This window comes from Nuphar pumila, chromosome 3 (assembly GCF_984573655.1).
Source record: "Nuphar pumila chromosome 3, dmNupPumi1.hap1.1, whole genome shotgun sequence".
NCBI classification, from domain to species: domain Eukaryota; kingdom Viridiplantae; phylum Streptophyta; class Magnoliopsida; order Nymphaeales; family Nymphaeaceae; genus Nuphar; species Nuphar pumila.
In genome coordinates, this window is record NC_143251.1 from 64,391,445 (window position 1) to 64,463,533 (window position 72,089).

Genomic DNA, 72,089 nt, shown 5'->3' on the forward strand with positions numbered 1-72,089 from the left:
TAAGCTTTCGTCAAAACTCCCTATTTCTAGGCTTCTCTTATAGAAAGGGGGCCGCTAACAAAGATTGGAAGGATATCATAGAGGAGCGAGTCCATCACACTCTCCCTGGAAAAAGGGTCCTCAATGACGGGGGTGGCCTAACAAAAGACATTTAAGATTACAAGGAGGACGAGCTTCCGTCGAAACTGTCCCTGGAAAAAGGGTTCCTTGCGTGACAATAAAGATTATTTTGCAAACTGTTCGTGAAGCACGAGTCCCTTCAAACACTCCCTAGAAAAAGGGGTTCAACGAACGAACAATAAAGACATGCGAAAAGAACGAGCTCCCTTGAACTCTCCCTAGAAAAAGGGTCCCTCGCAGGAGAAAATGATTGATTCTGAACTAACTGACAGACGGAATCGACATAAAATTCGAATATTGAAAGACTATGATTGTAGGATACGACTCAAAGGTCGAGCATATAGGACTGACATTGATAAGATTTGATAACACAAAGGTTTGCTTGGTAAAATGGATGACTAGAGGTCTGACAAGATTGGTGACCCGAAGTTCGGATCAACAGACTGGAGTGACCCAAAGGTCTGATAAGGATTGTTTGGTTCGCAGATCTGAAGATTGAGTCTGGACCTCAATGTGAGAGTTATGTTGCGACCAGTATGAAGACCAAACTTTAACAAAGTACCAATACGAGCACTGTATTTTAAAAGATTACCAGTACGAGCACTGGATTTTTAAAAGATATCAGTATGAGCACTGGACTTTAAAAGGCTACCAGTACGAGCACTGGATTTTAGAAGGATACCAGCATGAGCACTGGATTTAAAAAGTACCCGCACGAACGCTGGGCTTTAAAAAAGTCTGACTAGTGAATACTAAATTTAGAGGGTTCGACCAGTAAAAACCAGATTCAGGAACTTCGACCAGTGAAAACTGGATTCAGGAAGTTCGACCAGTGAAAATTGGATTTAAGAAGTTCGACCAGCGAAAACTGGATTCAAGAAGTTCGACCAGTAAAAACCGGATTTAGGAAGTTCGACCAGTGAAAACTGGATTCTGGAAGTTCGACCAGTAAAAACCGTATTTAAGAAGTTCGACCAGCGAAAACTGGATTCAAGAAGTTCGACCAGTAAAAATCAGATTTAGGAAGTTCGACTAGTGAAAACTGGATTCTGGAAGTTCGACCAGTAAAAACCGGATTTAGGAAGTTCGACCAGTGAAAACTGGATTCAGAAAGTTCGACAAGTGAAAACCGGATTTAGGAAGTTCGACCAGTGAAAACTAGATTCTGGAAGTTCGACCAGTGAAAACTGGATTCAGAAAGTTCGACCAGTAAAAACCGGATTTAGGAAGTTCGACCAGTGAAAACTGGATTCTGGAAGTTCGACCAGTGAAAACTGGATTCAGTAAGTTCGACCAGTGAAAACTGGATTTAAGAAGTTCGACCAGCGAAAACTGGATTCAAGAAGTTCGACCAGTAAAAACCGGATTTAGGAAGTTCGACCAGTGAAAACTGGATTTTGGAAGTTTGACCAACGAAAACTGGATTCAAGAAGTTCGACCAGTAAAAACCGGATTTAGGAAGTTCGACCAGTGAAAACTGGATTTAGAATGTTCGAAAAGTGAAAACCGGATTTAGAAAGTTCGACCAGTGAAAATTGGATTTAGAAAGTTCGACCAGTAAAAACTGGATTCAGAAAGTTCGACCAGTGAAAACTGGATTTAGGAAGTTCGACCAGTAAAAACCGGATTTAGGAAGTTCGACAAGTGAAAACTGGATTTAGAAAGTTCGACCAGTAAAAACTGGATTCAGAAAGTTCGACCAGTGAAAACCGGATTTAGGAAGTTCGACCAGTGAAAACCGGATTTAGAAAGTTCGACCAGTGAAAAATGGATTCTGAAAGTTTGACCAGCGAAAAATGGATTCAAGAAGTTCGACCAGTAAAAAGTGGATTTAGGAAGTTCGACCAGTGAAAACTGGATTTAGAAAGTTCGACCAGTAAAAACTGGATTCAGAAAGTTCGACCAGTGAAAACCGGATTTAGGAAGTTCGACCAGTGAAAACCGGATTTTGGAAGTTCGACCAGTGAAAACCGGATTTAGAAAGTAGGCTTCACCCGAAGGTTGACCGGTAAAAATGGTTTTGATAAAAACTCGGCCCGAAGGACGAACTTGAAAAAGGTTGGTGTTTAGAAAGCGCTTGATGATTGTAATGTGAGATTTTCAATCTTCACCCTCACGCTGACCTAGACAAATGCCACAAGTCTCAAAATTCATCCCTTATCCTAAATGGGTATTGGATTGATGCAAGTTGATGTATGCAAAAATGCAAATGAATGCATGCAAATGCAAAATGATGTAAATGAGTACACATGTGTGCAAAATGAGAGATTTGCTTGATCCTGCCTGCATACAGGATGTTTTGAAGACAATTTTTTAAATAATGCCCTAGTGTAATGGGGGAGTAAGATATTGGATGAAAGGATAAATAATTGATATTTGAGGAATGTTCTGTGAAGATAACAGTGGAAAGATTGACGATGTGCTTCTTGATGAATTCGGGAGACACTCTGAAAGAGGTTACTCCTTGTAAAAAGACATTTTGTAAAGAAGGAGAAATACAAAAGATGATGCCAAACTATGAGGAAGATTGATAATTTTATTGATGAAAGAGATGAGACCATGCCATCCATACAAAATGACGAAAGCAAAATGCAAGAATGAAAGAGTGATGGCCTTGTCGCTCTTAGAGTGCTGATGAGCTGGCTGCTTTATCTTCTTCTTTGCCTTCCACAAGGATATTTTTATCGATATAGTCTTGAATAATATTCTTGAGAACGAAGCAGTATTCGGTATCATGCCCCATGGCCCGATGAAACTTGCAGAATTGATCTTTAAATCTTCCCCTAGTGATAGGAGGATTTGCTATCTTGGGGAGTCTAACCTTCCCTTTGGCTATCATGTATCCCAGAACTTGCTCCAGTGGTTGTTCTAAGGGAGTAAAATTGCGATCGTATCCCCAACCATCATGCTTTGGTTTTCCTTGGAATTTTAATTCAAATTGGACACTTGAGGAAGACTTGTCATCTCACTTGCCCATTTTATCCTTCCGACTTGCGAGGTCATTTCTCTCTGAGTTTGGATTTCCTGAGCCTTCAGTATGATTTTTTCTACCGCCTCTTTTGTTTTGTCTATTGCTATTTCTGGTGGAGTTGGTAGAAAATGTGGAGTGAGCCTTCAGAGACCCGACTGTATCTTTTGTGTGCATGTATTCCAAGAAGCTCTTGAATATTTGATCTAACGGGGCCATCTTGTGGTCCTGGTTTGGATCATCACGCTGCACCTCTTGTCGAGTACTTGATTTTTGCTGAGACTTGGATAAGACAGTTGACCAGTACTCTTTCTCATTTTCAATAAAGAGATTCTTGTCGATATGATCTTGGACAATGTTTTTGAAGACGAAACAGTGGTCGGTGTCATGCCCTACTGCCCGATGGAATTTGCAGAACTGGTCTGTGAATCTTCCATGACTGTAGGAGGATTTGTGACTCTTGGAAGCTTTACCAATTCCTCGACCAACATATATTCAAGGATTTCATCGAGAGACTGCTCGAGAGGAGTAAACTGGCGATCGCAATCTCAGCCGTCCCGCTTTATCTTTTCTTTCTGTTGATTCAATTTTCCACTCTACTTTAAAGATTTCTCTTTCTGACTTGTATGATTGCCTTTGTTATCTTTGCACTGATCGCGGTTGGTATTGACAAAGAAGGCGGGATTCGTCTTCTTTTTTGAATCTTGATTATTCCTGACGGGGGTGATGCTCTTGTAGAGGTCTTTGCTCGTGAAGACCTTCTTGCCTTTGTCGCGGGCTTCCAAGTCTTTAATCTTCTTTTCCATTTTCTTCAGTTGTATTTGGACTGGATCATCCATTGCTTGATTTTTCAATTTATAGGTTGTCCCTTGTCTATGAGAGGATCTTTGAAGTGCTTGCCGAACTTCATACTCTTCATCGGTGTCACCTACCGATCCTAATTCATCAGATGTATCTTCATGTTGGATATGTTTCTTGGATAGCTTCAGAACTTTCTTGACTGCCTGGCCTTTTGCCTTCTGCATGACCTGGATCTTTTCTGTACTAGCTTCGGCTTGTTCTGCCAGCATTTCGGTCATCATCTCTTTGAATATGACATACATTTGGGGATTGATGCCATCATCCGCTTGCTGATTCTAATTTTGGATTGATCGAGGTGAGTCCATTTCTTCTTCTGAAGCTGTTGGATATGCAATACCTTCGACTGAGGCAGTTTTCTTTTCGGACCTTGTTTGAACCACTGAGTATCACGAATGCTCTCCTGAATGTTACTGATGCTCTCTGCAAGGTAGAACTGATGGTTAGGCTTTTGAAAGAAATTGGGTTGGAGGAAGATATTTGTTGAGAATTTTGGTAGACAATTGAAAGAGTATCCCATTACTAGGGATTGAGTCGTCGCTAGAGTTACGACAATTGTGTTGCTATTCTTTGCAAAATAAACAACTGGAAATATGCCTTGTTATCTAGGCGAGTGTAAACACCCCAAATTTTCATTCACCTCTCCAACATTTCCACCAAACATCAACATCCAGCCTCTGAAATCGCTAGAGGGCAAAATGGTCATTTTCTGAGCCCAGACCTTGCAAAAGTCTAAATTTCATTTGCAACTTTCAAAATTTCTCTATTTTTAGCTCAGATGTTCAAAATTTTATTCCTGACAGAAGACAAGAATCTCCAAGTCTTGGTTCAAGATTATATTGCATAAGACATGACATTGCATATCATTGCGTGAGCATCTCATATCACTGCACTGCATAGCATGTCATTTCGAGATCCAGAACTCTTGAATTCAAAATTTCCAATCCAGATCAGAATTTCAACTCTTTTCAAAATCGATTTTAAACCCTAGGTCTTCAAAATTATCAATTCTTCCCATTTTACCCTCAGGACTCTGAATTTCAAAATATTTTCTCAGGAAAATGATCTGGATAGTTTTAATATGGATTTCAGCCACCTTATCTCAGATTTTGCCTTTTTGACAATTTCAAGTATCTTCCTTTTACAAAATTGCCCTACACGGGCCAACTATTTACAAAAATTCCTGTTTTACCAATTAGCCTAGATTTTATGAAAATTCCAAAAAGAGGTTGTTGTCTTGTTCTTATTTCAATAAAGAAGCAATGTGGGACCCACACTGAGGTGGTGTCACATAGACTTTTCTTTTGAAAAACCTGAATTTTGAAAAAACCCAAAAAATATAGGAGCCTTGTCCCCTGGATTGGTGCCACTTGTCTTTTCTCTCTCCTCTCATCTATCTGCCAAGTGTCAGTGTGGGGCTACCTTAAGAAGCCGCCACATGTCATTAGACCCCCTCTTCATTTCATGCCATGTGTCAGCATCCATCATCTTCACCCTGCACCATGTGTCATTCTAAAGATCACCCTGAGATGCCAAGTGTCATGTGTTGTCCTGTCCAAAAAAAGCAAAACTTGTCTCCTCTAAGGTGGCGCCATTTGAAGAGTGTCTCTTGCAGAGGACACGTGTCAACCTCCCTCTCTTTCAGAAAAGTAGACTGACACATGTCTCTCCCTACTTTTCTGAGAAAAGTAGGAGACACGTGTCACTCCTAGCTTCCTCCAGAAAAGGTAGGCTTGTCTCCTCTCAGGTGGCGCCATTTGAAGTTTGTCTCCTGCAGAGGACACATGGCATCCTCTACTCTTTTCAGAAAAAGCAGGTGACATGTGTCATTCTCTGCTCTTCTAAGAAAAAGTAGATGCCACGTGTCATTTCCTGCTCTCTTCAAAAAAACTGGAATTCAAATATTCAAATCTCTCCAGAGGTGGCGCAAATCCTGAACTTCACCTTTTTCCATTTTGTCTGAGATGGCGCCACATGGCTTGGACCTCCTTCTCTTCCCTCTGCCACGTGTCAATCTCTGCTTCTTTCAGAAAAAGCAGGATGACACATGTCTTTCCCCTACTTTTCTCAGAAAAGTAGATGACACATGTCATGTCTAGCTTCCTTCAAAAAAATTAGAGAACACATGTCACTCTTGGCTTTCTTCAGAAAAGCAACCATTCAAAAATTTTCAGACAAGAGCTATGTGGCGCAAATCCTGGAGTTCTACCTTTTTCTACTTTGTCTATGAGGGTGCCACATGTTCCTTGCTTTTCCCTCCTGCCACATGGCATTGTAGGAGCCACTCTGAGGAACTGCCACATGCTCATCCTCCATTCCTCCAGGGCCAACCCCCCATTTGAAATTCAAATCACCTTCTGAGGTGGCGCCATTTGAGAAGGCTTCTCCAGACAGCTGACACTTGTCTGCCACATGTCCAGACCTCCCTGCATCAGAAAAAGTAGAAACCCCCCCTCTGAGGTGCGCATTTTGCTTCTTCCATCCCTGTTCTCCTGCCATATGGTAGTGTGGAGAAACTTGGAGGTGGCGCCACATGTCAGCCTCTCCTTTCCTGCAGAAAAGTAGAATTTCAATTCTTCTGAGGTGGCACAGTCTGCTTCTTCCACTCCTGTCCTTCTGACATGTGTCAAGAGCTTCCAGAGGTGGCGCCACATGGCATGCTCCTACTGTTTCCAGCTTTACACCTCAAACCTCCTTTTGAGGTGGCGCCAATCCAGAGCCCCACTTGGCTTTATTTCTTTTATTTATTTTATATTTTTAATAAAAATAGCCCCTGAGGTGGCGCCATTTGAGAAGCTTCAGAAAAGCCAAGTTTGAATTTCAAACTCCAAGAAAGCACCCCCTGAGGTGGCGCCATATGAAGAGCTCCTGCAGAGAAAATCAAGCAAACCCCAATTTTGAAAATTTTCAAATTCTGCTGAGGTGTCTCACCCACAAATTTTCCATTTTATTTTCTCAAAAAATCAAAATAGCACCCCCTGAGATGGCGCCACATGGAGGGCTCAGATTGAGCCTGTTTGAAATTCAAAATTTTCAGAAAAATTCTATAAAAACAAGGCTCCACGCCCAACCTAGGGAGCTTCTTTTGGACTTTGAAATTCGACCTATTCTTTCTTCAAAACCTGATTTTGAACTTTGGAATTCACGCCCCCCTTGGGCTCAGTGGAGAAGGTGCAGTGAACTACCTACATTGTTCGTGTTGTGGCCAATTCGATTCCAGCGTGGGTCGATCTTGGTGAATCATCCGAAGCCCGGATCGAAGGACGAACGAAGCCCTTGGTAGCAGTCCCTTTCAAGAATTCAAAGCTGCGTAACGAAGCAAGCTGCACCTCTCTTCCTCTTGATTTCATATCATGATTTGATTCAAGAGTCGTTTGAAGAAAGAGCTCATCCAAGGAATGGATTGAGCTATTCTCATAAAACGACAAATATAAAAATACATAATTATGATTCCTTGAGGATTTTTAGCATTCATGCATTTAGCTAGATTTAATTTGCATTTTATTTCATTAATTTAGCATGTTTCATGAGTTAATTAGGATTAATTTAGCATTTATTTCAATTCTGCTCAGTTTCAGTAGTTCTCTGTTTTTGTCAGTCAGTCCACACGTCATTTCATGCATTTAATTTTTGTTAAAAATTCTAAAAAAATCATGGAATGCGCCCTTAGGTGTTTCTAGAAATATGCCAAAAATTCAAAAGCATTTGAATTCGTTTACTGCGGTAAACGTTCAAAAAGGTGAGTCGGGTTTTATTACCCGGGATGCATTTTAAAATGTCTTTTCCGACTTGTAAAATCGAGATCTCCCTCATGGAAGATCCAAGTTTCAATCCGAAAGATGTTTTGAGCTCGGAAGGATGTCTAGTTTTGTAACATGATTTTTTCAGATTTTTTTGCTGATTTTTTTTAATGTCTGACAAAATCTGAGAGCGCGGGACACGTGTCAGAGCCTGATTTGGGCCTCTAAGACTTTGGATCGACTTAGGTCGATGGGTTCTCTTTGAGTATTGATCCAAATCCAAATCTTTAAAAAGTCAATGTTATGTCTGAGATGTCTTCTATTTGCATCTGAAAGCTTGTGATTTTTAAAACAGTTGTAATATCTGTTTCAGATTTTTCTTGTCAGTCCTCTATTTTGTCACATTTGTCTGTTCTGTTATTTTAGGCATGAAAAGTTATATTTTTATTTGTGTTTCTGTTGATCAAATGCCAAAGCCATGAACATGAAAGTTGTCTCTGTAGGTGTCATGAGTAGCTCTGTTAAATATCAGAAACTTCCATGGCTGTTTTATATTTTTTTAGTATTTTATATTAGATTAGGTTGATTTTTACCTCCGTCAGAACCAAATCCTTGTTACCGAAATTACCATGGCTCAAATACCAAGGCTGCGAAAACCAAAAATGTTTCATTTCGGATACTTTATGGTGTAAATTTTGCATTATCATGTTAAGCGTTGCATTTAGTTCGGGTCCGTGGGCGAAATCCAACATTTTTAGGACTTTCTTAAAATTTTAGTATTTCAATCATATCATTTCATGATTTTTAGCATTCTAGGCTGTTTATCAGAGTAGGTAGATGCTTCATACCGAATTTGGTGTAATTTGGAATCTATTTGAGGTTCGGTTTAGCCACATCATCAAAACAGGGCCCCGCGGGACCCGAATCCAAGCGAAAAACAAGCGAAATTCGTTATTTTGGATAAATTGCAAAATGTCAAATTCTGATTTTACAGTCCTAATGTGTTTAGCAGCATGTCATCATATCTCATTATGCATTTCATCATCATTTGATTCAATTTGAATTTCGAAATATCAATTTTACCAAATTTTCCTTCAAAAAAAAAACCCTGATTTTAAAGGTATAACTTTATAATTAGGGGTATTTTGGTCATTTTGACCACCATTTCGAATTTCAATTCTACTGAATTTCCTGCATCTGCATCCTTTCAAATATCAAGGAAGCATGAGAATAGGGTTTATATCCAATTAAATTTAATAATTTCATAATATTATTGGAAAATCTTGGAAAAACCCACATATTTGAGCTAACCTTATTTCAAGATTTGGCAGAGACATTCAAAAGAAGGAGCTGAAGTCTACAAATTTCATTTTATTTCATTTATTTAGTGATGTAATAATGTAAATCTTGGAATAAGATTTTAATTTCCTGCTTAGACTAGGATGCATATCATATAGTTTGAATTTATGCAATATCCTGCTTATATGATTCATGCATTTTATTTCAAAAGCACTATGGATGTACATGAATGGCACGTGCACCAACTCTTAGGGAGTTGATGAACTCGGTGGAATCCATATTTACGGCCCTAGTCGGAATATGGACGAGACCCAGATCTATCATCTTTCTACTAGTTACATTGAGCCTACACTCTTAGGCTATCTTAAAATGCACATCATATTTCTAGTATTTTCAAAGTATTGTGCATTAAATCAATTAAACTCTGAACATATTCATGGCCACAGTCAGGATATGTGAAGGATTTATTTTGACTTAATACACATTTTTCCAACAAATTTCTTAGAAAATCTTTCAAAGTGCATTCATTCATTCATATCATTTGCATCATGAAATCATTTGGTTTTCTCGTGATTTTCTTAAGAGAGTTTCATTCTCAAAGAAATCGATTTCTCAAGAAACTTTGAGTAGTTTCCAAAATCGGTTTTCCCAAGTCAGGTTTCCACAGTTTTCCATGAAAAAGGTTATTTTCCCAATATTTTCAAAAAGAAGTCTCTCACCTTTCTCAAAATCAAAATCGATTTCCAAGTATTTCAAGGGTAAGATTCCCAGGATTTCAATTTCCCAAGTTCAGTTTTTCTTCTCCAATGAGTTTTCCTATAAACTTTTCATCATTTTCCTAAGAAAATTCTCAAAGTCAGAGTTTTCCTGAGAAGTGTTTCCCTTTTCAAATGTTCACCCTGTTTCTCAAGAATCACTTCTATTTTCCCAAGATTTTTCAACTATTCATGATTTTCCCACATCTTTATGAACTTTCTTATGATTTCAAAACCCTTTTCATCTGAGTTTCCTGAGAAATTGACTTTCATCTTTTTCCTGAGAGATTTTTTTCAACTCCAAATATTTTCCAAGCATACATCATGTTTTCCCAAGCTGCATTTTCCAAAATCTCATAGCACATGCCTTAATTCTCTGTGCATTTAGGATAGAACATGATTTCGATGATATAACTAAGTCAAGCACAATTTTGGTCCTTGGTTCGATTACCCCTGTTAAAGGCGGCAGGAACGGTCGAACCTCGTACCGACAGGTCGAGCCCCATCCCATGGATTTTCCCGCAATTTTCAAAATGGAGGCGAGTATTTCAAAAACAATTTCCAAAATCCGGTCAAGTTTGAATAGCGAAAGCACTTCCCTTTCTCTTCCGCAAGGAAGGGAAGACGGGAAAAATTTTGCGACGATAACAGGTTTGGCGACCGTGATGGGACCTGTCCTTGTCTGACCTAAATTGTGTTTGACTTGGTTTAATTATTGAAATTATGTTCACAAAATGTCAGCTCTTTCTAATATCATGCGAACCTAGGAGCCTAGATTCTGACCTAGCTGACATTGACTGCATATAGCTTAGGCATGGTTTGGTAGGACCAGATTAAGGAGATATTTTCATGTTCACATAGACTTAGGTCTAAACACAACTCTCCACAATTTAGGATCTGAATGCAAACAATGTATGCTTCTTCAAAGTTTTCAAAATCTATCTCTATAGAACTTAGAGCCCTTGATGATGCATTAAATATACATAATCATAACATATTTTTACTGCATAAATGCATCAATTATAGGTTTAGAACCCACACTTAGGTGCATATAGATGTCATTGAGCTACGGTTCGAATTTCGTTCGAATCGGACTTAAAACGAGAAATTTATAGCATTTACAGTGAAGCGGGTCGAACCTCGGGGCAAACCAGGTTATTTTGGATCCAACTGGCCCATTTGGGCCTTGGATCTGGGCTAAAACGCACCACATCCACCCCACACCAGCCCAAAATCGTTTTTTAGAAAATCTTTTCTAAATACCCCCTCTGAAAAAGGCGCCTAGCTAATATTTGTTTTTAAATCTCTTTTCTGGAAATTCCAGAAAAGAGTCTTCTTTGTTTAAAACCAAAATGACGCCCAAGAGAGGGGCGTCTCTTGCTGGGAATTTCGTGCCCTAGAGGGCCCGATTCTTCCTCTCCCATCTTCTTCCCAGCTGCCCTACATCCCCCTTCTTCATCCTCCATGGTCGGCCATGGCATCCACGCCTATCCCTTGAAGCCGCCGGCCCTTCTTCTCCCATTTCTCCTCTTCCACATCTTCCCTTCTTCATCCTCCATGCTGAAACTAATTTTTCGTGTTGCTGTGTGCAGATATTTGCAGCCAAGGAAGCATTCCTGCCATGGCAAGGGCGCCGTCTGCCCTTCTATGGCTAGCCGCCCCTTTCCCCGACGGCTCTCTTTACCATCACCTTCACGCCATCTTCGGAATGCTTCCCGTTGCCATCTTCAGCTCACTACAGCAAAGCAAAGATAGCCAGCATCATCGAGGGCAGATTAAGCACAAGTCCTAAGAAAGAGTCCGCTCACCTCTACCCCCACATCCGTCGGATCGCCCTTGAGGTATGATCTTCCTCTTTCCCCCTTCTTCTAGTTAAAACCCAATATGTGCGTGTGGTTGTGTTGTTTTATTTTTTATTTGTTGTGATTGATGTGCGTTTTTACTGTTTCAAACCTTAGTGTAGGTGTGTGTGTGCATAAACCAGCACATTAGGAAGCGTGTAGCATGTAATCTCTTTATGCGTTTTTAGATTTGGGAGATTTAAATGTCGATTTCTCATTTAATCGGTTTTTCTGTTTTTCGTCCAGCCATAGTATACATAAATTGTGCATAGACCAGTCCAGTAGGTTAATTAGATAGTTTAAGCTTTGATTTCATTTTTAGTTTCTAGTTGATATCATTGATCATTGTTGAACATCGATTTCTTTAGGATTGTCTAAACCGGCTGGGTTACTTCAAGCCGGCTGTAGCATTTTATATTAGAATATTAGTTGATAGATCAGTTTAAATGAGTTAAGCTGTTGTGTAGGTTTAAGTATTTTTAATCTTGTAACAGGTTTAATTGATTGCTGAAATTATGTTTTGTTTTGAGCTAGCCGATTTAGGTGTTTTAGGCGTAAGTATGTTAACATGTAGACTATCTAAGTTATAACCTTGTGTTTGATATAATTAGTCAGATTAGTTGTAGTCAGTAGGTGTTTTTAATGTTATATTAGCTTGCTAATTGAATAATTCATCTAACTTAGAAAATAATTGTATTCATTTAAATGCTTTTAGTTGATATTGGAAATGCATGTTGATGTTTAGATTAGAGCATTAAATTTGTTCCAGCAGGGTAGTATATTCATTTAATTGCTGTTAGTGATGTAGTTAAGATTAAATAAATGTGTTGAATCATGTAGTTAGTTTGATTAACGCATTAGTATTCGTTAGAATTAGGTTAGTATGTAAATTAAATCGATAGTTAGCTTCATATCTAAGTTTGCTTTCTCAAGGCTAATTAAGTAGTTAGTTTAGATTAAGTAATTAGAGTATGTTAGTTAATGACTGTAACTTAGTTTAATGTATAATTGTAGGTTAGTTTAAATTAGTTTAACTTAGCCTTTTGTTTTATCATTAAATTGTAGTTATCATAGATCACGTAGGTAACTAATGTAGATTTTCTTTTCGTAGTCTAACCAATTATATTTCCTGTTTTGTAGCTCATTTTAGAACTATGAATGACTGTAATTGCAGATGGTTCAAGCAATAGTGCAAGCTTTGTATTCATTCAAATGAATAGTGCACTGAAGTTGTAATTCAGTTTTTGCATTGATTTCCACTTGTTATCCTACATGCAATCATTTGAGTTTTCTTGAAATTATTGTTCTATGCTATTCATTACTGTGTTAACTGCATGCAAACCAAAAATCAACTCGTTCAGAGTTGACTTGGTTTGCCTTTTAAGCATTCTGCAAGATTAGGTTTTACGTGATTTTAGATTTCGGGTCAAACGGTTCTATAATTTTTGTCAAACTTGAAACACTTATATCCGGAGTTCCCGGATGAGTTTTTCAATTCCGTAAAGTCTGTCAGACTCTTGAGTCTGTCAAAAAGAGAACAGAAGAGAAATACTTAGAATCAGACTCAGTTTGTCCCTTCGCACTTCCTGTTTGTGAAAACCTATTAAAAGTTGATTTTGCACTATTCAGGGATAAAACAGTCATTTGCTTACTTAGTTGATTTTAGGTAGTTTTTCATGTTTTCTAGCAGATAGTTAGTGAATTAACAATAGTTAGGCTAGTTAGAGTGTGTTTACTTTGTTAGTTTAGTTAGAAATTATAATTTTAGTTTTCTTTATTTGTAATAGTAGTTTAATTCAATAATTAGTTCAGAAATAGTTATAGATATAACTTAGAATTAATTCTTGATTCCATACTGACTCTTAAATTTCGTGTTTTAGGTTGATAAGTTAGAAACATATCTACAGGTGTAGTTACAATGCGAAGTGCAGATTCACGTGTGACGAAAAGACAGAATTACCCCTGGCGATCTGGAGAAGACTTAACAACTTGTTTTAGTTCATTTTCATTTTTAGATTGTTATTTAATTAGAATTGTAATATTAACATAGTGTAAATGATTATGATATTAATAAATTGATATTTTAGATTTAATTCAGAATGTATCCCGTTCCTTGTGGATTCGACCCGTACTCGCCACATCTGTGGAAAGTCGGTTTTTATTATCTTTGGTTGACGATTTTCCAAATGCTTTTATTGAAAATAATGTGTTAAAAAATAACCATTGCAAAAAGTGCAAACCAAATTTTGGCGCCGTTGCCGGGGAACGGCGATTATATTCTGTTATTTCTGAGATTTCAGTTTATTAATATGTGTTTAGTTAGTTGTTTTTATTTGTTTTAGTTAGTAGTATTTAACATAGTTAGCAGATATAAGATTCATATGTTGTTTCCTATGATTCACTGAATTTCAGGATTTAAAGAGCGATTAGGCAGGTGAGTTTAGAGAATATAGCTTGTGATTCTCTATATTTGCTAAATTTACTGATTTAGATTTAGATTTAGGTTTTCTATTTTCGTCATATAGAGTAATTCTGACATAGTTTAGTTTCTTTATGTATTAGTGTTTTTATTTTTATTAACTGTTAGTTAGGGGGTATCATATGTATTCTAGAAATAAAATAGTTAATTGGTTATGTGTTTTGTTCTAACTTTTGTTTTTTATTTCATTGTTGTCATGCATGAACATTGTTCCATCTGATGCCTCAATGCATGAGTCCAAGTTGCCAAACATAGAGCACGCCTTTAGGAGCAGACCATTGATCAGATGAGCAGAAAACTATGCATTCATATATGCATAGTGGTGGTGCGAAATCAAGTCAATCATCAGCTTTAGAGGCTCGATCACACCAGGTTGTATCTATCATTTCTCCTGCATCTGAATTATTGTTTTAGTGTGCATCTACATTATAATTTTATATCTCTGCATGCCACTAGGGACAGTGTCATTCAATCATGGGGGGATGGTTCAGTAGATACACACTATTTTATCCTGTTTATCATGTTTTGGTAACTAAAACTCATAAATTAGGCGTTTCAGAATTTTTTTTTTAGCATATATGAATGTTGTTGACATAATTAGACATGTTAGAAACTTTTAGAAGCCCCATGAGGAAAACTTTTTCTGAACAAAGCTAAAAAGAGTGAGTATTTATGTGAAGTTCAAAGAAAATGTTGTATCTGAAGGCGAAAAATTAATTTTGAATCACAAAGTATAAGTAAGCACAGTTTGAAATAAACTACTAAGTAAATGAAAAATATTAGAAAAAGATCGAGCTTAAAAGAAAAGAGTCTGCGTTAGGTTGTTTGGATGATTTCACAATCCCGAGTAAGATGAGTGCAGAAGCTAGTTAAAGCGTTTGCATTCCTCCCGAAAAGGAGAAGGAAAGCTTTGTGAGCCTCGGAAGCTGAGACCAGATACAAGTTGAAGTGTCTAAATCTCGTGTCAAAAAGGTAAATGAAGGAAGTCACTTTTGTGTCTAGTTAGTGTCTTTAGCATACAGATAGTGGTATAAGAAGGCATTAACATTGCACAGGGCACAAAAGCAGACCACACGTAGGCGAATGAAAAGAAAAGAAAAGAATTGAAAAAGTGAAAAATTGAAAATTCAATGAAAAAGAAAATAAGAGCTTAAATGAAAAGAAAAAGGCATTACTTAGAAGTAGAATGAAAGACTGTGCAGAAAAATACATAAGTGATGAAAAAATAAACAATAGCATGATAATACACGATTTTCTAAGAAACAATCATAGATAAATGCGATTTTTAGAAGAGTGAAAGGAAAAATTTTATCGTGGAGGCATAAAATCTCTAATTATGTTATGAGAAGTGAAAAATTACATGAAATATCTGCTAAATTTGATTTCTGGAATTGCCTAGCATTTTAGAAGAAAATTTTAAATTTCTGCATGATTTCTGATGTTTGTGGGTAGCATCTCTGCAAACCCTCACGAGACCTTGCTCGTCCACTGGGTAACTCAGGGGTTTAAAGGGCTTGTTGCATGTGCTAAATGCAATCGTGATTCCTACGAAAGTGAGTTAGTTGTTTAATAAAGTTGCATGTTATTAAGGTAGTCCATATCTTTATCGTGAGGGTAGGGTGTATTGCTAGGGACTAGCAATTATTATAGCATGGTGGTATTTGATGATGCATTAAATACACATAATCATAACATATTTTCACTACATAAATGCATCAATTATAGGTTTAGAACTCACACTTAGGTGCATATAAATGTCATTGAGCTACGGTTCGAATTTCGTTCGAATAGGACTTAAAACAAGAAATTTATAGCATTTATAGTGAAGCGGGTCGAACCTCGGGGCAAACCAGGAAATTTATAGCATTTCGTACGCCACATGCACAACGCATGACAATGGTCTGTGCAACACACGACACCACTGTTATGCATGTGCACCAAACTCTGCACACATGGGCAAGGCCTGTTTGCCACGGGGTTGGCCTGACTGCCTCATGCACGCCGCAGGCCCATTTGGGCCTTGGATCTGGGCTAAAACGCACCACATCCACCCCACACCAGCCCAAAATCGTTTTTTAGAAAATCTTTTCTAAATACCCCCTCTGAAAAAGGCGCCTAGCTAATATTTATTTTTTAATCTCTTTTCTAGAAATTCCAGAAAAGAGTCTTCTTTATTTAAAACCAAAATGACGCCCAAGGGAGGGGCGTCTCTTGCTGGGGATTTCGTGCCCTAGAGGGCCCGATTCTTCCTCTCCCATCTTCTTCCCAGCCGCCCTACATCCCCCTTCTTCATCCTCCATGGTCGGCCATGGCATCCACGCCTATCCCTTGAAGCCGCCGGCCCTTCTTCTCCCATTTCTCCTCTTCCACATCTTCCCTTCTTCATCCTCCATGCAGAAACTAATTTTTCGTGTTGCTGTGTGCAGGTATTTGCAGCCAAGGAAGCATTCCAGCCATGGCAAGGGTGCCGTCTGCCCTTCTATGGCTAGCCGCCCCTTTCCCCGACGGCTCTCTTTACCATCACCTTCACGCCATCTTCGGAATGCTTCCCGTTGCCATCTTCAGCTCACTACAGCAAAGCAAAGATAGCCAACATCATCGAGGGCAGATTAAGCACAAGTCCTAAGCAAGAGTCCGCTCACCTCTACCCCCACATCCGTCGGATCGCCCTTGAGGTATGATCTTCCTCTTTCCCCCTTCTTCTAGTTAAAACCCAATATGTGCGTGTGGTTTTGTGTTGTTTTATTTTTTATTTGTTGTGATTGTTGTGCGTTTTTACTGTTTCAAACCTTAGTGTAGGTGTGTGTGTGCATAAACCAGCACATTAGGAAGCGTGTAGCATGTAATCTCTTTATGCGTTTTTAGATTTGGGAGATTTAAATGTCGATTTCTCATTTAATCTGTTTTTCGTCCAGCCATAGTATACATAAATTGTGCATAGACCAGTCCAGTAGGTTAATTAGATAGTTTAAGCTTTGATTTCATTTTTAGTTTCTAGTTGATATCATTGATCATTGTTGAACATCGATTTCTTTAGGATTGTCTAAACCGGCTGGGTTACTTCAAGCCGGCTGTAGCATTTTATATTAGAATATTAGTTGATAGATTAGTTTAAATGAGTTAAGTTGTTGTGTAGGTTTAAGTATTTTTAATCTTGTAACAGGTTTAATTGATTGCTGAAATTATGTTTTGTTTTGAGCTAGCCGATTTAGGCGTTTTAGGCGTAAGTATGTTAACATGTAGACTATCTAAGTTATAACTTGTGTTTGATATAATTAGTCAGATTAGTTGTAGTCAGTAGGTGTTTTCAATGTTATATTAGCTTGCTAATTGAATAATTCATCTAGCTTAGAAAATAATTGTATTCATTTAAATGCTTTTAGTTGATATTGGAAATGCATGTTGATGTTTAGATTAGAGCATTAAATTTGTTCCAGCAGGGTAGTATATTCATTTAATTGCTGTTAGTGATGTAGTTAAGATTAAATAAATGTGTTGAATCATGTAGTTAGTTTGATTAACGCATTAGTATTCGTTAGAATTAGGTTAGTATGTAAATTAAATCGATAGTTAGCTTCATATCTAAGTTTGCTTTCTCAAGGCTAATTAAGTAGTTAGTTTAGATTAAGTAATTAGAGTATGTTAGTTAATGACTGTAACTTAGTTTAATGTATAATTGTAGGTTAGTTTAAATTAGTTTAACTTAGCCTTTTGTTTTATCATTAAATTGTAGTTATCATAGATCACGTAGGTAGCTAATGTAGATTTTCTTTTCGTAGTCTAACCAATTATATTTCCTGTTTTGTAGCTCATTTTAGAACTATGAATGACTGTAATTGCAGATGGTTCAAGCAATAGTGCAAGCTTTGTATTCATTCAAATGAATAGTGCACTGAAGTTGTAATTCAGTTTTTGCATTGATTTCCACTTGTTATCCTACATGCAATCATTTGAGTTTTCTTGAAATTATTGTTCTATGCTATTCATTACTGTGTTAACTGCATGCAAACCAAAAATCAACTCGTTCAGAGTTGACTTGATTTGCCTTTTAAGCATTCTGCAAGATTAGGTTTTACGTGATTTTAGATTTCGGGTCAAACGGTTCTATAATTTTTGTCAAACTTGAAACACTTATATCCGGAGTTCCCGGATGAGTTTTTTAATTCCGTAAAGTCCGTCAGACTCTTGAGTCTGTCAAAAAGAGAATAGAAGAGAAATACTTAGAATCGGAGTCAGTTTGTCCCTTCGCACTTCCTGTTTGTGAAAACCTATTAAAAGTCGATTTTGCACTATTCAGGGATAAAACAGTCATTTGCTTACTTAGTTGATTTTAGGTAGTTTTTCATGTTTTCTAGCAGATAGTTAGTGAATTAACAATAGTTAGGCTAGTTAGAGTGTGTTTACTTTGTTAGTTTAGTTAGAAATTATAATTTTAGTTTTCTTTATTTGTAATAGTAGTTTAATTCAATAATTAGTTCAGAAATAGTTATAGATATAACTTAGAATTAATTCTTGATTCCATATTGACTCTTTAATTTCGTGTTTTTGGTTGATAAGTTAGAAACATATCTACAGGTGTAGTTATAATGCGAAGTGCAGATTCACGTGTGACGAAAAGACAGAATTACCCCTGGCGATCTGGAGAAGACTTAACAACTTGTTTTAGTTCATTTTCATTTTTAGATTGTTATTTAATTAGAATTGTAATATTAACATAGTGTAAACGATTGTGATATTAATAAATTGATATTTTAGATTTAATTCAGAATGTATCTCGTTCCCTGTGGATTCGACCCGTGCTCGCCTTATCTGTGGAAAGTCGGTTTTTATTATCTTTGGTTGACGATTTTCCAAATGCTTTTATTGAAAATAATGTGTTAAAAAATAACCATTGCAAAAAGTGCAAACCAGCCCTCTATTTCTTGCATGTGATCATTTTTTCAAAACTCCCTTACCTATCATTACCCGGTCTTCACATTGCTGGGCTCTCTTCCAGAACCATAGTTTGGGACAGAGCCTCACAACTGGGCCAATTATTTGGGTTAACAACCCCCTACCACGTACCACGGGCCACAGTCCGAAGTATATCTGTAGGCGCTCAAGGATGTTGGAAAACTTTACCTTAGAACCGGAGTTGAGATTATATGCCACGTACCTCGGATTTCGGTTCGGGTATATCGGCATAACTGGATTGGACAAAGATGATATGAACCTAGAGTTAGGATTAGGGTCCTACAGATGTTTTCAAAGAGATGCATCTAGAGTCAGCCTATTAGGGAGTGCTGAATGTACATAAATGTTTGTGCAGGATGTAATTGTATGTTATTTCCTCAATTTTTTATATTTTCCAATGTTCTCCAACTTATTAGGCCTTTTTCAAAATATCCTTATTTTCCACGAGATGTTTTCTCAAACCCTGGATAATTTTCTCAAATATCTCATTTCTTTCAAAACTCCAGGTGGTTTTCCATTCTACCTTTCTACTGGATCTCGAATTTCCAGCTGTATTTTATATCCTGCCTGCAATATTTTCCAAAATTTCCCAAGTCTCATTCTAAGTCTTCCTCTATTTTCAGTTCAATGGCATCCAGTCAAGTCGATCCTATCTTTCCTGAAGGTCACATCTCCTACGAGGTGCGACAAGGTCATCTTGAACATCGAGCCCTCAGCATCGGAACTTTCATTCTCCGGTGGTACTATTCTTGGCTAAAAAGCTTTTCCCGAATGTTCCCAGACCATTTAAGCGAGTGCGGATTAGAACTGGCATCAACATTCGGAAAGCAGACCATCAACGACAACCTAATTCACGCAATGGCGGAGCGATGAAATCCATGGACGTGCACCTTCTGGTTCCCATGGGGAGAAATGACCGTCTTAATGGATGAATTTTCAGAAATCATGAGGTTACCAGAACCAGCCGGTCAACCAAGCGATCCATTAGAACATCAATTCCTTATCAATGTCAAGGGTTTGGACCCCCGAGATTCATTAGCTCGTATGACAGGCCACCGATCTTGGCCCCTGATCCAGTTGGAGGGAAATGAATATGTTGACCTGCTCGAGTTGTACCGCCAGTACGGGACCTTCGTTGAAGTCAGTTCGCTATCCAGTACAGCTAAAGAAAGGATTCAGAATGCAATGGTTCTGTGCACTGTAGGATTATCCCTCTTTCCAGATAGACAAAACTACATGGATATCAGAATAATCCAGCTTATAAGAAGATGGGGAAGTCCACAAACCAACCGTCTTTCCATAGCCATGGCGGCTCTTGCTTTCCTATATCGAGGTCTGACTCGATTTTCACTTGGAGAATCCATTTTAGTTGAAGGTTGCATCTACGCACTTCAGTCCTGATTCTTCCAACATGTTCCAGCCCGAGCAAGCTCTTTTCGATACAATGGTCAAGAACTTCTCCCAGTGTCGCAGTACCGAACCATGATCAACAGCATTCAAGAAGATGACATAGTTTGGGACTATTTTATCGGCAATTATCCCCTCCCAGATATACATACGCTTATGGCAAGCGGTTCAAGTTGCTGGGACCATTCTTCTGCACTTACTACCAACCAGAGAGATGTGTTCGATAGTTCTCCCAGAGGCAGCAGTACGTCGAAGCCCGACTGTTATCAGGAGCTATGACAGAGTTCGATCTCACCTCCGCACAATGGTTTGGGACATATCATTCTGCCCGCTACGGCTGGGACTCCTTTGTCTCTCTTAAAATCTTTCCTGGTCCTAGAGTGTCTGCCGACTATCATGAATGGTGGCAAATTGTCTGTCCTCCACCTCTTTGTCAAGATCAATAAAATCATGTTTTCTCATTTCTATAAAATCTTCTCTCTTTCCATTATGGTTTGACGACCTCGCCTAGGTAACAAGGCATATTCTCGTTGTTTATTTCTCTTGCAAAAGGAGTAACAACACAATTGTCGTGATTCTCGTGATGACTCAGTCCCTAGTAATGGGATATCTCTTTCAAATTGTCTACTATATTTTCAGCAAATATTTCTTCCAAAAACCAATTCCTATAGAATCTAATCAGGTCTTTGCCCCGCAGAGAGCGTCTACAGCATTTGATGGTTCAAACAAGATCAGGTAAAAGAACAACAGCACTGCAGTACTTGTCAGCCTCAAAAGAAGAGATGGGTTCCCCCCGGTCTGAGAGGAGTCAAGAGCAGCAATAAGAAGATGATGCATAGACCCTCAAATGTATGCCATGTTTCGAAAAATGATGAACAAAATGATGAATGAGCAGCCCGGGACCAGCTCGGAAAGAAACCCATTCAGAGAAAAGTTTCATGGCCAAGGGGACAAGAGGACTTCCAGAAAGCAAATCCAGCTGGAAGAAATCTCAGATGGAACAGACTCCACTGAAGATACAGACGAAGAATATGAAGTGCCTCCGGTATTTCAGAAGCGAGGCCGAGAACAAAGAAAAAGCCACAGATCTTAGAGTCAGGATGCAGAAAAGCCCCTGCAAGCACAATTCAAGGAAATGGCCCGAGTTGTCAAGGATCTACAAGCCCGCGACAAGGGCAAGAAAGTCTTCACCAGTGAGGACTTCTATGACGGCTTAAAAGGGGATGATGACCTGGAGAATCTTCCCCGAAAATTCATCAAGTTCGACGGTTCTGGCGACCCAAAAGCTCATCTCGCCACTTTCTTCGCAGAATGCTCTAGGTTTAAAAGGGACAACAAAGCACTGTTCTTATGATTTCCCCGCTGCTTGGAAGGAGTTGCAGCTAAGTGGTATGCTGAGCATATCAACCCAATCGGGCTCAAGGAGTTCGATAAAGTCGTAAATCTGTTTATTGAACGCTTCTTGTTCAACACAGAGACACTTCCTACATTGAGTCATCTCTGCAATCTCAGGCAGAATGAGAATGAAAAGGTACGGGACTTTATCCACAGATGGAGATCGGCCTGCAAGAAAATGAGAGATCCTATCTCGGAAAGGCATGCATTGTCCCTAATCCTCAACAACTTTTTGCAGCCATTAAGAAGATTGATCTCTACTGCACCAACCCGGACTTTCATCGAGTTGACTGAACGAGAAGAATGGCTCGAGCTGAGTGTGGAGAATGGAGTCTATGAAGGCTTCACCTTTTCCAAAAGCAACTCCCAAGGTGAGCAGAAGAAGAAAGCTCACTGCACCTACTCTACCAACAAAGGCCGAAATCAGCACAAAGGGCAGAAAAGAGATTACTGCTACGACGCAGGAAGTTCAAACAACAAGGGAGATCAGAAAGCAAAGCCTGCCCCTCAATACAGCATGCCTCCACAGCAGGACCAAGGGCCGAAACTGCGTGAGAAGACTAAACATGAAGGATGGAGTGTTATCGTCGCGAAAATTTTCTCCCGTCTTCCCTTCCTTGCGGAAGAGAAAAAGAGAGAAACGCTTTCGCGATTCAAACTTTGACCGGATTTTGGAAATTGTTTTGAAATACTCGCCTCCGTTTTTGAAAATTGCGGGAAAATCCATGGGATGGGGCTCGACCTGTCGGTACGAGGTTCGACCGTTCCTACCGCCTTTAACAGGGGTAATCGAACCAAGGACCAAAATTGTGCTTGACTTAGTTAAATCATCAAAGTTATATTCTATCCTAAATGCATAGAGAATTCAGGCATGTGCTATGAGATTTTGGAAAATGCCAGTTGGAAAACATGATGTATGCTTAAAAAAAACATTTGGAGTTGGAAAGAATCTCTCAGGAAAAAGGTCAATTTCTCAGGAAACTCAGATAAAAAAGGGGTTTTTGAAAACATGAGAAAGCTTATAAAGATGTGGAAAATTCAGAAATAGTTGAAAATCTTGGGAAAATGGAAGTGATTCTTGAGAAAAGATGGACTTTTTGAAAAGGGAAGCACTTCTTAGGAAAACTTGGACTTTGAGAGTTTTCTTAAGAAAATGATGGAAATTCATAGGAAAGCTCATTGGAGAAGGAAATTCAAAACTTGGGGAATCGAAATCCTGGGAATTTTACCTTTTTGAAAAACTCGGAAATCGATTTTGGATCTTGAAGAAAGATTGGAAAACTCTTTTGAATATCTTAAGAAAATATCATTTTCCTGGGAAAACTGTGGAAAAGCTTGTCTTTGAAAAACCGATTTTGAAAAATCCTTAGAATTTCTTGAGAAATCGATTTCTTGAGAAATCGATTTCTTGAGAATGAAGTTTTCTTGAGAAAATCTTGAGAAAATCAGTGATTCTATGATGCAAATGTCATGAGTGAATGAATGCACTTTGAAAAGATTTTCTAAGAGATTTGTTGGAAAAATGTGCATTAAGTCAAGATAAATCCTTCACATATTCTGACTGTGGCCATGAATATGTTCAGAATTTAGTTGATTTGATGCACATGATTTTGAAAACTTTGGAAATATGATGTGCATTTTAAGATAGCCTAAGAGTGTAGGCTCAATGTGACTAGTAGAAAGATGATGGATCTGGGTCTCGTCCATATCCCGACTAGGGCCGTAAATATGGATCCCACCGAGTCCATCAACTCCCTAAGAGTTGGTGCATGTGCCATTCGTGAACATCCATAGTGCTTTTGAAATAAAATGCATGAATCATAGAAGCAGGATATTGCATAAATTTTAAACTATATGATATGCATCCTAGTCTAAGCAGGAAATTAACTCTCTTATTCCAAAATTTACATTATTACATCACTAAATAAAGGAAATAAAAGAAATTTGCAGACTTCAGCTCCTTCTTTTGAATGTCCCTGCCAAGCTTGAAATAAAGTTAGCTCAAATATGTGGGTTTTTCCAAGATTTTCCAATAATATTATGAAATTATTGGATTTAATTGGATATAAACCCTATTCTCATGCTTCCTTGATGTTTTGAAATGATGTAAATGCAGGGAATTCAGTGGAAAACAGTTTGAAATTCGGAATTGGGGTCAAAATGACCAAAATACCCCTAAAATTAAAGTTACACCTTTAAAATCAGGGTTTTTTTTTGAAGGAAAACTTAGTAAAATTGGGATTTCGAAATTCAAATTGAATTCAATGATGATGAAATGCAATATGACATGCTTATAAACACATTAGGACTGTAAAATCAGAATTTGACATTTTGCAATTTATCAAAAATAATGAATTTCGCTTGTTTTTCGCTTGGATCGGGGTCCTGCGGGACCCTGTTTTGGTATTATGGATGATCCGAACCTCAAATGGATTCAAAATTGCACCAAATTCGGTATGAAGCATCTAAACACTCTGATAAACAACCTAGAATGCTAAAAATCACGAAATGATATGATTTAAATGCTAAAATTCAAGGAAAGTCCTAAAATAGTGGATTTTGCCTATGGATCCGAACCAAATGCAATGCCTAATATGATAATGCAAGATTTACACCATGGAAACTTCTGATATTTTGCAGACTGCTAAAAGACCCGAAATGTAACATTTTTGGTTTTTACAGCTTCAGGATTTGAGCCATGGTGAGTTCAATAACAGGGATTTAGTTCAGACAGAGGTAAAAATCACACTAATCTGATGTAAAATGCTAAATAAATACAAAACGGCCATGGAAATTTATGCAATTAATCAGAGCTATGCAGGACACCCACGTGAACAACTTTCATGTTTATGACTTCGGCATTTGATCAAAATAAACACCGATAAAAATATAACTATTCCTGCCTAAACTAACAGAACAGACAAATGTAGCAAAACAGGGGGCTGACAAGAAAAATCCGAAGCAGGGGTCAACAGTGTTCTAAAAATTACAGGCTTTCAGATTCAATAAGAGGACACCACGGACATAACTTTCACTTTTTACAGTTTTGGATTTGGAGCAACACACAAAGAGAAACCATAGCCCTAAGTCGATCCAAGATCTCAGAGGTCCAAATTAGGCTCTGACACATGTACCGACATCTCGGATTTTTGTCAGACATAAAAAAAAATCAGAACAATCTGATAAAATCATATTAAAAACTAGACATTCTCCCGCGTTCAAAACATCTTTCGTATCGAAAATCGGATCTCCCAGGAGGGATATCTCGATTTTACAAGTCGGAAAATGATTTTCAAAACGTATCCCGGATAACAAAACCCAACTTGCCATTTTGAATGTTTACCGTAGTAAACAAATTCAAATGCCTGCGAATTTTTGGCAAAATTTCAGGGACACCTAAGGGCGCATTCCATGATTTTTTTGGGATTTTTAATAAAAAACAAATGCATGAAATGACGTGTGGACTGACTGACAAAAACAGAGACCTACTGAAAATAAGCAGAATTGAAATAAAGGCTAAATTAATCCTAATTAATTCATGAAATGTACTAAATGAATGAAATAAAATGCAAATTGAACCTAGCTAACTATATGAATGTTAAAAATCATCAAGGAAGCATAATGAAACATTTTATGAGAATAGCTCAATCCATCCCTCGGATGAGCTCTTTCTTCAAACGACCCCCGATTCGAATTATGGAATCCAATCAATGGGAAAAGAAGTGCACCTTGCTTCGTTGCGCAGCGTAGGAGCTCTTGAAAGGGGCAGCTATCACGAGCTTCCTTCGTCCTTTGCTCCAAGCTTCGGATGGTTCACAAAAATCGACCTCTGTTGTAATCGAATTCGCCACAGCACGAGCTCTACTCCACCTTCTTCAATGAGCCAAAGGGGGCACGATTTCCACAGTTCAAAATCTGATTCTAGGAAGGCTAGGTCGGATTTCCCAAGTTCACCAGAGCTAAAAAATGATCTCCCTTAGGCTGGGCGTGAACCCTTGTTTTTATAACTTTTCTGAAAAATTTTGAAATTCAAACAGGTTCAATCTGAGCCCTCCATGTGGCGCCATCTCAGGGGGTGCCATCTGAGGGGTTTGAAATTCGAATTTGTCTTCTGCAGGGAGCCCTCAGGTGGCGCCACCTCAAAAGGCTATTTTGATTTTTTTGAGAAAAATAAAAAAATAGAAATTTTGTGGGTGAGACACCTCAGCAGGGGGAATTTGGAATTTTTCAAAAGTTTGCTTGATTCTCTCTGCAGGGAGCTCCCAGAAGGTGCCACCTCAGAGGGTACTCTCTTGGAATTTGAAATTCAAACTCACCTTTTGTAGGGAGTCCTCAGGTGGCGCCACCTCATGGTGGGCTACCTTTATTAAAAATAAAACAAAAATAAAAATGGAGCCAAGTGGAGTCCTGGAATGGTGCCACCTCAAAAGGTGATCTGAGGTGTAAAGTTGGAACAGTAGGGGCATGCCATGTGGCGCCACCTCTGGGGAGTTCAAATGTTTGAAATTTTGCTTTTCTGCAGGAAAGGAGGGGCTGACATGTGGCATTTCCTCAGAGTGGCTCCTACGATGCCATGTGGCAGGAGAACATGAAGGGAGGAAGCAAAATGCGCCACCTCATGGGGGGTTTTTTTTCTACTTTTTCTGGTGCAGGGAGGTCTGGACATGTGGCGGACAGTGTCAGCTGTCTGGAGAGGCTTTCTCAAATGGCGCCACCTCAGGGGGAAGTTTGAAATTCAAATGGAGGTTGGCCCTGGATGATGGACATGTGGTGCCACCTCAGGGTGGCTCCTACAATGCCATGTGGCAAGAGGGAGGAAAAAGAGGGCAATGACATGTGTCTCCTACTTTTCTGAAAAAAGTAGGGAGAGGACATGTGTCCTCTACTTTTTCTGAAGGAGTGAGAAGGAGACATGTGTCACCTTCTTTTCCTGAAAGAAGTAGAAGATGACACGTGGCAGAGGGGAGAGAAGGAGGGCCAAGCCATGTGGCGCCATCTCAGATAAGATGAAAAAGGTAGAAGTTCAGGATTTTTGCCACCTATGAGGAGTTTTGAATATTTGAATTCTAGTTTTTCTGAAGAAAGCAGGAAATGACACATGGCAGTTGCTTTTTCTGAAGAAATGAGAGCTTGACACGTGTCCTCTGCAGGAGACACTCCAGATGGCGCCACCTCAGAGGAGACAAGCCTACCTTTTCTGTAGGAATTTAGGAGTGACACATGTTTCCTACTTTTCTGAAAAAAATAGGGAGAGGACATGTGTCAGGCTACTTTTCTAGAAGGAAGGAGGGGTTGACACGTGTCCCCTGCAGGAGACACACTTCAAGTGGCGCCACCTCAGAGGAGACAAACTCCACTTTTTCTAGACAGGACAACCTATGACACTTGGCATCTTCTGGTAGTCTTTGAAATGACACATGGCGCAGGATGGATACTGACACATGGCAGACATGTGGCGGCTTCTTAAGGTAGCCCCCACACTGACACTTGGCAGAAGAGGGAGGGTGACATGTGGCACCGACTCTAGGTGAACCCTATGCTGACACATGGCATGTAAATGGGAGGAGAGAGAAAAGACAAGTGGCACCAATCCAGGGGACAAGGCTCCTATATTTTTGGGTTTTTCAAAATTCAAATTTTCAAAAGGAAAGCTTGTGTGACACCACCTCAGTGTGGGTCCCACATTGCTTCTTTATTGAAATAAGGATAAAACCACAACTTCTTTTTGGAATTTTCATAAAATCTGGACTAATGGGCAAAACAGGAATTTTGGAAAGAGTTGGCCCTTGTAGGGCGATTTTGTAAAAGAAAGATATTTGAAATTGTCAAAAAGGGCAAAATCTGAGATGAAGTGACTCAAATCCATATTGAAAACTATCGAGATGGTTTTCCTGAGGAAATATTTTGAAATTCAGAGTCCTAGGGGTAAAATGGGAAAAATTGATAATTTTGAAGACCCAGGGTTTTGAAATCAATTTTGAAAATAGTTAAAATTCTAATCTGGATTTAAAATTTTGAAATCAAGAGTTCTGGACCTCGAAATGACATGCTGTGCAGTGCAGTGATTTGAAACGCTCATGCAATGATATGCAATGTCATGTCTTATGAAATGCAATCTTGAATCAAGACTTGGAGATGTTTGTCTCCTGTCAGGAATAAAATTTTGAACATCTGAGTTAAAATTAGAGAAATTTTGAGAGTTGCAGATGAAATTTGGACTTTTGCAAGGTCCGGCTCAGAAAATGACCATTTTGCCCTCCAGCGATTTCAGAGGCTGGATGTTGATGCTTGGTGGAAATGTTGGGGAGGTGAGTGAAAATTTGGGGTGTTTACAGATGCCCCTCTTTGCTACTAAGCCGGCTCATGGCCGAGCTTAGTGGCAAAGAAAACACACCAAATTTGGGCTATACGAAAAAAATGCCCCAGTTAGAAGGATCTGACTGGGTGTGAAGAAATTAGCCCGAGGAAGATGGTAGATATGAAGCGAAGAATGGAGAGAAAAGATTCACTCTATGAGAGTGAAGTTCAGGTTTATGCCCTTAACCTGGATGGGACAGAAATACCTCGCATGGAACGAAGCTCAGGTTTGACCCTTAACCTGATGGGACAGAAATACCTCGCATGGAACGAAGCTCAGGTTTTGACCCTTGACCTGATTGGGGAATGGAATATCTCATCGAAATGAGACTCAGGTTTGTACCCTTAACCTGATCGGGCGGAAGATGAAATACCTCTTTGATTGAGGCTCAGGTTTGTACCGTTATCCTGATCGGGCGGAAAATGGAATACCTCTTTGAATGAGGCTCAGGTTTGTACCCTTATCCTGATCGGGCGGAAAATGAAATACCTCTTTGAATGAGGCTCAGGTTTGTACCCTTATCCTGATCGGGCGGAAAATGAAATACCTCTTTGAGTGAGGCTCAGGTTTGTACCCTTATCCTGATCGGGCGAAAAATGAAATACCTCTTTGAGTGAGGCTCAGGTTTGTACCCTTATCCTGATCGGGCGGAAAATGAAATGCCTCTTTGAATGAGGCTCAGGTTTGTACCCTTAACCTGATTGGGCGGAAAATGGAATGGAATCCTCGAAGGAAGAGACCATGATGGAACCTTTGGATTTTGCACAATAAATCCAATAGGATTTTTGCAAAAGGAAGGAAAATGGGGTCCCTAAAGCTTGAAAAGGGATTGGTTTTGGGCGTCTCATTGCTGAGACTAAAATTAGCTTTTGAAATTGCCTTTTGCGGGAAATGATTGGTGGTTCGACCTCGAACCGAAATGGGACTGTCTATGGTGGGACAGTGGGGACACCGGGAAGTGTGCAAATTTGAGAGTTCATGCTCTCAAAGAAGGGAAGGAATCAAGTCCTTAGGAGGGATTTAAAATTGGTGTCAGGATGCATCGAAGACGGACATCAAGCTCTCACTTCATGTCAGGATAGCTAGAAAATATTGCCAAAATGTTGGAAATTTTGCTGTTGATTCATAGTTTTTGAAAATGTTGCACATTGTTGCAAAGATATTCTTTCTTTTCTACCCAAAGCATTACCTCCAAACAAGGTTCACTTTGTAGAATCGAGACTTGAAATCCAAATTGTTCGCAATTGGCCTTCTTCAAGGAAGCTATCAATTTCCTTGATATGAGCAGGAAAGAGAATTTGATGTTATGAAAGCGATTGATGAAAGAGTATTGATAATAGAATTTCACAAATTTAAAGAGGATTCTTGATAGATTTGGCAGTTTGATATCCTGAGAGCTTCTCTCTTGATAGTCTTTCTGCACTTTTTTTGGCTCTCTGGGTTTTTTCTACATTCTCCTTTATTTTGGAGATATTCTTACTTTTTCTCTCTTTCTTTTTCCTCTCTTTCTCTCTTTTGGGAAGGGTACGTCACAAACTCCTTCAACTTGGAGATGTTTCGATCCTTCTTGGATGATGGGTTCGGAGATCTTTGGGCGATAGCTGAAATTAAATATCTTTTAGGGATTGTCGAGAGGTTCATCGCATCTGCCTTCATCTCGACAGTGCTTTGGACTTTTCCTGGAAGGATCCATCACAAACTCCGTCATCTTGGAGATGTTTCGAATCTTCTTTGGCCCCGGGGGTCTACTCGCCTAATTCGCCTTCATCTTGACGACAGGTGAGAGATCCCTTTTGCGGATACTTAATTGCAGCTTAGGTAATTCTGAGGAGACAGGGTTAGGGCGAATTCTCTCTTTTCTAGCACTCAGGATATTTCCACTGCCTCATTTTACAAGAATAATCTTTAAAGATGTGCCATTGACTGTGATCAATATCAATCATCCATGGCTTTTCACTAACATTGAATCTTCTTTTCTGGCCATATCGAGGATTTATCCTTCATCCTTTTGGTTGGCCAATAGAAAGAATTTGAGTTTTGAATCTCTTTTCGCAAAAGCTTCACTCTTTTGGAAGCGATGCTGAAGGTAAATTAAGATAGAGATTAGTGCAATAAAGATTCTTAAATCAACAAATAATTTGATTGACAAATTGACAAAATTTTCTTGAAATCTTGAGTGAAAGAGAGTATTTGAAATCCGGCTCAACACATCCGTGACGAAAATTCTCCTCTCTTTTTCCCCAAAAAGAGAGACTCAGGCTTAGCCCTTACCTGAATGGGAAATGGAAAATACTCCTCTCTTCCCTAAAGAGGAGGTGTTTGCAAAATGAACTTTCGAAGAGAAATTGAGCTTTCGTCAAAGCTCCCTAATATTAGGCTTCTCTTATGGAAAGGGGGCCGATAATAGTGAGGTCTGAAAATTGGGTCATGAAAGAAACGAGTTCATCACACTCTCTCTGCAAAGAGGGTCTTTCATGACGAAAATGGCCTAGTATGAAATTGGGGGGTCACAAGAAAAGCGAGTCTCCGTCGAGCCTCTCCCTTTGAAAGGGTTTCTTGTGTGAAATTGGAAATTGTTTTGCAAACGGTTCACAAAGACGCGAGTCCCTTCAAACTCTCCCTGAAAAGGGGCTAAGTGAACGAATTGGATAGCATGCGAAAAGAACGAGCTCCCTCGAACTCTCCCTAAAAGGGTCTTTCGCAAGAGAAAATGATTGGAATTGGATATTGAGATTGATTGACCCAAAGGTCGAAATTGAAAATTGGAAAATTGGTTGCTGAAAATTGAATGACCCAAAGGTCGAAATTGGATGACCTGACGGTCGAAATTGAGAATTGATTTGACCAAAAAGGTCAAAACTGAGAATTGATTGACCAAAAGGTCGAAATTGGGTGACCCGAAGGTCGAAATTTGGAAATGAAGGTCAAAGATTGGAAATTGATTGACTCGAAGGTCGAAATTTGGAAATTGATTGACCCGAAGGTCGAAAATTGGAAATTGATTGACCCGAAGGTCGAAAATTGGAGTTTGATTGACCCGAAGGTCGAAAATTGGAAATTGATAGACCCGAAGGTCGAAATTGAGATTGGTAATGGAAATCGAGAATTGGAAATCGGGTGACCCAGAGGTCGAAATTTGAGAATTGCCTGATTTGAGGATTTAAATTGCTATTTGGAGGGCAAAATGTCAAACTTGAGCATTTGACAGACTTTGATGACTGAAATGACTTGGATTAATCAAAGGAGAATAATGAGCTCGAGTCAGAGCTCGAATAAAATATAGAGATCAAGAGTCGGAACCCGGATCAACAAATGAAGAGCTCGAATCTGAGCTTGAATGAATAGAGAGATCTCGAGTCGAAACCCGGATCAACAAAGGAAAATGAAGAGCTTGAATCTGAGCTCGAATGATGTAATGAGATCACGAGTCGGAACCCGAATCAACAAAGGAAAATGAAGGACTTGAATTAGAGCTTGGATAAGATAAGGAGAACTCGAGTCGGAACCCGGATCAACAAAAGAAAATGAAGAACTCGATTCAGGGTTCGAGTAAGGTAATGAGATCACGAGTCGGAACCCGGATCAACAAAAGAAAATAAAGAGCTCGAATCAAAGCTTGAACAAATAAAGAGATCTCGAGTCGGAACCCGGATCAACAAAGAAAAGTGAAGAGCTCGAATCTGAGCTCGAATGAATAAAGAGATCTCGAGTCGAAACCCGGATCAACAAAGAAAATGAAGAGCTCGAATCTGAGCTCGAACAAGGTATAGAGATCACGAGTCGGAACTCGGATCAACAAAAGAAAAATGAAGAGCTCTAATCTGAGCTCGAACAAGGTAGAGAGATCACGAGTTGGAACTCGGATCAATAAAAGAAAATGAAGAGCTCGAATCTGAGCTCGAATAAAGAAAGAGATCTCGAGTCGGAACCCGGATCAACAAAAGAAAATGAAGAGCTCGAGTCAGGGCTCGAGTAAAGTAGAGAGATCACGAGTCGGAACCCGGATCAACAAAGGAAAATGAAGAGTTCGAGTCAAGGCTCGAGTAAAGCAGAGAGATCACGAGTCGGAACCCGGATCAACAAAGGAAAATGAAGAAATCGAGTCAAGGCTCGAATAAAGTAGAGAGATCACGAGTCGGAACCCGGATCAATAAAGGAAAATGAAGAAATCGAGTCAAGGCTCGAATAAAATAGAGAGATCACGAGTCGGAACCCGGATCAACAAAGGAAAATGAAGAAATCGAGTCAAGGCTCGAATAAAGTAGAGAGATCATGAGTCGGAACCCGGATCAATAAAGGAAAATGAAGAAATCGAGTCAAGGCTCGAATAAAGTAGAGAGATCACGAGTCGGAACCCGGATCAACAAAGGAAAATGATTTGAATAAAAACCCGAGTCGGAACTCGGTTTTCTGGAAAATTGAAATTTTGAAAATGTGCCAGTTTGAGTACTGGATTTTGGAATAATACCAGTACGAGCGCTGGGTTTTGGTTCAGTATTGGCGATGATCTTTGAATCATTAAGAATTGTGATGGGAATGTTTGTTGAAATCCCAATACTGACCGGATTGTTATTAATGCAATTGAATGCAAATGAATATGGGTTGATGCATATGAATGCACATGTGCATGAAATGAGGAATTTGTTTATCCTGCCTGCATATAGAACAAAATTTTAAAATGCCCCAGTGTAACTGGGAAAGAAAGTTGGATCATTATTTGAAGGAAACAGGAAGGATTACAAGAGGAGAATAAATGTTTCAAGTATAAAACTTTTTCAAGTGTCGAGCATTGATAGGATCTGGCAATTCTACTCCATCGGCATTGATGAGCCGATATGAGTTGCGGGGTAATGCTTCTTTGACAACATAGGGACCTTCCCAATTTGGCGACCATTTGCCGCCAGGACGATGCTTGAGATAAGCTGTGGATCGAAGTACTAAATCATTGACTTTGAATCTTCTTTCGATGATAGATTTCGCATATTGCCTGGCTACTCTCTGGCGATAGGATTGAGCATGCTCTGCTGCTTTTAGCCTTCTCTCGTCGAGTAAGTCTAGCTGCACTAGTCGCTGCTGCTGGTAATGATCAAGAGGTAATTGCAGAAGTGAAGCAAATTTCAAAGCGGGCTTCTGAACATGTAGCGGCAATACTACTTCTGTTCCATAGACCAGTTCTGATGGAGTAGCATTCGTTGGTGTACGAATGGTGGTCCGATAGGCCCATAGTGCATCGTGGATCTTCTCATGCCAGTCACAGCCTGTTTCCACAGTTCGCTCCAAGATACGAATTAAAATCTTGTTGGTGGCCTCTGCCTGACCATTCCCTTGAGGATAATATGGAGCGGAAAAATGGTGATAGATCTTGAATTTTGAGCAGAATGTCTTCATCTTTTCATTCTTGAAATGACTGCCGTTGTCTGACACAATATCATGCGAGATGCCGAAACGGCAAAGGATGTTCTTGTGAATGAAAGAGACCACGTGTCGGCCTTCTACTGTGCGGAGACTGATGGCTTCTGCCCACTTGGTGAAATATTCTGTTGCGGCAAGGAAGTATTTGTGGCCATTTGAAGCTGAAGGAGTGATGGGACCTACGACATCGAAGGCCCACATAGAAAATGGCCATGGAGAGACAACAGACTGTAAATAAGTTGCCGGAGCATGAATGGAAGGTGCGTGTATCTGGCATTGCACACACTTCTTCACATAATGATAACAGTCTTGTTGCATAGTCTTCCAGTAGTACCCTGCTCTGATGATTTGCTTGACAAGGGTTTGGTAGCCGACGTGGCCACCACAAATGCCTTCGTGTGCTTCTTGCACGACTTCTTTGGCCTCGTCTTCATCTAAACATCTGGAATATTCTGAACTGAATCCGCGACGATAGAGGACATTGGCCAAGATGAAGTATCGAGTAGACATATGTTGGATTGCTTGTTGATCTTTCTTTGAGAGTTCTGGAGGAAATTCACTAGTTTCTATGAAAGTTTTGATATTGTAATACCAAGGCTTCTTCCTTTGCTCAGCCTGGTTTACCTGTTCCGCTGGAATGAAGGCAGGTTGGTCAAGTCTGCCAATTTCAAAAGAGCGACAAGATTCTCCATTCCTGAATGCCATAATGGAGCCTAAACTGGCTAGGCTATCGGCTACTTGATTAAAATCTCTCTTGATATGGAAGAGCTGGAATTCTTCAAACTCGCTGATAAGAGCTGAAACAATTTTCTGATAGGGAAATAGCTTCTGATCTTTGACTTGCCATTCGGCTCGAACTTGATTGACAACAAGTAATGAGTCGCCGTAGGCATGCACTCTCTTGACATTGAAGTCTAATAGAATCCTTAGACCTTGAATCAGGGCTTCATATTCAGCCATGTTGTGAGTGCATTGAAAGTCTAGCTTGAGAGAAAATGGAATCATCTCCTTCTCCGGAGTGATTAATAAAATTCCGATGCCTATTCTCGCTATATTCTTAGAACCATCGAAAAATAAATTCCAGACTGGAGATTGCTGGATGTTGCAAATTTGCTCATCAGGGAAGTCATCTTCGGCTTTCACTTCTTCGGCTAGAGGAAAATCCGCCAATTGATCTGCAATTGCTTGGCCTTTGATTGATTGTTGCGAGACGTATTCTAAGTCATACTGCATCAGTAAGACTTGCCATTTTGCGACTCGTCCGCTGAGGAAAGGTTGCTGTAAGATGTATTTGAGGGGATTGAGTTTAGATAGGATTTTGACCTCTGATGCTAGCAGATAGTGTCTTAGCTTCTGACACATCCATACCAGAGCTAGGCAGGTCTTCTCTATTTGAGAGTATCTCTTTTCATAATCTATGAAAGTCTTACTCACATAATAAATGGCGTGCTCTATCAGGCTGCCTTCTTTGTATTGTGCCAAGAATCCGCCGCATGCAACTTGATTAACTGAGATGTATAATAAAAGAGTTTTTTCTAATTCTGGCGGCTTCAGGATGGGAGGATTAAGAAGATACTTCTTGATCCGATCGAACGATTGTTGGCATTCTGGTCCCCATTCGAACTTAACTCCTTTTCTGAGTAAGTGGTTGAAGGGCTCACATCTCATCGCCAAATTGGAAATGAATCGCCGGATTGACTGCATACGTCCTTGAAGGCTACGTAGTTCTTTGAGATTCTTTGGGGGCGGCATATCAATGATAGCCTTTGCTTTGGCCGGGTCGACTTCAATTCCCTTTTTACTGACCAGAAAACCCAACAGTTTGCCTGATTCGACTCCAAAGACACACTTTTGCGGGTTAAGCCTTAACTTGTAAAGAATAAGTCTTTTAAAGACTTGATCAAGGGCTTCGAGGTGATCTTCTCCCTCTTTAGATTTCACGAGAATATCATCAACATACGCATCCATGATTTTGCGCATTTGATCGTGAAAGATAACAGCCATTGCCCGTTGATATGTTGCTCCAACATTCTTGAGCCCAAAAGGCATAACCGTATAGCAGAAAGTGCCCCAAGGCGTAGTGAAGGAAGTTTTGGATTGGTCGCGGGCGGCCAACTTGATCTGATTGTAGCCGGAGTATCCGTCCATGAAAGAGAACATGGCATGTCCTGCCGTGCTATCGACTAGAAGATCGATGCTTGGAAGTGGATAGTCATCCTTCGGAGTTGCCTTGTTGAGGTCTCTGAAGTCTATGCAGATCCTTACTTTGCCACTTTTCTTTGGGACGACGACGATATTGGCTAACCAATCTGGGTAGTCAATAGCTCAAATAAATCCTGCTTTGAGCAGATCTTCAAGTCCTTCCTTGACTTGCTGTTCTATTCTGGGATCCATTTTTCTCAGCTTCTGCTTGACTGGCTTAGCATCCGGCTTTAGGACAAGACGGTGTTCGACTAATTTGGGGTCTAAGCCCGGCATGTCTTTATATGTCCATGCGAACACTTCTTCATGCCGCTTGAGAAAATCTGTAAGTCTTTTCTTTTCTTCCGGATTCAGACTGGTTCCGATCTGGAGAATTTTTGGATCTTCCTCTGAACCGATATTGACACCTTCAGTTGGATCTTGTACTAGAGGAGATGGTTCGTCCTGCTTCTGAACTGCGGCGAATTCCGGTAATTCTTGAAGAGACTGATCATATTCTGCACAATCATCAGACTGCTTTGCACTCTTGTCATTTCCGGTGCTTGCTTTGATTCTGTGAATTGCTGTTGACTTCTGAAAGGCCTTGGGATTGAGAACGAGCTTCTTGATTGTCCGAGAGGTCATTCTGAAATTTTGGATAAGAAATCTGGTTCAGAAAAATCGGCCTACAGTAAGACAAGCAATCATTTGAAGAGAACCATACATAAAATGGCATTGAATGATAAAATGATGAGATAGACAGAAAGGGAGTAGATGGCATCCGGATAGACAAAGAAACTTGGAATTTTATTGATTGAATTGATCAATGACATTGGTAAAATGAGACATTTATTTGGAAAAGAATAGAAAGGAAATAACAAATGGTCTTCATTGTGCCCCTTTGACAAAAACAGTCTTCCTTGATGAGCTTCCTCCGGAGAACCCCAGTCCTGCTCTGTGGGGACGATGTTTCTGAGTCATTGGCTCGATGCGGCCATCTTCGTTCTTGCCGAGTCCCTTGAAGGGTTGATAGCCATGCTTCAGGAGTAAATCAAATCCCTTTCTTGACTTCATGAATTGAGGGAACAAGGGATGATCCTTAATGGTGCTGTAGTCGATTCGACCTCCAACCTTGAAGAATTGAGGACCTTTCCATCGTGTCGTGGCTACTGTGTGCAGAGATGGCTCTGATGGTGCCTGAAGTATTTCTCGATTCTCCCCGAGATTGATCTCTTCACTCTCCCTGATGCTGGGAATATCTGCATTGAATGATGGCCGGGGAATCATGGGCTGCGGGAGCCTTTCTTCTGGGTCTTCTCCCAGTATTGTGGTTATCATTCCACCCTTTGACCACTTCACACATTGATGGAGGGTGGAAGGCACTGCATTAGCATTGTGAATCCACGTCCTACTGAGCAGCAAGTTGTAGGTTGGTGGTACATTAACCACATGGAAAAGGACGGAGTGCACCGAATAGTTGATAAACACTTCCAGAAATATCTTGCCCTTGGCCGTTTGACCATGATTGTCAAACCCATAGATAGTGATGGGATCTGGGATGTATTCCTCGTCCTTGATCCCTAATGCCTTTGCGGTCATTTCAGGACATATGTTGAGGCTACTGCCTCCATCGACCAACACATGGGGAACCGTCATTCCTCTGACTCGAACGACAATGTACAAGGCATTATTATGAAAGGAATGAGGCTTTGGAAGGTCCTCATCCGAAAAAGTGATTGGTGCATTGGTCATGGCGGAGTTCACAATCTGTGCCATGTCTTCAGGAGTAGTGCTGGGCTTAACTTTGATTTTTCTGAGCAGATCATCCAGTACTTGTCGGTGCTTGCTAGAATTCTTGGCCAAGTCAAGGATGGAGACATTGGATAAAGCAGTCAGAGGCTTCTGACTTGACTTCTCTGGCCTTGGTCTAACGATTTGTTTGAAGAAGTCAGGAGTTCCTTTTGATTTGGGAATTGACTTCACAGGTGCTTCCGCAACTCTCATTTTACTGAATGCTGAAATTAAGTCCATCTTCTTAGAATCTGGAGCTGCTTGTCGTAGCACCGTCACCTGATGTTGAACTTGGAGATCTTGCGCAGAACATGGCTTGATATGCTCATGCGGTAGAAATGGTTGTGCAGACACTACCGCTGTGGTGTGCGAAGGGAAGGGGTGGTTGAGAATGTCCATTTTCTCTTCTTCTTCTCCTTCTACCAATAGATTCTTTTCAATGAGATCTTGCATGATGTTTTTGAGAACAAAGCAGTTCTCGGTGTTGTGTCCCACTGTCCTGTGGAACTTGCAGAACTGATCTTTCCATTTCCCCATGGGCACAGGGGGATCTGCCAATCTGGGCAATTTGATCATCTCTTTCGATAGCATGTATTCGAGCACATCTTCGAGTGATTGGTCAAGGGGAGTAAACTTTCTGCCGTAACTCCATCCTTCATGTTTGGTCTTCTCACGCAGTTTCGGCCCTTGATCCTGCTGAGGAGGCTTGCTGTACTGAGGAGCAGGCTTTGCTTTCTGATCCTTGTTGTTCGAACTGCCTGAGCTGTAGCAGTAATCTTTCTTCTGCCCTTTGTGCTGATTACGGCCTTTGCTGTTGTTGTTGGCAGAATAAGTGAAGTGAGCTTTCTTCTTCTGCTCACCATGGGAGTTGTTCTTGGAAAAGGTGAAGCCTTCATAGACTCCATTTTCCACACTCAGCTCGAGCCATTCGGCTCGTTCAGTCAGCTCAATGAAGGTCCTGGACGGCGCTGTGGAAATTAATCCTCTTAACGGCTGCGAGAAATTGTTGAGGATTAAGGACAATGCATGCCTTTCCGAGATAGGATCTCTCATCTTATTACAGGCTGATCTCCATCTGTGAATGAAGTCCCGTGCTTTTTCATTCTCATTCTGCCTCAAATTGCAGAGATGACTTAATGTAGGCAGCGCTTCTGTGTTGAACAAGAAGCGTTCAATAAATAGATTTACAACTTTATCGAACTCCTTGAGCTCAATGGGGTTGATATGTTCAGCATACCATTTGGCGGCAACTCCTTCCAAGCTGCGGGGGAAGCATAGAAACAATGCTCGGTTATCCCTTCTAAACCGAGAGCATTCAGCAAAGAAAGTGGCGAGATGAGCTTTTGGGTCGCCAGAACCATCGAATTTGATGAATTTTCGGGGGAGATTTTCCAGATCATCATCCCCTTCTAAGCCGTCATAGAAGTCCTCACTGGTGAAGACTTTCTTGCCCTTGTCGCGGGCTTGCAGATCTTTGACAACTCGGGCCATTTCTTTAAATTGTGCTTGTAAAGGCTCTTCTTTATCTCTGCTCTTGGATCTGCGGCTTTTACTTTGGCCACGCTTCTGAAATGCCGGAGGCACCTCATATTCTTCATCTGTATCTTCAGTGGAATCTGATTCATCTGAAATCTCTTCTGGCTGGATCTGCTTCTTGGGAGCCTTCTTACCCCTGTGACCATGGAACTTTTCTCTGAATGGGTTCCTTTCTGAGCTGGTCCCGGGCTGCTCATTCATCATTTTGTTCATCATTTTTCTGAACATGGCATACATTTGAGGGTCTATGCCATCATCTTCTTGCTGCTGTTCTCGACTCTTCTCAGATCGAGGGGAACTCATCTCTTCTTCTGAGGCTGACGAGTACTGGGATGCTGTGGTTCTTTTGCCTGATCTTGTCTCAACCATCAAATGATATGGATGCTCTCTGTAGGTCAAAAGACCTGATTAGATTTTGAGGGAATTAGCTTTTGGAGGAAATATTTGCTGAAAATATGGTAGACAATTTGGAAAAGATGTCCCATTACTAGGGACTGAGTCGTCGTGGGAATCATGACAATTGTGTTGTCATTCCTTCTGCAAAAGAAATAAACAACGAAAATATGCCTTGTTACCTAGGCGAGGTCGTCAAACCATAATAGAAAGAAAGAGAATTTTATTTAAAATGAGAAGAATAAGATTTTATTGATCTTGACAAAGAGGTGAGGGACAAACAATTTGCCACCATTCACGATAGTCGGCAGACACTCTAGGACCTGGAAAGATTTTAAGAGAGACAAAGGAATCCCAGCCGTAGCGGGCAGAATGATATGCCCCGGACCATTGTGCGGAGGTGAGATCGAACTCTGCCATAGTTCCTGATAACAGTCGGGCTTCGACATACTGCTGCCTCTGGGAGAACTGCCGAACACATCTCTCTGGTTGATAATAAGTGCAGAAGAATGGTCCCAGCAACTTGAACCGCTTGCCATAAGCGTAGGTATATCTGGGAGGAGATATTTGCCGATCAAAATAGTCCCAAACAATGTCATCCTCTTGAATGTTGTTGATCATAGACCGGTACTGCGCCACTGGAAGGAGTTCTTGACCATTGTATCTGAAAGAGCTTGCTCGGGCTGGAACGTGTTGGAAAAACCAGGACTGAAGTGCGTAGATGCATCCTTCAACTAAAATGGACTCTCTAAGTGAGAATCGAGTCAGACCTCGATATAAGAAGGCGAGCGCTGCCATGGCTATGGAAAGGCGATTGGTTTGCCGACTTCCCCATCTTCTCATAAGTTGGATTATCCTGATGTCCATGTAGTTCTGTCCATCTGGGAAAAGGGACAGTCCTACGGTGCATAGAACCATTGCATTCTGAATCTTTTCTTTGGCTGTTCTTGAAAGCGTGCTGACTTCGACGAAGGTCCCGTACTGGCGGTACAACTCAAGTAGGTCAACATATTCATCTCCTTCTAACTGGATCAGGGGCCAAGATCGGCGGCCTGTCATACGAGCTAAGGAGTCTCGGGGGTCCAAACCCTTGACATTGATAAGGAATTGATGCTCTAATGGGTCGCTTGGTCGACCAGCTGGTTCTGGCAACCCCATGATTTCTGAAAATTCATCCATTAAAACAGTCATCTCTCCCCACGGGAACCAGAAGGTACACGTTCGAGGATTCCATCGCTCTGCCATTACATGGATCAGGTTTCCATTGATGGTCTGCCTTCCGACTGCTGATGCCAGCTCTAATCCGCACTCGCTCAAATGGTCCGGGAACATTCGGGAAAAGCTCTTTAGCCAGGAATAATACCACCGGGGAATGAAAGTTCCGGTGCTAAGGGCTCGATGTTCAGGACGACCTTGTTGCACCTCGAAGGAGATGTGACCTTCAGGAAAGATAGGATCGACTTGACTGGATGCCATCGAACTGAAAACAGAGAAAGACTCAGAATGAGACTTAGGAAAATGTGAGAAATTTTGAAAAATTTTGCAGGCAGGATAAAAATGCAGCTGGAAATTCGAGATCCAGTAGAAAGATAGAATGTAAAATCGCCTGGAGTTTTGAAAGAAATGGGATATTTGAAAAAATCATCTAGGGTTTGAGAAAAGATCTCGTGGAAAATAAGGATATTTGGAAAAAGACCTAATGAGTTGAAAAACATTGGGAAATATAAAGAATTGAGAAAATCATACATACAATCACATCCTGCACAAACATTTATGCACATTCAGCACTCCCTAAAAGGCTGACTCTAAATGCATCAATTTGAAAACAGCTGTAGGACCTTAATCCTAACTCTAGGTTCAGATCATCTTTGTCCAATCCAGTTATGCCGATATACCCGAATTGAAATCCGAGGTACGTGGCATAGAATTTCAACTCCGGTTCTAAGGTAAGGTTTTCCAACATCCTTGAGCGCCTACCGATATACTTCGGACTGTGGCCCGCGGTACGTGGTAGGGGGGTGTTAACCCAAATAGTTGGCCCAGTTGTGAGGCTCTGTCCCGAACTATGGTTCTGGAAGAGAGCCCAGCAACGTGAAGACCGGGTAATGATAGGTAATTGAGGTTTTGAAAAAATGATCACATGCAAGAAATAGAGGGCTCTAAGTCCTAGAGAGATAGACTTTTGAAAATCTTTGAAGAAGCATACAATGTTTGCATTCAGATCCTAAACTGAGGAGAGTTGTATTTAGACCTAAGTCTATGTGAGCATGAAAATTTCTCCTCAATATGGTCCTACCAAACCATGCCTAAGCTATATGCATTCAATGTCAGCTGGGTCAGAATCTAGGCTCCTAGGCTCACATGATATTGAAAGTAAAAGAGCTTACATTTTATGAACATAATTTTGATAATTAAACTAAGTCAAGCATAATTTTAGGTCAGACAAGGACAGGTCCCATCTCGGTCGCCAAACCTGTTATCGTCGCGAAAATTTTCCCCCGTCTTCCCTTCCTTGCGGAAGAGAAAAAGAGAGAAACGCTTTCGCGATTCAAACTTTGACCGGATTTTGGAAATTGTTTTGAAATACTCGCCTCCGTTTTTGAAAATTGCGGGAAAATCCATGGGATGGGGCTCGACCTGTCGGTACGAGGTTCGACCGTTCCTGCCGCCTTTAACAGGGGTAATCGAACCAAGGACCAAAATTGTGCTTGACTTAGTTAAATCATCAAAGTTATATTCTATCCTAAATGCATAGAGAATTCAGGCATGTGCTATGAGATTTTGGAAAATGCCAGTTGGAAAACATGATGTATGCTTAAAAAAAACATTTGGAGTTGGAAAGAATCTCTCAGGAAAAAGGTCAATTTCTCAGGAAACTCAGATAAAAAAGGGGTTTTTGAAAACATGAGAAAGCTTATAAAGATGTGGAAAATTCAGAAATAGTTGAAAATCTTGGGAAAATGGAAGTGATTCTTTAGAAAAGATGGACTTTTTGAAAAGGGAAGCACTTCTTAGGAAAACTTGGACTTTGAGAGTTTTCTTAGGAAAATGATGGAAATTCATAGGAAAGCTCATTGGAGAAGGAAATTCAAAACTTGGGGAATCGAAATCCTGGGAATTTTACCTTTTTGAAATACTCGGAAATCGATTTTGGATCTTGAAGAAAGATTGGAAAACTCTTTTGAATATCTTAAGAAAATATCATTTTCCTGGGAAAACTGTGGAAAAGCTTGTCTTTGAAAAACCGATTTTGAAAAATCCTTAGAATTTCTTGAGAAATCGATTTCTTGAGAATGAAGTTTTCTTGAGAAAATCAGTGATTCTATGATGCAAATGTCATGAGTGAATGAATGCACTTTGAAAAGATTTTCTAAGAGATTTGTTGGAAAAATGTGCATTAAGTCAAGATAAACCCTTCACATATTCTGACTGTGGCCATGAATATGTTCAGAATTTAGTTGATTTGATGCACATGATTTTGAAAACTTTGGAAATATGATGTGCATTTTAAGATAGCCTAAGAGTGTAGGCTCAATGTGACTAGTAGAAAGATGATGGATCTGGGTCTCGTCCATATCCCGACTAGGGCCGTAAATATGGATCCCACCGAGTCCATCAACTCCCTAAGAGTTGGTGCACGTGCCATTCGTGAACATCCATAGTGCTTTTGAAATAAAATGCATGAATCATAGAAGCAGGATATTGCATAAATTTTAAACTATATGATATGCATCCTAGTCTAAGCAGGAAATTAACTCTCTTATTCCAAAATTTACATTATTACATCACTAAATAAAGGAAATAAAAGAAATTTGCAGACTTCAGCTCCTTCTTTTGAATGTCCCTGCCAAGCTTGAAATAAAGTTAGCTCAAATATGTGGGTTTTTCCAAGATTTTCCAATAATATTATGAAATTATTGGATTTAATTGGATATAAACCCTATTCTCATGCTTCCTTGATGTTTTGAAATGATGTAAATGCAGGGAATTCAGTGGAAAACAGTTTGAAATTCGGAATTGGGGTCAAAATGACCAAAATACCCCTAAAATTAAAGTTACACCTTTAAAATCAGGGTTTTTTTTTGAAGGAAAACTTAGTAAAATTGGGATTTCGAAATTCAAATTGAATTCAATGATGATGAAATGCAATATGACATGCTTATAAACACATTAGGACTGTAAAATCAGAATTTGACATTTTGCAATTTATAAAAAATAACGAATTTCGCTTGTTTTTCGCTTGGATCGGGGTCCTGCGGGACCCTGTTTTGGTATTATGGATGATCCGAACCTCAAATGGATTCAAAATTGCACCAAATTCGGTATGAAGCATCTATACACTCTGATAAACAACCTAGAATGCTAAAAATCACGAAATGATATGATTTAAATGCTAAAATTCAAGGAAAGTCCTAAAATAGTGGATTTTGCCTATGGATCCGAACCAAATGCAATGCCTAATATGATAATGCAAGATTTACACCATAGAAACTTCTGATATTTTGTAGACTGCTAAAAAACCCGAAATGTAATATTTTTGGTTTTTACAGCCTCAGGATTTGAGCCATGGTGAGTTCAATAACAGGGATTTAGTTCAGACAGAGGTAAAAATCACACTAATCTGATGTAAAATGCTAAATAAATACAAAACGGCCATGGAAATTTATGAAATTAATCAGAGCTATGCATGACACCCACATGAACAACTTTCATGTTTATGACTTCGGCATTTGATCAACATAAACACCGATAAAAATATAACTATTTCTGCCTAAACTAACAGAACAGACAAATGTAGCAAAACAGGGGGCTGACAAGAAAAATCCGAAGCATGGGTCAACAGTGTTCTAAAAATTACAGGATTTCAGATTCAAATAGAGGACACCACGGACATAACTTTCACTTTTTACAGTTTTCGATTTGGAGCAACACACAAAGAGAAACCATAGCCCTAAGTCGATCCAAGATCTCAGAGGTCCAAATTAGGCTCTGACACGTGTACCGACATCTCGGATTTTTGTCAGACATAAAAAAAACTCAGAAAAATCTGATAAAATCATATTAAAAACTAGACATTCTCCCGAGTTCAAAACATCTTTCGGATCGAAAATCGGATCTCCCATGAGGGATATCTCGATTTTACAAGTCGGAAAATGATTTTCAAAACGTATCCCGGATAACAAAACCCGACTTGCCATTTTAAATGTTTACCGCAGTAAACAAATTCAAATGCCTCCGAATTTTTGGCAAAATTTCAGGTACGCCTAAGGGCGCATTCCGTGATTTGTTTGGGATTTTTAATAAAAAACAAATGCATGAAATGACGTGTGGACTGACTGACAAAAACAGAGACCTACTGAAAATAAGCAGAATTGAAATAAAGGCTAAATTAATCCTAATTAATTCATGAAATGTACTAAATGAATGAAATAAAATGCAAATTGAACCTAGCTAACTATATGAATGTTAAAAATCATCAAGGAAGCATAATGAAACATTTTTATGTATGTCGTTTTATGAGAATAGCTCAATCCATCCCTCGGATGAGCTCTTTCTTCAAACGACCCCCGATTCGAATTATGGAATCCAATCAATGCGAAAAGAAGTGCACCTTGCTTCGTTGCGCAGCGTAGGAGCTCTTGAAAGGGGCAGCTATCATGAGCTTCCTTCGTCCTTTGCTCCAAGCTTCGGATGGTTCACAAAAATCGACCTCTGTTGGAATCGAATTCGCCACAGCACGAGCTCTACTCCACCTTCTTCAATGAGCCAAAGGGGGCACGATTTCCACAGTTCAAAATCTGATTCTAGGAAGGCTAGGTCGGATTTCCCAAGTTCACCAGAGCTAAAAAATGATCTCCCTTAGGCTGGGCGTGAACCCTTGTTTTTATAACTTTTCTGAAAAATTTTGAAATTCAAACAGGTTCAATCTGAGCCCTCCATGTGGCGCCATCTCAGGGGGTGCCATCTGAGGGGTTTGAAATTCGAATTTGTCTTCTGCAGGGAGCCCTCAGGTGGCGCCACCTCAAAAGGCTATTTTGATTTTTTTGAGAAAAATAAAAAAATGGAAATTTTGTGGGTGAGACACCTCAGCAGGGGGAATTTGGAATTTTTCAAAAGTTTGCTTGATTCTCTCTGCAGGGAGCTCCCAGAAGGCGCCACCTCAGAGGGTGCTCTCTTGGAATTTGAAATTCAAACTCACCTTTTGTAGGGAGTCCTCATATGGCGCCACCTCATGGTGGGCTACCTTTATTAAAAATAAAATAAAAATAAAAATGGAGCCAAGTGGAGTCCTGGAATGGTGCCACCTCAAAAGGTGATCTGAGGTGTAAAGTTGGAACAGTAGGGGCATGCCTTGTGGCGCCACCTCTGGGGAGTTCAAATGTTTGAAATTTTGCTTTTCTGCAGGAAAGGAGGGGCTGACATGTGGCATTTCCTCAGAGTGGCTCCTACGATGCCATGTGGCAGGAGAACATGAAGGGAGGAAGCAAAATGCGCCACCTCATGGGGGGTTTTTTTTCTACTTTTTGTGGTGCAGGGAGGTCTGGACATGTGGCGGACAAGTGTCAGCTGTCTGGAGAGGCTTTCTCAAATGGCGCCACCTCAGGGGGAAGTTTGAAATTCAAATGGAGGTTGGCCCTGGAGGAATGGAGGATGGACATGTGGCGCCACCTCAGGGTGGCTCCTACAATGCCATGTGGCAAGAGGGAGGAAAAAGAGGGCAATGACATGTGTCTCCTACTTTTCTGAAAAAAGTAGGGAGAGGACATGTGTCCTCTACTTTTTCTGAAGGAGTGAGAAGGAGACATGTGTCACCTTCTTTTCCTGAAAGAAGTAGAAGATGACACGTGGCAGAGGGGAGAGAAGGAGGGCCAAGCCATGTGGCGCCATCTCAGATAAGATGAAAAAGGTAGAAGTTCAGGATTTTCGCCACCTATGAGGAGTTTTGAATATTTGAATTCTAGTTTTTCTGAAGAAAGCAGGAAATGACACATGGCAGTTGCTTTTTCTGAAGAAATGAGAGCTTGACACGTGTCCTCTGCAGGAGACACTCCAGATGGCGCCACCTCAGAGGAGACAAGCCTACCTTTTCTATAGGAATTTAGGAGTGACACATGTTTCCTACTTTTCTGAAAAAAATAGGGAGAGGACATGTGTCAGGCTACTTTTCTAGAAGGAAGGAGGGGTTGACACGTGTCCCCTGCAGGAGACACACTTCAAGTGGCGCCACCTCAAAGGAGACAAACTCCACTTTTTCTAGACAGGACAACCTATGACACTTGGCATCTTCTGGTAGTCTTTGAAATGACACATGGCGCAGGATGGATACTGACACATGGCAGACATGTGGCGGCTTCTTAAGGTAGCCCCCACACTGACACTTGGCAGAAGAGGGAGGGTGACATGTGGCACTGACTCTAGGTGAACCCTATGCTGACACATGGCATGTAAATGGGAGGAGAGAGAAAAGACAAGTGGCACCAATCCAGGGGACAAGGCTCCTATATTTTTGGGTTTTTCAAAATTCAAATTTTCAAAAAGAAAGCTTGTGTGACACCACCTCAGTGTGGGTCCCACATTGCTTCTTTATTGAAATAAGGATAAAACCACAACTTCTTTTTGGAATTTTCATAAAATCTGGACTAATGGGCAAAACAGGAATTTTGGAAAGAGTTGGCTCTTGTAGGGCGATTTTGTAAAAGAAAGATATTTGAAATTGTCAAAAAGGGCAAAATCTGAGGTGAAGTGACTCAAATCCATATTGAAAACTATCCAGATGGTTTTCCTGAGGAAATATTTTGAAATTCAGAGTCCTGGGGGTAAAATGGGAAAAATTGATAATTTTGAAGACCCAGGGTTTTGAAATCAATTTTGAAAATAGTTAAAATTCTAATCTGGATTTAAAATTTTGAAATCAAGAGTTCTGGACCTCGAAATGACATGCTGTGCAGTGCAGTGATTTGAAACACTCATGCAATGATATGCAATGTCATGTCTTATGAAATGCAATCTTGAATCAAGACTTGGAGATGTCTGTCTCCTGTCAGGAATAAAATTTTGAACATCTGAGTTAAAATTAGAGAAATTTTGAGAGTTGCAGATGAAATTTGGACTTTTGCAAGGTCCGGCTCAGAAAATGACCATTTTGCCCTCCAGCGATTTCAGAGGCTGGATGTTGATGCTTGGTGGAAATGTTGGGGAGGTGAGTGAAAATTTGGGGTGTTTACAGATGCCCCTCTTTGCTACTAAGCCGGCTCATGGCCGAGCTTAGTGGCAAAGAAAACACACCAAATTTGGGCTATACGAAAAAAATGCCCCAGTTAGAAGGATCTGACTGGGTGTGAAGAAATTAGCCCGAGGAAGATGGTAGATATGAAGCGAAGAATGGAGAGAAAAGATTCACTCTATGAGAGTGAAGTTCAGGTTTATGCCCTTAACCTGGATGGGACAGAAATACCTCGCATGGAACGAAGCTCAGGTTTGACCCTTAACCTGATGGGACAGAAATACCTCGCATGGAACGAAGCTCAGGTTTTGACCCTTGACCTGATTGGGGAATGGAATATCTCATCGAAATGAGACTCAGGTTTGTACCCTTAACCTGATCGGGCGGAAGATGAAATACCTCTTTGATTGAGGCTCAGGTTTGTACCGTTATCCTGATCGGGCGGAAAATGGAATACCTCTTTGAATGAGGCTCAGGTTTGTACCCTTATCCTGATCGGGCGGAAAATGAAATACCTCTTTGAATGAGGCTCAGGTTTGTACCCTTATCCTGATCGTACGGAAAATGAAATACCTCTTTGAGTGAGGCTCAGGTTTGTACCCTTATCCTGATCGGGCGAAAAATGAAATACCTCTTTGAGTGAGGCTCAGGTTTGTACCCTTATCCTGATCGGGCGGAAAATGAAATGCCTCTTTGAATGAGGCTCAGGTTTGTACCCTTAACCTGATTGGGCGGAAAATGGAATGGAATCCTCGAAGGAAGAGACCATGATGGAACCTTTGGATTTTGCACAATAAATCCAATAGGATTTTTGCAAAAGGAAGGAAAATGGGGTCCCTAAAGCTTGAAAAGGGATTGGTTTTGGGCGTCTCATTGCTGAGACTAAAATTAGCTTTTGAAATTGCCTTTTGCGGGAAATGATTGGTGGTTCGACCTCGAACCGAAATGGGACTGTCTATGGTGGGACAGTGGGGACACCGGGAAGTGTGCAAATTTGAGAGTTCATGCTCTCAAAGAAGGGAAGGAATCAAGTCCTTAGGAGGGATTTAAAATTGGTGTCAGGATGCATCGAAGACGGACATCAAGCTCTCACTTCATGTCAGGATAGCTAGAAAATATTGCCAAAATGTTGGAAATTTTGCTGTTGATTCATAGTTTTTGAAAATGTTGCACATTGTTGCAAAGATATTCTTTCTTTTCTACCCAAAGCATTACCTCCAAACAAGGTTCACTTTGTAGAATCGAGACTTGAAATCCAAATTGTTCGCAATTGGCCTTCTTCAAGGAAGCTATCAATTTCCTTGATATGAGCAGGAAAGAGAATTTGATGTTATGAAAGCGATTGATGAAAGAGTATTGATAATAGAATTTCACAAATTTAAAGAGGATTCTTGATAGATTTGGCAGTTTGATATCCTGAGAGCTTCTCTCTTGATAGTCTTTCTGCACTTTTTTTGGCTCTCTGGGTTTTTTCTACATTCTCCTTTATTTTGGAGATATTCTTACTTTTTCTCTCTTTCTTTTTCCTCTCTTTCTCTCTTTTGGGAAGGGTACGTCACAAACTCCTTCAACTTGGAGATGTTTCGATCCTTCTTGGATGATGGGTTCGGAGATCTTTGGGCGATAGCTGAAATTAAATATCTTTTAGGGATTGTCGAGAGGTTCATCGCATCTGCCTTCATCTCGACAGTGCTTTGGACTTTCCCTGGAAGGATCCGTCACAAACTCCGTCATCTTGGAGATGTTTCGAATCTTCTTTGGCCCCGGGGGTCTACTCGCCTAATTCGCCTTCATCTTGACGACAGGTGAGAGATCCCTTTTGCGGATACTTAATTGCAGCTTAGGTAATTCTGAGGAGACAGGGTTAGGGCGAATTCTCTCTTTTCTAGCACTCAGGATATTTCCACTGCCTCATTTTACAAGAATAATCTTTAAAGATGTGCCATTGACTGTGATCAATATCAATCATCCATGGCTTTTCACTAACATTGAATCTTCTTTTCTGGCCATATCGAGGATTTATCCTTCATCCTTTTGGTTGGCCAATAGAAAGAATTTGAGTTTTGAATCTCTTTTCGCAAAAGCTTCACTCTTTTGGAAGCGATGCTGAAGGTAAATTAAGATAGAGATTAGTGCAATAAAGATTCTTAAATCAACAAATAATTTGATTGACAAATTGACAAAATTTTCTTGAAATCTTGAGTGAACTCAACCATGACCAATGTGCCAATCACCTTCTCGGATGAGGACCTTTCAAAGCCTCATTTCTTTCATAACAATGCTTTGTACATTGTCGTTTGAGTCAGGGGAATGACAGTACCACATGTGCTGGTCGATGGAGGCAGTAGCCTCAACATATGTCCCGAGATGACCGCAAAAGCATTAGGGATCAAAGACGAAGAATATATTCCAGATCCCATCACTATCTACAAGTTTGACAACCATGGTCAAACGGCAAAAGGCAAGATATTTCTGGAAGTGTTCATCAACTATTCGGTGCATTCAGTACTTTTCCATGTGGTTAATATGCCACCCACCTACAACTTGCTGCTTGGAAGAACGTGGATTCATAATGCTAATGCAGTGCCTTCCACCCTCCATCAATGCGTGAAGTGGTCAAAAGTTGGAATGATTACCACAGTGCTCGGAGAAGACCCAGAAGAAAGGCTCCCGCAGCCCATGATTCCCCGACCGTCATTCACTGCGGATATCCCCAGCATCAGAGAAAGTGAAGAGATCAGTTACGGAGAGAATCGAGAAATACTCCAGGCATCATCAGAACCATCTCTACACTCGGTAGCCACGATCTGATGGAGAGGCATCAATTCTTCAAGGTTGGAGGCCGAATCAACTATAATACCCTTGAGGATCACCCATTGTTTCCACAATTCATGAAGTCAAGAAAGGGATTTGAGTTACTTCTGAAGCACGGTTACCAACCCTTCAAGGGACTGGGCAAGAACGAAGATGACCGCATCGAGCCAGTGATCCAGAAGCATCATCCCTACAGAGCAGGACTGGGGTTCTCCGGAGGAAGCTCATCAAAGAAGACTGTTTTTGTCAAAGGGGCACAATAAAGACCATTTGTTATTTCTTTCTATTCTTTCCAAAATAAATGTCTCATTTTATCCAATGTCATTGATCAATTCAATCAATAAAATTCCAAATTTCTTTGTCTATCCGGATGCCATATATCTTCCTTCTCTATCTCCTCATTTTATAATTCAATGCCATTTTATGCATAGTTCTCTTCAAATGATTGCTTGTCTTACTATAGGCCGATTTATCTGAACCAAATTTCTTATCCAAAATTTCAGAATGACTTCTCGGACAATCAAGAAGCTCGTTCTCAATCCCAAGGCTTTTCAGAAGTCGACAGCAATTCACAGAGTCAAAGCAAGCACTGAAGAGGGCAAGAGTGCAAAGCAGTCAGATGATTATACAGAATATGATCAGTCTCTTCAAGAGTTACCAGAGTTCACTGCAGTTCAGAAGTAGGATGAACCATCTCCTCTGGTACAAGATCCGACTGAAAATGTCAATATCGGTTCAGAGGAAAATCCCAAAATTCTCTAGATCGGAACCATTTTGAGCCCGAGAAAAAAGGAAAGGCTCATTAAATTTCTCAAGCAACATAAGGAAGTGTTCGCATGGACATATGAAGATATGCCGGGCTTAGACCCAAAATTAGTCGAACACCGTCTCGTTCTAAAGCCAGATGCTAAGCCAGTCAAGCAGAAGCTGAGAAAAATGGATCCTAGGATAGAACAACAAGTCAAGGAAGGACTTGAAGATCTGCTCAAAGCAGGATTTATCCGAACTATTGACTACCCAGATTGGTTAGCCAATATCGTCGTTGTCCCAAAGAAAAGCGGCAAAGTAAGGATCTGCATAGACTTCAGAGACCTCAATAAGGCAACTCTGAAGGATGACTATCCACTTCCAAGCATCGATCTTCTAGTCGACAGCACGGCAGGACATGCCATGTTCTCGTTCATGGATGGATATTCCGGCTACAATCAAATTAAGTTGGCCACCCGCAACCAATCAAAAACTTCCTTCACCATGCCTTGGGGTACTTTCTGCTATACAGTTATGCCTTTTGGGCTCAAGAATGCCGGAGCAACATATCAACGGGCAATGGACGTTATATTTCACGATCAGATGCGCAAAATCATGGATGCGTATGTCGACGATATTCTCGTGAAATCTAAAGAGGAAGAAGATCACCTCGAAGCTCTTGATCAAGTCTTTAAGCGACTCATCCTTTATAAGTTAAGGCTTAACCCGCAAAAATGTGTTTTTGGAGTTGAATCAGGCAAACTGTTGGGTTTTCTGGTCAGCAAAAAGGGAATTGAAATTGGCCCAGCCAAAGCAAAGGCTATCATTGATATGCCACCCCCAACAAATCTCAAAGAATTGCGTAGCCTTCAGGGACGTATGCAATCAATCCGGCGTTTTATTTCCAATTTGGCGATGAGATGCGAACCTTTCAACCACTTGCTCAGAAAAGGAGTGAAGTTCGAATGGGGACCAAAGTATCAGCAATCGTTCGATCGGATCAAGAAGTATCTTCTCAATCCTCCCATCTTGAAGCCGCCAGAATTGGGAAAACCTCTTTTATTATACATCTCAGTCAATCAAGTCGCATGTGGCGGATTCTTGACGCAATACCAAGAAGGCAGCTTGATAGAGCATGCCATCTATTATGTGAGTAAGACTTTCATAGACTATGAAAAGAGATACTCTCAAATAGAGAAGACCTACCTAGCTCTGGTGTGGATGTGTCAGAAGCTAAGACACTACCTGCTGGCATCTGAAGTCAAAATCTTGTCCAAACTCAATCCTCTCAAGTACATCTTGGAGCAACCTTTCCTCAGCGGACGAATCACAAAATGGCAAGTCTTACTGATGCAGTATGACTTAGAATATGTCTCGCAGCAGTCAATCAAAGGCCAAGCAATTGCAGATCAATTGGCGGATTTTCCTCTGGCAGAAGAAGTGAAAGCCGAAGATGATTTCCCAGATGAGCAAATATGCAATATCTAGCAATATCTAGTCTGGAATTTATTTTTCGATGGTTCTAAGAACATGGCTAGAATAGGCATTGGAATCTTACTAATCACTCCTGAGAAAGAGATGATTCCATTTTCTCTCAAGTTAGACTTTCAATGCACTCATAATATGGCTGAGTATGAAGCCCTGATTCAAGGTCTAAAGATTTTACTATACTTCAATATTAAGAGAGTGCATGCCTACGACAACTCATCACTCGTTGTCAATCAAGTCCGAGCCGAATGGCAGGTCAAAGATCAAAAGTTATTTCCTTATCAGAAAATCATTTCAGCTCTTGTCAACAAATTTGAAGAATTTCAGCTATTCCATATCAAGAGAGATTTTAATCAAGTGGTCGATAGCCTAGCCAGTTTAAGCTCCATTATGGCATTCAAGAATGGGGAATCTTGTCGCTCTTTTGAAATTGACAGACTTGACCAACCTGCTTTCTTTCCAACAGAACAAGTAAACCAAGCTGAGCAAAGGAAGAAGCCTTGGTATTACAATATCAAAACTTTCATAGAAACCGGTGAATTTCCCCCAGAACTCTCAAAGAAAGAGCAGCGAGCAATCCAGCGTATGTCTACCCGATATTTCGTTCTGGCAAATGTTCTCTATTGTCGTGGATTCAGTTCAGAATATTCCAGATGTTTAGATGAAGACGAAGCCAAAGAAGTCGTGCGAGAAGCACACGAAGGCATCTGCGGTGGTCACGTCGGCTACCAAACCCTTGTCAAGCAGATCATCAGAGCAGGTTATTACTGGAAGACCATGCAACAAGACTGTTATCATTATGTGAAGAAGTGTGTGGAATGCCAGATACACGCACCTTCTATCCATGCTCCGGCAACTTACTTACAGTCTGTTGTCTCTCCATGGCCGTTCTCTATGTGGGCCTTCGATGTTGTAGGTCCCATCACTCCCTCAGCTTCAAATGGCCACAAATACTTCCTTGCCGCAACAAAATATTTCACCAAGTGGGTAGAAGCTATCACTCTTCGCACAGTAGAAGGCCGACACGTGGTCTCTTTCATTCACAAGAACATCCTTTGCTGTTTCGGCATCCCACATGACATCGTGTCAGATAATGGCAGTCATTTCAAGAATGAAAAGATGAAGACATTCTGCTCAAAGTTCAAAATCTATCATCATTTTTCCGCTCCCTACTATCCTCAAGGGAATGGTCAGACAGAGGCCACCAACAAAATTTTAATACGCATCTTGGAGCGAACTGTAGAAACAGGCCGTGACTGACATGAGAAGATCCACGATGCACTATGGGCCTACCGGACCACCATTCGCACTCCAACGAATGCTACTCCATCAGAACTAGTCTATGGAATAGAAGTAGTAATGCCGCTACATGTTCAAAAGCCTGCCTTGAAATTCGTATCGCTTCTAGAATTACCTCTTTATCAATATCAGCAGCAGCGACTGGTACAGTTAGACTTGCTCGACGAGAGAAGGCTAAAAGCAGCAGAGCATGCTCAATCCTATCGCCAGAGAGTAGCCAGGCAATATGCGAAGTCTATCATCGAAAGAAGATTCAAAGTCAATGATTTAGTACTTCGATCCACAACTTATCTCAAGCATCACCCCGGTGGCAAATGGTCGCCAAATTGGGAAGGTCCCCATGTTGTCAAAGAAGCATTACCCCGCAACTCATATCGGCTCATCAATGCCGATGTTGTAGAATTGCTAGATCCCATTAATGCTCGACACTTGAAAAAGTTTTATACTTGAAACATTTATTCTCCTCTTGTAATCCTTCCTATTTTATTTCAAATAATGATCCAACTTTCTTTCTCAGTTACACTGGGGTATTTTTAAAATTTTGTTCTGCATGCAGGCAGGATAAGCAAATCTCTCATTTTACACACTTGTGCATTCATATGCATCAATTCATATTCATTTGCATTCAACTGCATTAACAACAATCCAGTCAGTATTGGGATTTCAACAAATAGTCCCATCACAATTCCTAATGATCCAAAATTGAAAGGTGATCACCAATACTGAACCAAAACCCAGCGCTCGAACTGATATTATTTCAAAATCCAGTGTTCAAACTGGTACATTTTCAAAATCCCAACTTTTTGGAAAACCGAGTTCCGACTCGGGTTTTTATTCAAATCATTTTCCTTTTGTTGATCCGGCTTCCGACTTGAGATCTCTCTATTCATTCAAGCTCGGATTCGAGCTTGTCATTTTCTTTGTTGATCCGGGTTCTAACTCGAGATCTCTTTATTCATTCAAGCTCAGATTCGAGCTTGTCATTTTCTTTTGTTGATTCGGGTTCCGACTCGTGATCTCTCTACATCATTCAATCTCTAACTCGAGCTCTTCATTTTTTCATTTGTTGGTCCGGGTTCCGACTCGAGATCTCTTTATTCATTCGAGCTCAGATTCGAGATCTTTATTTTCATTTGTTGATTCGGGTTCCGACTCGAGATCTCTTTATCCATTCAAGCTCAAATTTGAGCTCTTCATTTTCTCTGTTGATCTGGATTCCGACTCGAGATCTCTTTACCTCATTCGAGCTCTGATTCAAGCCTTTCATTTTCTTTTGTTGATCAGGGTTCCGACTCATGATCTCATTACCTTACTCGAGCCCTGACTCGAGCTCTTCATTTTCTTTTTGTTGATCCGGGTTCCGACTCGTGATCTCTGTATTTTACTCGAGCTCTGACTTGAACTCATTATTCTCCTTTGCTAATTCAAGTCATTTCAATCATTAGGATCTGTCAATTGCTCAAATTTGATATTTTGCCCTCCAAATTTCAATTTAAATCTTCAAATCAGGCAACTCTCCAATTTTTGACCTTTGGGTCAATCAATTTCCAATTTTTGACCTTCGGGTCAATCAATTTCCAATTTTTGACCTTCAGGTCAATCAATTTCCAATTTTCGACCTTCGGGTCAATCAATTTCCAATTTTCGACATTCGGGTCAATCAATTTCTAATCTTTGACCTTTGGGTCACTCAATTTCCAAATTTTCGACCTTCAGGTCACCCAATTTCCAAATTTCGACCTTTAGGTCACTCAATTCTCAATTTTGACTTTCGAGTCACACAATTTCGACCTTTTGGTCAACCAATTCTCAATTTCGACCGTCAGGTCATCCAATTTCGACCTTCGGGTCATTCAATTTCCAGCAACCAATTTTTCAATTTCCAATTTCGACCTTTGGGTCAATCAATCTCAATATCCAATTCCAATCATTTTCTCTTGCGAGAGACCCTTTTTAGGGAGAGTTCGAGGGAGCTCATTCTTTTCGCATGCTATCCAATCCGTTCACTTAGCCCCTTTTCAGGGAGAGTTTGAAGGGACTCGCGTCTTTGTGAACCGTTTGCAAAACAATTTCCAATTTCACACGAGGAACCCTTTTTAAGGGAGAGGCTCGACAGAGACTCATTTTTCTTGTGACCCCCCATTTTCATACTAGGCCATTTTCGTCATGAAGGACCCTCTTGGTAGGGAGAGTGTGATGGACTCGTTCCTTTCATGACCCAATTTTCAGACCTCACTATTATCGGCCCCCTTTCCATAAGAGAAGCCCAATATTAGGGAGCTTTAACGAAAGCTTAATTTCTCTTCGAAAGATCGTTTTGCAAACACCTCCTCTTCAGGGAAGAGAGGAGTATTTCCCATTTCCCGTTCAGGTAAGGGCTAAGCGTGAGTCTCTCTTTTTGGGGAAAAAGAGAGGAGAATTTTCGTCACGGATGTGGTGAGCCGGACTCCAAACGCTCTCTCTCACCCAGGATTTCAAGAAAATTTTGTCAATTTGTCAAAGTATTTGTTGATTTCAGAATCTTTATTGCACAAATCTCTACCTCGATTTACCTTTAGCATTACTTCCAAAAGAGTGAAGCTTTTTGCGAAAAGAGATTCAAAACTCGAATTCTTTCTATTGGCCAACCAAAAGGATGAAGGATAAATATTCGACATGGCCAGCAAAGAAGATTCAGTGTTATTGCAAAGCCATAAATGATTGATATTGATCGCAGTCAATGGCACATCTTTAAAGACTATTCTTGAGAAAATGAGGCAGTGGAAATATCCTGAGTGCTAGAAAAGAGAGCATTTACCCAAGCCCCGTCTCCTCAAAATCACCTAAGCTGCAATTAAATATCCGCAAAAGAGATCTCTCACTTGTCGTCAAGATGAAGGCGAACTAAGCGAGTAGACCCCCGGGGCCAAAGAAGATTCGAAACATCTTCAAGATGACGGAGTTTGTGATGGATCCTTCCAGGGAAAGTCCAAAGCACTGTCGAGATGAAGGCAGATGCGATGAACTTCCCGACAATCCCTAAAAGATATTTAATTTCAGCTATCATCCAAAGATCTCCAAACCCATCGCCCAAGAAGGATCGAAACATCTTCAAGATGAAGGAGTTTGTAACGTACCCTTCTCAAAAGAGAGCAAGAGAGGAAAAAGAGAAAGAGAAAAAAAAAAGTCAGAACATCTCCAAAATGAAGGAGAATGTAGCCAAAACACTAGAGAGCCAAAAGAGTGCAGAAAGATTAGCATGAGAGAAGCTCTCAGGATATCAAACTGTCAAATCTATCAAGAATCCTCTTTAAATTTGTGAAATTCTATTATCAATACTCTTTCATCAACTGCTTTCATAATATCAAATTCTCTTTTCTGCTCATATCAAGGAAATGGATAGCTTCCTTGAAGAAGGTCAATCGCAAGTAATTTGGATTTCCAATCTCGATTCTACAAAGTGAACCTTGTTTGGAGGTAATGCTTTGGGTAGAAAAGAAAGAATATTTTTGCAACAATGTGCAACATTTTTATATACCTTGAATCAACAACAGAATTCTTAATATTTTGACAATATTTCTAGCCATCCTGTCATGAAGTGAGAGCTTGATACCCATTTTTGATACATCCTGACACCAATTTTAAATCCCTCTTAAGGACTTGATTCCTTCCCTTCTTTGAGAGCATGAACTCTCAGATTTGCACACTTCCCTGTGTCCCCACTGTCCCACCATAGACAGTCCCATTTCGGTTTGAGGTCGAACCACCAATCATTTCTCGCAAAAGGCAATTTCAAAAGCTATTTAGTCTCAGCAATGAGGCACCCAAAATCAATCCCTTTTCAAGCTTTAGGGACCCAATTTTCCTTCATTTTGCAAAACCCCTGTCGGATTTATTGTGCAAAATCCGAAGGTTCCATCATGGTCTCTTCCTTCGAGGATTTTATTCCATTTCCTACCCGATCAGGATAAGGGTACAAACCTGAGCCTCATTCAAAGAGGTATTTCATCTTCCGCCCGATCAGGATAAGGGTACAAACCTGAGCTTCATTCAAAGAGGTATTCCATCTTCCGCCCGATCAGGATATGGGTACAAACCTGAGCCTCAATCAAAGAGGTATTCCATTTTCCGCCCGATCAGGATAAGGGTATAAACCTGAGCCTCATTCAAAGAGGTATTCCATTTCCTACCCGATCAGGATAAGGGTATAAACCTGAGCCTCATTCAAAGAGGTAATTCATCTTCCACCCAATCAGGATAAGGGTACAAACCTGAGCCTCAATCAAAGAGGTATTTCATTTTCTGCCCGATCAGGTTAAGGGTACAAACCTGAGTCTCATTTCTATGAGATATTCCATTCCCCAATCAGGATAAAGGTCAAACCTGAGTTTCGTTCCATACGAGGTATTTCTGTCCCATCCAGGTTAAGGGCATAAAAACCTGAACTTCACTCTCATAGAGTGAATCTTTCCTCTTCATTCTCCATTTCATATCTACCACCTTCCTCGTGCTAATTTCTTCATACTCAGTTAGATCCTTCTAATTGGGGCATTTTTATATATATAGCCCAAATTTGGTGTGTTTTTCTTTGCCACTAAGATCGGCCATGAGCCGGCTTAGTAGCAAAGAGGGCATCTGTAAACACCCTAAATTTTAATCCACCTCTCCATCATTTCCACCAAACATCAACATCCAGCCTCTGAAATCGCCAGAGGGCAAAATGGTCATTTTCTGAGCCCGGACCTTGCAAAAGTCTAAACTTCATCTGCAACTTTCAAAATTTCTCTATTTTTAGCTCAGATGTTCAAAATTTTATTCCTGACAGAAGACAGGAATCTCCAAGTCTTGGTTTAAGATTATATTGCATAAGACATGACATTGCATATCATTGCGTGAGCATCTCATATCACTGCACTGCACAGCATGTCATTTCGAGATCCAGAACTCTTGATTTCAAAATTTCGAATCCAGATCAGAATTTCAACTCTTTTCAAAATCGATTTTAAACTCTAGGTCTTCAAAATTATCAATTCTTCTCATTTTACCCCCAGGACTCTGAATTTCAAAATATTTTCTTAGGAAAACGATCTGGATAGTTTTAATATGGATTTCAGTCACCTTATCTCAGAATTTTTTCTTTTGACAATTTCAAATATCTTCCTTTTACAAAATTTCCCTACAGGGGCCAACTCTTTCCAAAAATTCCTGTTTTACCAATTAGCCTAGATTTTATGAAAATTCCAAAAAGAGGTTGTTGTCTTGTTCTTATTTCAATAAAGAAGCAATGTGGAACCCACACTGAGGTGGTGTCACATAGACTTTTCTTTTAAAAAACCTGAATTTTGAAAAAAAACCCAAAAATATAGGAGCCTTGTCCCCTGGATTGGTGCCACTTGTCTTTTCTCTCTCCTCTCATCTATCTGCCAAGTGTCAGTGTGGGGCTACCTTAAGAAGCCGCCACATGTCATTAGAACCCCTCTTCATTCCATGCCATGTGTCAGCATCCACCATCTTCACCTTGTGCCATGTGTCATTCTAAAGATCACCCTGAGAAGCCAAGTGTCATGTGTTGTTCTGTCCAGAAAAAGCAAAACTTGCCTCCTCTGAGGTAGCGCCATTTGAAGAGTGTCTTCTGCAGAGGACACGTGTCAACCTCTCCCTCTTTCAGAAAAGTAGACTGACACATGTCTCTCCCTACTTTTCTCAGAAAAGTAGGAGACACGTGTCACTCCTAGCTTCCTCCAGAAAAGGTAGGCTTGTCTCCTCTGAGGTGGCGCCATTTGAAGTCTGTCTCCTGCAGAGGACACATGGCATCCTCTACTCTTTTCAGAAAAAAGCAGGTGACATGTGTCATTCTCTGCTCTTCTCAGAAAAAGTAGATGCCACTTGTCATTTCCTGCTCTCTTCAGAAAAACTGGAATTCAAATATTCAAATCTCTCCAGAGGTGGCGCAAATCCTGAACTTCACCTTTTTCCATTTTGTCTGAGATGGCGCCACATGGCTTGGACCTCCTTCTCTTCCCTCTGCCACGTGTCAATCTCTGCTTCTTTCAGAAAAAACAGGATGACACATGTCTTTCCCCTACTTTTCTCAGAAAAGTAGATGACACATGTCATGTCTAGCTTCCTTCAGAAAAAGTAAAGAACACATGTCACTCTTGGCTTTCTTCAGAAAAGCAACCATTCAAAAATTTTCAGACAAGAGCTATGTGGCGCAAATCCTGGAGTTCTACCTTTTTCTACTTTGTCTATGAGGGAGCCACATGTTCCTTGCTTTTCCCTCCTGCCACATGGCATTGTAGGAGCCACTCTGAGGTACTGCCACATGCCCATCCTCCATTCCTCCAGGGACAACCCCCCATTTGAAATTCAAATCACCTTCTGAGGTGGCGCCATTCGAGAAGGCTTCTCCAGACAGCTAACACTTGTCTGCCACATGTCCAGACCTCCCTGCATCAGAAAAAGTAGAAACCCTCCCCCTTTGAGGTGGCGCATTTTGCTTCTTCCATCCTTGTTCTCCTGCCACATGGCAGTGTGGAGCAACTTGGAGGTGGCGCCACATGTCAGCCTCTCCTTTCCTGCAGAAAAGTAGAATTTGAATTTCTCTGAGGTGGCACAGTCTGCTTCTTCCACTCCTGTCTTTCTGACATGTGTCAAGAGCTTCCAGAGGTGGTGCCACATGGCATGCTCCTACTGTTTCCAGCTTTACACCTCAAACCTCCTTTTGAGGTGGCGCCAATCCAGAGCCCCACTTGGCTTCATTTCTTTTATTTATTTTATATTTTTAATAAAAATAGCCCCTGAGGTGGCGCCATTTGAGAAGCTTCAGAAAAGCCAAGTTTGAATTTCAAACTCCAAGAAAGCACCCCCTGAGGTGGCGCCATATTGATAGCTCCTGTAGAGAAAATCAAGCAAACCCCAATTTTGAAAATTTTCAAATTCTGCTGAGGTGTCTCACCCACAAATTTCCCATTTTATTTTCTCAAAAAATCAAAATAGCACCCCCTGAGATGGCGCCACATGGAGGGCTCAGATTGAGCCTGTTTGAAATTCAAATTTTTCAGAAAAATTCTATAAAAACAAGGCTCCAAGCCCAGCCTAGGGAGCTTCTTTTGGGACTTTGAAATTCGACCTAGACTTTTTTCAAAACCCGATTTTGAACTTTGGAATTCACGCCCCCCTTGGGCTCAGTGGAGAAGGTGCAGTGAAGTACCTACATTGTTCGTGCTGTGGCCAATTCGATTCCAGCGTGGGTCGATCTTGGTGAATCATCCGAAGTCCGGATCGAAGGACGAACGAAGCCCTTGGTAGCAGTCCCTTTCAAGAATTCAAAGTTGCGTAACGAAGCAAGGTGCACCTCTTTTCCGCTTGATTCCATATCATGATTTGATTCAGGAGTCGTTTGAAGAAAGAGCTCATCCGAGGAATGGATTGAGCTATTCTCATAAAACGACAAATATAAAAATACATAATTATGCTTCCATGAGGATTTTTAGCATTCATGCATTTAGCTAGATTTAATTTGCATTTTATTTTGTTAATTTAGCATGTTTCATGAGTTAATTAGGATTCATTTAGCATTTATTTCAATTCTGCTCAGTTTCAGTAGTTCTCTGTTTTTGTCAGTCAGTCCACACGTCATTTCATGCATTTAATTTTTGTTAAAAATTCTAAAAAAATCATGGAATGCGCCCTTAGGTGTTCCTAAAAATATGCCAAAAATTCGAAAGCATTTAAATTCGTTTACTTTGGTAAACGTTCAAAAAATATGAGTCAGATTTTATTACCCTGGATGCATTTTAAAATGTCTTTTCCGACTTGTAAAATCGAGATCTCCCTCATGGAAGATTCGAGTTTCAATCCGAAAGATGTTCTGAGCTTAGGAGGATGTCTAGTTTTGTAACATGATTTTTTCAGATTTTTCTGATTTTGTTTAATGTCTGACAAAATCTGAGAGCGCGGGACACGTGTCAGAGCCTGATTTGGGCCTCTGAGACTTTGGATCGACTTAGGTCGATGGGTTCTCTTTGTGTATTGATCCAAATCTGTAAAACGTGAATGTTATGTCCGAGATGTCTTATGTTTGCATCTGAAAGCTTGTGATTTTTAGAATAGTTGTAATATCTGTTTCAGATTTTTCTTGTCAGTCCTCTGTTTTGTCACATTTGTCTGTTCTGTTATTTTAGGCATGAAAAGTTATATTTTTATCTGTGTTTATGTTGATCAAATGCCACAGTTATGAACATGAAAGTTGTCCCGGTAGATGTCATGAGTAGCTCTGTTAAATATCAGAAATTTCCATGGCTTTTTTTTATTTTTTTAGCATTTTATATTAGATTAGGTTGATTTTTACCTCTGTCAGAACCAAATCCCTGTTACAGAAATTACCATGGCTCAAATCCCGAGTCTGTAAAAACAAAAAATGTTTCATTTCAGGTACTTTAGCAGTCTGCAAAATATCAGAAGTTTTTATGGTGTAAATGTTGCATTATCATGTTAAGCATTGCATTTGGTTCGGGTCCGTGGGCGAAATCCACCATTTTTAGGACTTTCTTAAAATTTTAGTATTCCAATCATATCATTTCGTAATTTTTAGCATTCTAGGATGTTTATCAGAGTAAGTAGATGCTTCATAACGAATTTGGTGTAATTTGGAATCCATTTGAGGTTCGGTTTAGCCACATCATCAAAATAGGGCCCCGCGGGACCCGAATCCAAGCGAAAAACAAGCAAAATTCGTTATTTTGGATAAATTGCAAAATGTCAAATTCTGATTTTACAGTCCTAATGTATTTAGCAGCATGTCATCATATCTCATTATGTATTTCATCATCATTTGATTCAATTTGGATTTCGAAATATCAATTTTACCAAATTTTCCTTCAAAAAAAAAACTGATTTTAAAGGTATAACTTTATAATTAGGGGTATTTTGGTCATTTTGACCACCATTTCGAATTTCAAACTATTTTCTACTGAATTTCCTGCATTTACATCCTTTCAAATATCAAGGAAGCATGAGAATAGGGTTTATATCCAATTAAATCCAATAATTTCATAATATTATTGGAAAATCTTGGAAAAACCCACATATTTGAGCTAACCTTATTTCAAGATTTGCCATGAACATTCAAAAGAAGGAGCTGAAGTCTGCAAATTTCATTTTATTTCATTTATTTAGTGATGTAATAATGTAAATCTTGGAATAAGATTTTAATTTCCTGCTTAGACTAGGATGCATATCATATAGTTTGAATTTATGCATTATCCTGCTTATATGATTCATGCATTTTATTTCAAAAGCACTATGGATGTACACGAATGGCACGTGCACCAACTCTTAGGGAGTTGATTAACTCGTTGGAATCCATATTTACGGCCCTAGTCGGAATATGGACGAGACCCAGATCCATCATTTTTCTACTAGTCACATTGAGCCTACACTCTTAGGCTATCTTAAAATGCACATCACATTTCTAATATTTTCAAAGTATTGTGCATTAAATCAATTAAACTCTGAACATATTCATGGCCACAGTCAGGATATGTGAAGGATTTATTTTGACTTAATACACATTTTTCCAACAAATTTCTTAGAAAATCTTTCAAAGTGCATTCATTCATTCATATCATTTGCATCATGAAATCATTGGTTTTCTCGTGATTTTCTTAAGAAAGTTTCATTCTCAAAGAAATCAATTTCTCAAGAAACTCTGAGTAGTTTCCAAAATCGGTTTTCCCAAGTCAAGTTTCCACAGTTTTCCATGGAAAAGGTTATTTTCCCAAGATTTTCAAAAAGAAGTCCCTCACCTTTCTCAAAATCAAAATCGATTTCTAAGTATTTCAAGGGTAAGATTCCCAGGATTTAAATTTCCCAAGTTCAGTTTTTATTCTCCAATGAGTTTTCCTATAAACTTTCCATCATTTTTCTAAGAAAATTCTCAAAGTCAGAGTTTTCCTGAGAAGTGTTTCCCTTTTCAAATGTTCACCCTGTTTCTCAAGAATCACTTCTATTTTCCCAGGATTTTTCAACTATTCATGATTTTCTCACATCTTTATGAACTTTCTTATGATTTCAAAACCCTTTTCATCTGAGTTTCTTGAGAAATTGACTTTCATCTTTTTCTTGATAGATTATTTTCAACTCCAAATATTTTTCAAGCATACATCATGTTTTCCCAAGCTGCATTTTCCAAAATCTCATAGCACATGCCTGAATTCTCTGTGCATTTAGGATAGAACATGATTTCGATGATGTAACTAAGTCAAGCACAATTTTGGTCCTTGGTTCGATTACCCCTGTTAAAGGCGGCAGGAACGGTCGAACCTCGTACCGACAGGTCGAGCCCCATCCCATGGATTTTCTCGCAATTTTCAAAACGGAGGCGAGTATTTCAAAAACAATTTCCAAAATCCGGTCAAGTTTGAATCGCGAAAGCACTTCCCTTTCTCTTTCGCAAGGAAGGGAAGACGAGAAAAATTTTGCGACGATAATAGCGAGGTCGTCAAACCAAGGTGAAATGCAGAATAAAGGAATTTTATTGAGGGAAAAAACATGATTTTATCAATAATACACTTGACAGAGGGGAGGGGGACAGACAATTTTCCACCACTCCGGATAACCAGACGACACTCAAGAACCAGGAAAAATAGTGAGAGTAACAAAGGAATCTCAGCCATGTCTGGCAGAATGGTATGCTCCGGACCACTGATTTGATGTGAGATCGAATTCTGGCAAAATCTCTGATAGTAGATGAATTTTCTATGCGCTTTTGTCTCTGAGAGAACAGCCTGACACACCGCTCTGTATGGTAGTATGCGCAGAAGAATGGGCCAAGTAACCTGAACCGCTTGTCGTATGCATAAGTATATCTAGGAGGTGATTCTTGACGATCAAAGTAGTCCCATACGACTTCTTCCTCCTGAAGGTTGTCGATCAAGAACCGGTATTGCGCAACTAGCAGAAGCTTGTCTCCATTGTATCTGAATGAACTGGCTCGGACTAGAACATGTCGGAGGAACCAAGACTGCAAAGCATAGGTGCACCCTTCGACTAGAATCGACTCTTCGAGTGCGAAACGGGTCAACCCCCGGTACAGAAAGGCGAGTGCGGCCATGGCTATAGAGAGGCGACTGGTCTGTCGACTTCCCCACCTTCGCAGAAGTTGAATTATCCTGATATCCATGTAATTCCGTCTATCTAGAAAGAGAGCGAGTCCCACAGTGCATAAGACCATCGCATGCTGAATTCTCTCTCGGGCTGTTCGAGATAAAGAACTGACTTCCACAAATGTCCCATACTGTCTGTAAATTTCGAGCAGATCCACATATTCGTTTCCATCCTCCTCTATCAATGGCCAAGACTTGTGTCCTGTCATGCGACCTAAAGCATCTTTAGGGTCCAGTCCCTTGACATTGATTAAGAACTGTTTTTCCAACGGATCTCCAGGCTGACCGGCTGGCTCGGGTTATCCCATAATCTCTGAAAATTCATCTATCAGCACCGTCATCTCGCCCCACGGGAACCAGAAGGTAGAAGTGCTCGGATTCCACCGCTCTGCTAGTGCATGTATCAAATTGTCGTTGACTATCTGCTTTCCCACTGCGGACGCCAGTTCTAGCCCACAATCGTCCAGATGGTCCGGAAACATAAGCGAGAAGTTCTTGAGCTAGGAATAATACCACCGGGGAAAGAAGGATCCGGTGCTGAGGACTCGATGCTCGGGAAGACTTTGTCGCACCTCGTAGGAGATATGACCCTCGGGAAATACTGAATCGAGCTGACTGGATACCATCGAATTGGAAAACATGGAAAATTGGAATAAGACTTGGGAAAATACAGGAATTTTGAAGAAAATGCAGGCAGGATAAAATGAAGTAGGAATTCGAGATCCAGAAGAAAGTGAGGATGGAAAATCACCTGGAGTTTTGAAGGAAATTAAGGGAAATTTGGAAAATCGTCCAGGGTTTATTGAAATATAAAAAAGTATTTCATAAAATGAGATATTTGAAAACCGTCCAGGGTTTAAAACATGGACAGTACATGGACATAGATTGGGGAACTTTGAGAAAATCGTCGAGTATTTTTAGAAATTTGGGAAAATATGAAAAATAAAATGGAAATGATTACCACGCATTCAATCACATCATGCTGTAAACACCCCAAATTTTCACCCTCATCCAGTGTTGTCCATTTCATAAGTCATTACAGATCATTGCATATCATTGCATGTATTCTGCATAGCATTGCATGTCATTACATCTCATTTTCAAGATCCAACACTCCTATTTCAAAACATTCAATCCAGATTTGAATTTTAAAGCTTTATTTCAAAATCAATTTCAAAACCTGGGTTTTTATTCAATACTCTGTCATTTTCCAACCCCAGGACTTTATATTTCGAAATATTTTCTCAAGGAAAGAATCTGGATTCATTTCAAATTCAAATTTTAATCGATTTCAATTCACAGATGAGACCCATTGAGGTGGTGTCGCTTCTGAATTCCTCTATTCATCAAATTTCTCAAATTTTTGAAAGTTTCAGCCCGATCAGGACTCTGTCTCAGAGTCCTAATCCAGTCAGGAGTCTGTTTTTAAATCTGTTTTACTTCCATTTTCAGTCTTTTTCGATTATTTTCAAAATTTAGGTCATTTTACAGAGTCCAGTTAGTTCAGGACTCTATTTTAGAGTTCGGTCGAGTTAGGAGTCTAACCCTGACTGTGTTTTCTGACTTATTTCATCATTTCTTGATAAAATCTTTTGAAAATTCTTTCATTTGGCTTTTAAAATCTAAAATCTCAGAGTCCTAAGAGTTCAGGACTCTAACCCGGAGTTCCAGTTCGCTTGAGACCCTATTTTCAAAGATCTTGAATTTCAAATATCGATTTTAACCCCTTTTCAAAGCCATTTTCAGTGTTTATTTCAAAATTTCTAAAACTCGATGTGGACCCACTCAGTTGGCACCATATCCAGAGGAATTCTAATTCAGTTAGAACCCTATGCCATTTCAAAAATCCTAATTTTAAGATTACTTTTGAAAATCCTTTTGAAAACTCCTTCAATTTCAAGTTTTAAAATCGCTTTTTGAAAAACTCAAGTAGGGCCCACTCGGGGTGGCGCCGTATTCGTGTAAGTCAGAGCTAGACTAGGGTTAGTTGATGTCTTGGTTAGTGTTAGAGGTTTAGAAGAGTCAAAACCATTTTGAAAAACTCATTTTGAAAGTTAATTTTTAAAACTAGTGTTTTTAAAGGTTTTTAAAGGTGTTTTAAAAAGCCAAATGTAGAAAATGCCAAGTGACATTACATTTGGGGATTTTTTAGGATAGTCTAGGGGTTAATTAGGTATTAAATAGGATAATTTAGGCTAGGGGTAGGATAGTCTTTACACCCCAAAATCGCCCCCCTTAGAAGAGTCCAATTTTTTTAAAACATTTGATTTTTAACCTAATTTTTTTTTATAAATAGAAGGCTATAGGGGGTCGATTTTCCTAATTGGCTTTCCTTTGGATTCTTAGAGCTTCTCTCTCCTCTCCAGCCCTTCCTCCATTGCTGCAACTCTAAAGTATGAATTCCTTTGCCTTTTCCATATTTTATTTAATGATTTTAATGTTTTAAACCTAGATCTAGGCTTAGATACCCCTCCTTATGGAAGATCAACCATGGTTTCACCTCAAGAACCATCAAGAATCAGCAAGAACAATCCAAGAAGGTGATCTAACCCTGTTTTATGTGATTTACAGGGATTTTAATCCATTAGAATTGATTTTAATATGATTCTTTACATTATTAACCAATAAAATATATGATTTACCGCTTTTAATGGGTTAAATCTATGTTTTAAAGGTGATATCAAATTCCAGCCATTGATTCCCTGTTTTTATTTTATTTTCATGGTTTATTCATGTTTGTTTTACGTTCTATAGCATAGAAATAAGTTTTATTTGCTGTTTTATGGTTTATTTTATTAATTTACATTAGTTAATGCATGGTTTTCCAAGTTTCTTAAATTTCTGTATGTTTTAGGTTTAGAACAGTAAAGATGATTTTATTTCGGATTGAAGTTCTCATTGTTTATTTCTGATTTTTTTATATGTGGTGCATGCATGAGTTATTGAGTTACTGTAGAAAAATCAGAGGTTTTGGATCTAGGGAACCCTGTCAAAAAAATCAGACATCAAATCGGGGTTTTAAAGCTTTAAAATCGTGGTTAAAATCAAGAAGGTAACTTGCTGTGATGATATTTCTCTCATCTTATATCGGATTTTAGATCTGTAAAGTGCTATAGATTCACATTGAATAGATCTGTCTACTGTGAAATTTTCAAAATTTTTTATTACTGTTTATTATTTTTCCCCTTTCAGAGAACCTGTTTTTAATTTTAAAACTCGTTAGGGTTTACCAAAACCTTAATCAGACTTGTGTTAGTCATAAATCCCAAACCACAGATCCGATTTTAGATCTGTAAAAAGTGAGTATTGTTATGCTTCTGTCTACTGTTTACCACTAAAATTTCAGAAATTTATGTTTAGGATTGCTATTTATGCCTGTATTTTCAATCTGCAGTAGCCGTTTTAATCCCTGTTAAAAGTGATATATTTTAGCTCAGATTGCCGGAAGGGTTTCTCCCTAACCAAAGATGATTTTTCCGATCTGTAAATTGGGAAATCTCTGTTTTTTTTCTTAGTTAGTCTCTGTAAAATTTCATAAATTTCCATGGAGATTTGACCCCTGGTTCAGGTCTTGGATTGAAACTGGTTGGTGAATTAGGTCAAAAATAGCATATTTTTAGGGTTTAAAGCAATTTTTTGATTAATTTAATGTCAAAAAATTATTATTATAATTCCAATTCGACATTAGAGTTATAAGAAGTGCAGGTACCAATTTTTATGGATTTTGGAATCCATTTGATGGCTGAATCAAGCAAATTGCAAAATCGGGTTCCTGAAAGATAAAAAATCACTGCAAAAATCACAAAATTTGTGTTATTATTGGATTTTCATGCATAAGCATATATTTTTAGGGTTTAATCATGTTCATAATCATATTATGATGCTTTAGGTATAATTTTGTGCTCATTTGATTTCATTTAGTATATAAAACCCAAATTTTTACCAAAATCTCTTTCTAAAAACCCTGATTTCAAGGCCATAGTCTTGCTATCGGGGGCAATTTGGTCATTTGACCTAAATTTCGAAATCCCTAACACTAATTTCATATTTTTAATCATGTCATAGCATATTTGGTTTGAGTTTATTCCATTCAAATTTCAAAACTTGCATTTTATCAAAATATCTTTCTAAAAACCCTAATTTCAAGGCCATAGTCTTGTTATTAGGGGTATTTTGGTCATTTTGACCCCAATTTCGAAATTTCATATTTTACCTTTATTCTTTCTTCATATTTTATCATTTTGATTTAAGGGAATCATGGCAAAAAGACTTATATATAGCAAAATCCAACAATTTCCTGATATTGTTGGATAAATCTAGAGAAGCCAACATATCATCACTAACAAAGTTTTCTAGTTTTGCAGGTACATTGAAGACTTTATTTTTCATGTATTTAAATTTCAATAGTGATGTAAACTAAATTAAACTTTGGAATAAGAATTTACATTTCCTGCTTAGCTTAGGCAGCATTGCATATAGTTTATTTTTTTAAATAATGTTAATGTGTGATGGATGATGATTCATGCATATTTTTACAAATTCACCATGGTCTACACGAATGGCACATGCACTAGCTTATATGAAGTTTATAAACTTGGTAAAATTTGTATTTATGGCCATAGTCAGAATACGAATGATACTTAGATTTATGATCTTCACATTAGCCACATTCAGCCTACACTCTTAGGCTAACTTCAAAATGCACTGCATTTTTCAAAAATACAAAAAGTATTTCTCAATTCCTCAAAGCCATATTCATTCATTTCATGCATTTGCCAATTCCAATCTCAATTCAAAGAAGTTCATTTTCTCAAAATCTCCTAAGTCTTATAGCAAAATCGATTTTCTCAAAAGCATTGAATTTCAAAGAATATTTCAAGTGTTTCTCAAGTTCATAAACTCAATTTTCCAAAGTTATGCAGTCAATTTCAAAGTTTGAAGTTAGAATTCTTCTAAGTCTTATTCAAAACAATATGGATTTGCCAATGATATTTCAAATATTTCCCAAGTTCCAAATTCAAATTTTCTAAGTTAGAATTTCAATTTTAAAGTTTGAATTCAGAGAAACCAAATTTCTCAGAATCGATTTTCACCAAATGTCAAAGATTCCTCAAAATCGACTTTTATTTCTCTCATATGTATATTCACGATTTTCCATGTGATACATTTTCTAAATATTTCAATCATTCAAAGCAAGCATCATGCTTTCAAATGTGCATTTTCTGAAAATCCATAGCACATGCCAGATTTTATGTGCATTTAGAAATTAGAATACGATTTAGACAAGTTGAATAGAGTAGAGCATAAGATTGATCCTTGGTTCAATTACCCCTGTTAAAGGCGGCAGGAACGGTTGAACCTCGTACCGACAGGCGAGTCCCATTCTTCGAAATTTTCCCGCATTTTAAAAACGGAGGTGAGTTATTTTCAAAATCTTTTTCAAAGGTCAGTTTGACTCGCAAAAGTAAAATTTTGCGATGATAACAGGTTTGGCGACCGTGATGGGACCTGTCTTTGCCTGATCAATCTAATGCTCTACTTAGTTCAAATTGTCAAAATCGATTTCCATGGAATGTCAGCTTTGCTTTATGATATCATGTGAACCTAGGAGCCCAGACTTGAACCCAGCTGACATGGAATGCATATAGACTAGGTATGGTTTGGTAGGACCATATTAAGGAGAATTATTCATGCTCACATAGACTTAGGTCTAATACAACACTCCTCAATTTAGGAATTGTATGAAAACAATGTTTGCTTCTTCAAATATTTCAAAATTCTATCTCTTTAGGACTTAGAGCCCTCTGTTTTCTTGCATGTGCTCATATTTCAAAAATCACCCTACCTATATTGTCCCGGTCTTCACGTTGCTGGGCTCTCTTCCAGAACCATAGTTTGGGACAGAGCCTCACAACTGGGCCACCTATTTGGGTGAAAACCCCCCTGCCACGTACCAAGGGCCATAGTCCAACGTATATCGGCAGGTGCTCAAGGATGTTGGAAAACTTGAACCTAGAACCGGAGAAATTGATTTTATGCCACGTACATCGAGCCTTGGCTTGAGTATATAGGCATAACTGGATTGGATACAGTTGATCTGAACCTTAGAGTTAGGATTAAGATCCTACAGCTATTTCAAAATTTGTGCATCTAGAGTCAGCTTTTAGGGAATGCTGTTTGTGCATACTTGTTTATGCAGAATTTGATTGAATATGTTATTTCCTTTTTATTTTCCATATTTTTCCCAATTTTCTAAAATACTGGACGATTTTTTCAAAATTCCCCAATCCATGTCCATGTACTGTTCATGTTTTAAACCTTGGACGATTTTTCAAAATACTTCATTTTCCATTTATTTCTTCATATTTCATCAAACCCTGGACGATTTTTCAAATTTCCCTTAATTTCCTTCAAAACTCCAGGTGATTTCCCATCTTTCCTTTCTTCTGGATCTCGAATTTCCTGCTTTATTTTTATCCTGCCTGCATTTTCCTCAAAATTCCTGTATTTTCCAAGTCTTATTCCAATTTCCATGTCTTTCAGTCCGATGGCATCCAGTCAGCTTGATTCAGTCTTCCCTGAGGGTCACATCTCCTACGAGGTGCGACAAAGTCTTCCCGAACATCGAGTCCTCAGCACCGGATCCTTCTTTCCCCGATGGTATTATTCATGGTTCAAGAACTTCTCTCGTATGTTTCCGGACCATCTGGACGAGTGTGGATTGGAACTGGCGTCCGCAGTGGGAAAGCAGACAGTCAACGGCAACTTGATTCATGCACTAGCAGAGCGGTGGAATCCGAGCACTTCTACCTTCTGGTTCCCGTGGGGCGAGATGACAGTACTGATGGATGAATTTTCAGAGATTATAGGATTGCCCGAGCCAG